Source organism: Paroedura picta, chromosome 3, assembly GCF_049243985.1.
Source record: "Paroedura picta isolate Pp20150507F chromosome 3, Ppicta_v3.0, whole genome shotgun sequence".
Classification (NCBI taxonomy): domain Eukaryota; kingdom Metazoa; phylum Chordata; class Lepidosauria; order Squamata; family Gekkonidae; genus Paroedura; species Paroedura picta.
The window spans coordinates 135277845-135349010 of record NC_135371.1 but is presented as its reverse complement, the minus strand read 5'-3'; the positions used below and the strand labels follow the sequence as shown (position 1 = coordinate 135349010).

Here is a 71166-nt window from a genome sequence, read left to right as displayed (position 1 = left end):
AACTGAGAAACCGCTCTAACTGTCAGGAACTTCTTCCAGATGTTTAGATGGAATTTCTTTTGAATTAATTTCATTCCATTCGTTCTGGTCTGTCCCTCTGGGGCAAGAGAGAACAACTCTGCTCCATCCTCTATATGGCAGCCTTTTAAATACTTGAAGATGGTTGCCAAATCCCATCTCAGTTGTCTCCTCTCCAGGCTGAACAGACTAAGCTCCCCCAACCTTTCTTCATACATCTTGGTCTCCAAACCCCTCACCATCCTTGTTGCCCTCCTCTGGACATGCTCCAGTTTGTCTATATCCCTCTTCAACTGGGGTGCCCAAAATTGAACACTGTACTCCAAGTGAGGCCGAACCAGAGTAAAGTGGTACCATCACCTCCCATGATCTGGACACGATACTCCGTTCGATACAGCCAGAATCAGTCTCTCCATCAGATGGCTATCCAGCCTGTTTAAAAATTTCCAAAGATGGAGAACCCACCACCTCCCGAGGAAGCCTGGACATGGTAATAATGATTCTCTATAAGAGGCTTGGATCTCCAACACCAACCCTCTAGAAATGGACTGTGAGGAGGCCCCTTGGCCCTTGCATGGGCCCCAATAGCATCTTGGTCCTCTCCAAATACTAAAGAAAGGCTCATCTAACATCTAAAGTGTGTAGTGCTTTCTCTCCCTGCGACTTAGGGTCAGGGAAAAGTATTGGGAGCACAATCTCCTGTACCAGGTGGAATCCCAAAACTACCTTGGGAAGGAAATCCTAACTAGGATGCAACACCACTTTAGAAGGGAAATAATGAAGGAAAGGTGGATCCACTCTAAAGGAAGACAATTCATCCACTCTTATAACAGAAGTCATACATTCCAAAAAGCCCAGTTTCATAGTAAGGAATCCCAAGGGTATAGAAAACATGGGTTCAAAGGGGGGTATCTTGCTATAGACACATTATATAGATGAAGGGAATAGCTAGCTGTCAGAGTTTGTCAAGAGGCCAGAGTTTGTTGAGGGGCCAGTCTGTCTTATATCAGCTGAAATGTTTCCTGAGAGGGGTGGACCCAGGGAATTGTGGTCCACCCCTCTCAGGGAACAGAACTCGGGTGCCTTCACAACCATGCTCTGGGAAAGAGATCAACCTGAGGAGCCCCTCACAGGGAGAAAAGTCTGTTCAAGAGTTCAGGTTGAAAGCTCTGCTGAGTCTATTTGCCTCCCAGTTGAAGAAACATGCAATATGAATCACTCTCAGGCCCTTTCAGATCTGAAGCACCTCCTGGCAGACCCAAAGGGATTCCTGACAGAGTTGAAGCGCCTCCTTGTTTGTTTAAATAGTACATCACAGATGGGTTGTTGGTATGCAAGACCCTCTTGTTCTGCAGGGTATCTGCAAAGGAAGTTAAGACCAAACGAACCACTCTGAGCTCCAACAAGTTAATATGTAAGGTATTCTCAGAAGATGACCACAAACCTTGTGTTGTGCTGCCCTCACAATGTGCCCCCCAATCCTCCAGGGAGGCACCCATGGTCAAAATTACATCAGAAACACATATCCCAAAGAGACCCCTACCTTAAAAGATTACACTGCTCCGATCACCAACTGAGGGAACAGAGGACAAACCTAGGAACTGAGAAATGGTGGTGGGGTCCACACTTGAAAGGATTAAACCACCATACAAACCAAAGCTGAAGGTATTTCATGTGCTGTTGAGAATGAGGTATAACAGCTGTAGTTGATGCCATGAGGCCCAATAAGCGCTGAATGGAGTAAACTGATAGCCAGTGGTTTTGATTCATGAATCACACTAAACCTTGTAAGGGATATATCATTGAGACAGGTAGGAAGGAACGGCCCATGAATGAATGGAGTGAGTTGGTCTCCAATACATTCAGCCTCTAAGGAGGGGGATAGATAGCACTTTTCAAAATTGACAAGGCCAAGCAGGTCACAAACTGAGAGTGCAAGGTGAGCCTGATCTGCCAGAGTAACTTATCCACAATGAGCCAGTCATCCAAGTATTGATAAACTCTTACATCCTCCATCCTAAGGAATACAACCACCACGGTCATATGCTCCCTAGGGGTTGTACGTAGTCCAAATGGGAGAACCGTGTACTAGAAAATATATGGACTTTGCCAAAACAGTAGATACTTTCTGTGAGACCTATGGATTGCTATGTGGAAATAAGTATCCTTAAGGTTCAGAACTATGAACCACACATTAAAAAGATAGGGATTAAATGACTGAAGCTAAGGAGACCACATGGAACTTTGGAACATGTAAACTTTTAATTAAACTTCTAAGATCCAATATATGATGAGACCCACCATCCTTTTTGTCAGTGAGAAAGAAACATGAGTGAATACCAAAAGAAGTAAGGCTGTTGGGAACCTTTTCAACTGTCCCTTTTGCAAAAAGATCTCAGAGTTGCTGTGTAAATTCAGGGAAAGGATTATCGGACATCAACACACACCCTGCTCACATATTGGTTCGGACTCCAGCTCCAGTCTATATCCAACTGAGACAATCGAATGGACCCAAGTGTCTTGGGTAATTGCATGCCAAGCTGTTCTAAAGAAGGACATTTGTACTGAAACAACTGTCTCAGAGAACTGCTTGGGTAAACCAGTCAAAGTTTTTGGGACTGGAATGGCTGGTCTCTGCTGAAGGATTCCTGGCCTGACCTCTGGCATTGGGCCTGTCTTCTATTTGGGAATGGTAGCTGGCCTAACAGGAAGGATACTGAATGCTTGTGGTAGAAGGATGCTATTGTCTAAAAATCAATATGGTAAATCCATGGTGCCTTTGGTTGAGCCAACTCTGTTGGTATTTCTAGAATGGTGGAGGCAGGAAGTCACTGAGATACTTGGCTGATTGCCTGTTTTTTTCAATGTGGAGAGGAAGTCATCAGTCAACTGGGTGAACAGGGATGGCCTTTCAAAAGATAAGTCCTCCACTTTCACCTTCATTTCCAGTGGAAGGGTGGTATTTTGTAACCACAAATGTCTCCTGAGAACCACTGCCATTGCCAAAGCCATGGCAGCAACATCTGCAGGATGTCTACCTCCATTGATGCCCTTCTTTGAAGATGAATGGCTTCGTTCGGCACCATGCATACCAAGTTCCTTGGTTACTCTGACAGCAAGTCAATATGAATAAACTCTTCCATAGGCAGAGCTGGTCGGCACCAATAATAGCCTGATAATTAGCTATATGGAAGCTGAGAGTTCTCCCCTGCACACCTGTGCGTGTGCAGTCCCTAATGTGGGGCTGCATGACAGAATGAAGAATGAACACTACATACATACACAGCATATATTGTCTGACAAAAATTCACAAATCAGCTCTGGTAGTGTCTTAAGAAGGAAGAGCAATGAGAAAGACTATGAAAATCTGCAGTGCTTTTCTTGACAATTGCCAATCCACACAGTCCTAATGCAGGCATCTCCCTCTTTGTAGAGAAGTAGCTTTTAACAACATCACCAACCTCTTGGCAATGCATATTGGCAGAAAAGTATAAAATTACAGGATGTAAATGGACTTTTTTTTTTTGCTATCAAGATACAGCTGACTTATGGCAGTTTTCATGGCAAGAGATATTTAGTGGCTGTTTGCCCACCTTTGCATTGCAAACCTGGACTTTCTCTGTGGTCTCCTATCTGAACACTAACCAGGACTGGCCCTGCTTAGCTTCTGAGATCTTATGGGACTGGGCTATTCAGATTAGGGAAATGGATATGCAATTACAATGTTTTCTTGTGCATCGTGGACTCAATCATTGCCCAAAAAGTTTACAATTAAAACATTCTAATTAAATCTCATAAAGCACTAGAAAAGTATCTGTAAGAGTACAGTAGAATCTCTTTGTCATTGAAATTCATTACGGACTTGTTCATCTCCATCTTTGTAGGTTAATTTCCTGTTACTTCAAGATCAGGATCTCATATTGCAGAAGCAACATCTGAAATCAAAGCCCATGTTGATAAGACCTATGAATTACTTTCCAGGCCAACACCAATGAATGTCCCATTTCATTACTTTCAATAGATGTTGGCTGAGAGAGTTTCTTTCTGGACTATGCCCATTGCCTCAGTCCACCTCACAGGCATTTCTGCACATTAGCTAAAATAGTGTAATGCCCACGAAATGGCAAATATGAAGAAGAAGAAGAAGAAGAAGAAGAAGAGTTGGTTCTTATATACCGCTTTTCCCTACCTGAAGGAGGCTCAAAGCGGCTTACAGTCGCCTTCCTATTCCTCTCCCCACAACAGACACCCTGTGGGGTGGGTGAGGCTGAGAGAGCGCTGATATCACTGCCCGGTCAGAACAGTTTTATCAGTGCCATGGCGAGCCCAAGGACAGCCAGCTGGTTGCATGTGGGGGAGTGCAGAATCGAACCTGGCATGCCAGATTAGAAGTCCGCACTCCTAACCACTACACCAAACTGGCTCTCACACCAAACTGGCTATGTGTTGCACTTCTGCCTGTCAATCAACCCAGGGATCCAATCCCCTTCCTCCATATTTTGAAGCAGTTTAAAGGTCCTGCGATGTCCACTCACACACAGAGATGGGAAAGAGAACCGTGGAGGGGGGTCACCCATTCTTTCCCCTGCCATTTATTTATTTATTCATTAATTAATTAATTCATACATTCATTCAATTTATTCCCTGCCACTCCCAAGGACATCTCATGGCAGGTTACAACGTCCAATAAAACCCCAGTTAAACCCCATTAAAAACAGACAACAATCACAATAAAAAGACCAAGCAACATGGCGATAGTAACTCTATAAAACTTCCCCATCCCCCACCCAGCCTCTGTCTCTGGAAGGATGGAAAGAGGGATCAAGATCTCAGACTGATTGCTGGTTGACCGGGGGGGGGGGGGTCGATCTTTGCAGCCATGGCCTCAATCTTGCTTCCCCTAGGAGTTGTCCCCCCTTCTGTTTTCTTAAAAGCCAGAATCCCCAGGGGGTTGAAAAGAAACCCTCTCCCCTCATTCCAGCCCCGATTCCTGACTGTGTGTGTGTGGGGGGGCTGTTTTCAAAAAAGAAGAGCGTGTCTTCTATTCATGACAGCCCTTGAAGAAAGAATAACCCAGGCTCTGAAGGGCAGCAAACTTTTTCTCAGCATATGGAAAGAGATAATTTTTTTCCTCCATGTTTTTTTAGGGAGGGGTGCTTGCGAGAACAAAAAAGGTGTTCTTACATTTTAAAAATCTCCTGCGGGCAGCCATGGAAACATTTGATCCAGCCAGCCACAGGAGAGGCAGCATCTTACTCCCGCCCCTCCCCACTCATTGCCTGTCCGGTCTTTACTCACCACTCAGGGGCCCCTGCCACCTTCTATCCCCCTGCCATGTCTGTCTCCATTCAAGGTCGTTGCAGCCTTCTGCATTACACATGTTGCATCCCAAAGTTAAAGCCGAAACCAGGGCCAGAGTGGGTGGCTGGTCGCCCACAGTAGGAGAGAGGGGGGAAAGGCAAAGTCTCTGGGTGAGCCCAAGCGCCCGGCAATTGCCGCAGCACTCCTTGACAGGGCAGTTGTTTTATTTCTGGCATTGCCTACACGTTTGCCCACCTATTTGTTGCTCCAGGTATGTCGCCATTTTAAAAAAGAAATTCCCGTCCCCAGGAGAGGGAGGCAGGTGCGAGTGCTGTTAGCCTGCTGGTTGCTCTCCAGTTGCAAGCGCTTTTTAGGGGGATGAATCCACTTTTTGCGATTCCCAAAGAAATGTTTTAAAATGGAGGATGTAGCGAACAGTCAGCAGCCAGCTAATGTGTGATGTCATGTGAAGGGGCCGGAATATTCAGCTTTCATTCGACTGACATGACACTACATTTAACAGGTGTGGAAACCCCCACATAATTTCACCTGTGGCACCTTCAACAAAAACTTCATAACAGTCGATCTTTCCATACTATACATCAGGGATTTTCAGTGGTTCAGGAGGCACCTGAGGCTTTTCTGAGCTTGATTGCCTAAGGTGGCATCTGCTACACATCTCAGGAAAACAAACACACCCTTTGACGGAAGAGGCTTATGGTTGGTAAGTGGTCCCCACCTCAAACAAGCTCCCACCAGAGAAATGGGTAAACTGTGAGCCTGCTTGAGGTAGGGGCCTGACACCAGGGATGAGGGTGAGTGTGGCTCTTGTGCTTGATGGCAACTGTAAATGCAGCTGCCTGTGAGCTACAGCATGCGTGCCACTTCATTCCATCACTGGACAAAATTAATCTCTGGCATCTCAGCAACTTTTACTAGATGTTCAGAGTATATTGCAAGGTACAGAATGGAGTCTCTTACTTTCACTATTTTTTTTCTGTAACGCATCTAGGAATTGAATGTATCTGAAGAAGGCATATACCAGCACCATCTCCTCCAGCATGTTTTAACGTTCACGTACTTTCAGCCCTCAACTACGCATAATATTTAGCTTGTATCAACATTGCCATCTTCAGGCCAGAATCACAAAGATTCCACATATTTTCCCATTGCTGTGTAGAACAGGTAGCATCATTTGTAACACAGAGCATTATGAACCAATTCAGTTAAACGAGAAAGTATATCCTTTTTGGAACTAAAATATCCACCTGATTAAGTCAAGAAACAGATTGACAGAAATAGAATAGTACCCAGAGAAAATCTGTTGCAACACTCCTAGAACAAAGGAGGAGCAGCATAGCTGTACGAAAAACACATAAGCAAAGAACAAATGCTTACTACCTCCATTTCTTCCCATCTATTTGCCAGGAATTGAGCTGGGTGTCATGATCTTAGTTTTCTTGATGTTGAGTTTCAAGCCAACTTTTACACTCTCCTCCTTCACCCGCATCAAGAAGCTCTTCAGTTCCTCTTGACTTTCTGCCATTAGAGTGGTATCATCTGCATATCTGAGGTTGTTGATATTTCTCGTAATCTTGATCCCAATTTGTGACTCCTCTAACCCCGCCTTTCTCATGATGTGCTCCGCATACAAGTTAAATAGGCAAGGCGATAGTATACAGCCTTGCAGAACTCCTTTCTCAATTTTGAACCAATCAGTGGTTCCATGCCCAGTTCTCACTGTTGCTTCTTGACCTACATATAGGTTTCTCAAGAGACAGATAAGATGCTCTGGTATTCCCATCTGTTTAAGAACTTGCCACAATCTGTTGTGCTCCGCACAATCAAAGGCTTTAGCATAATCAATGAAGCAGAAGTAGATATTTTTTCTGGAACTCCCTAGATTTCTCCATGATCCAGCGTATGTTGGCAATCTGATCTCTAGTTCCTCTGCCTCTTCAAAATCCTGCCTGGACTTCTAGAATTTCTCAGTCCACATATTGCTGTAGCCTAGCTTGTAGGATTTTGAGCATAACTTTGCTAGCATGAGAAATGAATGCAATTGTGCAGTAGTTAGACCAAGGGATAGGTTTTCTAAAAGGTGGCGTGCTAGCTTAGGATGCTTCACTTATCCAAGTTGGGGTGTTCAGCTGGAACCTGGGGAGATTCATCAGGAGAGCTGTAAACTGAAGCCACAAGGGGAAGGAGATGTCCAACATAGGGATTCTAAAGTAGGAGAGCAAATACCGATGGCCTGACTAGTTAAGATGGGTCAAATAGAACCAAAGGTTTCCAGTGCCTAAATACCAATGCCAAAAAACATTGGCAATAAAGAGGAACAGCTCAAGCTCATGCAGACAGAGAAATATTATTTTTTAGGCATTACAGAAACTTGGTGGAATTATTCCCATGATTGGAATGCAATAGTGGATGGATGCGAGTTGTTCCAAAGAAACAGAAAAGGTCAAAGAGGAGGTGAAGTGGTGATGTATGTAAGGGGAGGGCTTCCCTATCAAGAGATACTAAAGGAGAAGAGTGACACTTTGTTGGAAAGTATCTGAGTGAAGATAAGGGAGGGGAAAACAAAGAGTTTAGTGGTTGGCATCTGCTACAGACCACCTAACCAGGAAATAGATGTGGATGCTGCCCTCCTTAAGCAGATTGATAGACTATCCGGGGCAACAGGATCATGTAATTATGGGTGACTTCAATTTCCCTGATGTGTGCTGGGAAACAAACTCTGTTAAGCGTCCTGAGTTGGGCAACTTTTTGACCTGTGTGGCTGACAGTTTCATTTATCAAGGAAGAACCTATGAAAGGCTTAGTCATAATTGACTTAATACTGACTAACAGGGAAAAACTGGTAGATGGGGTAAAGGAGGTAGAAAACCGGGGTAGGGGGAGTGACCATGTCCTCCTAGAATTTCTTATAAGATGGGGTGCCAATGAAGTTTGTAGTCAGACATGTCTGTTGGCCTTCATAGGGCAGATTTTAATACATTCAGAGACATGATGAAGTCATCCCATGGACCAGAATGCTGAAAGAGAAAGGAGCAAGTAACAGTTGTGCTCTCTTTAAACAAGAGCTATTGCATGCTCAAGCCATAACTATTCCATCAAGATGGAAACACAGTAGAGGACCCAAGAAGCCTATTTGGATTAACAGAGAACTTAAGGAGGAGCTAAGGAAGAAAAAGGAAATGTTCAAGAAATGGAGGGAAGAACAGATCTCTAAAGAAGAGTATCTACAGGCTACTAGGCATTTCAGGTCAGCCATCAGATAAGTCAAAGCTGGAAGCCAAAGACCAGCCAGTGAAGCCCACTATTACAAGAAAAGCTTTTTCAGATACGCAAGGAGCAAACATAAGGTAAACGAGATAATGGGCCTGCTGCTGGGTGAAGAAGGACAAGCTCTGACAGAGGGCAGAAAGTACCTATTTTGCCTCTTTTCCCAGAAGAATATGGACACATCTAGGGATGGCAGTAGGCAAGGTATAGTGTCTGGGTGGAAGGTTGACATTGACAGGGAAGTTGTCGAGATGCACCTGGCTGTACTAGATGAGTTCAAATCCCCTGGGTTGAATGGTATGTACCCAAGAGTGCTCAAAGAATTTTCTGGAGAGCTTGTGGAATCCTTCTCCACCATCTTTAGGACCTCTTGGAGGACTGGAAAGGTACCAGAAGACTAGAGGAGACCAAAAAAAGGGAAGAGAGATGATCCGGAAAATGACAGGACAGTGAGGGAGGTCCCCAAAGCAAGACTATTTCTCCTGCTCTACATGGGGCCTAATGTCACATCAACTGGCAATGGATTACGGGTAACATAGTGCTAATTTAGTGCTCTAAAATCAGGGAATGTGTGTCAGCTGGAAATGCCACTAATGTTTACAGAGGCTCAGACAGTTTACAGTTTACATGGAAGAACACTTGCTTCACGACAATTTGACAATACCACATATAAAAATCTAGGTAAAAAAATACAGGGGCGGGGGAGGGAGAATCTTAAACTTCAGCTTTGGAAATGGAATTGCATTTCAGAAGATTCCTGATGGTCAGAGGTAACAGAGTTCAATCTTGGAGAAGCCCATCCTTCATTAAGTATACTTCAGATGGCATTAAATCCTCTGGCCCAGAGGATGAAATTTGATCTTGGATATATTAATAGATGTGTTACTGAGATCTAAGGCCTTTCATACAGCAACAGAAGTATTTCATGGTCGCTAAGGAGGTTCTGCAACCACATTAGACAAGTTGCTAAAGACAGTGAAGCCAACCACTTGCTCTCTAGATCCATCATGGCTACTAAAAACATCTGACATAAGAGTAGTAGCCCCCCTTCGGGAGATAATCAACCTCTCCCTTTCAACAGGAGAATTCCCGGAGGGATTTAAAGTGGCAGTGGTTCACCCGCTACTAAAAAAATCTTCTCTGGATCCATGACAGCCATCCAACTATTGCCCCGTCTCGCACTTAGCATTTCTGGGGAAATTGCTTGAAAAAGCGGTCATGGACCAATTGTCAACATACTTGGAAGAAGCTTCGGTCCTAGACCCATCCCAGTCTGGTTTCCGGCCTGGCCATGATAGAGACAGTGCTAGTTGCCCTGATGGACAACCTCCATTGCCAGCTGGACCAGGGTGGGTCAGCGCTGCTTATATTATTAGATCTCTCAGCAGAATTCAACACAGTAGATCATGAGCTTTTAGCTCACCGCCTCGCCGATGCCGGGATCAAAGGGACTGCCCTTCAATGGCTGATCTCCTTTTTTCCAGAATCGCAGACAGAGGGTAGCATTAGGAGAGAGTTCATCAACCCAATGACACCAATGATGTAGCTAGTCATTTATTTGCATTATTTTTCTTTCCCTTCCTAAGTCATGGCATTAACAGGAAGAACTGATGAAAACATAATCTGAGTTCCCAAGGAAGATCACAATCCATGGGCAGAAAGCCTGGCAAGCATAGAAATGTTTGATACAGACTCAACCTTTGGGTAGAGAAGGGAAAGTTTCCAGTCCTTGTTCCAATGAAAAATATGAACACATGCAGGCAAAAATCTAGGAGTCTTCAGATCTAAGCATTCCAAAATCGATGGTAAAAACTCAAGCCAAACTTCTCCCTGGACCACTGCTTTTAAAAGACCTAAGTCTAACACATGACTGACAGAGCAACACTGCCAGTTCTGTAGACCAGACCCTCCTCCTTTGATTTCACATCCAACATTACATCATAAATCAGCTGTAATGTTGGATTTTTATATAATAAAGCATTCCATTATGGCTCTCTCTCTTGGCCATGCCAAAAAAAAGTGGAACTAAAAAATTCTAGGCAATTAAAAGAAAGTGTGAACTGTGCAAGCAAAATAGACAGAATTGTCTACTTTTCCCCCTACAGTATTAATTCTGGAATTCTTTTTAGCAGCCATCCAAATGAGTGGCTGCAAATATACTTCAGGATGCAAAGTGTATATGGAGCATTTGCTAGTTTGGCTCAGTGTTTTAAGAAGTGACAGAAAAGGATTCACACAGTTATTATACAAGTAGATGTACAGGTCAGCTCCATGGCAAGCCCCTTTCTGCTGCCTTCTTTACTGCAGCCGTCTTCAATCAAGGAGTGATGTGGCAAGTTCTGATATTTTATTCCCTCGGTTAGTGAGCCAAGAATGCCTTTTCCAATGGACTGCAGGTGGCTCTACTGCTCAATTTGGCCTCAGAGAGGCAGAAAACACACTGCCCATCAGAAAGCTGCAAGGATGGGGAGGGGAATTGCTTCTGAGGCTGTTCTGTCAACTCCTACAGACTGAGTCAACACATTTTAAGAAATCCACATGAAATATCTATACACACGAACACTGAAGTAAAAGGTTAAAAACAGGAAGGGCAGAAAATATTTAGTTCAACAAACATGTAGTTGCTACCTAAAACAGCCGCATAGTATCTAGATGTTCCTCATTCTCTGTAACAGGCAGGAATTGAAACTGACATGATGTCATCACACTGTTGCATTTTCCTGTCCTGCATCACAGGCTGCCACAGCACTTGGGGTTGGGGGGGGGGAAGTGAAATGCACATTATACTATATCACTCACTTCATTACTACGTATCACAGGGAAGAGGTGGCAGCAAAAGACTTCTGCTCACAGCTCCAGCTCTGTGTTTTTGTAAGAAGCTCAGCTGCCCTCTGAATAGCATTGTGCTGTAGCATAATCGGAATGCTGCAATTATTTAATGCAGGGGTAGTCAAACTGCGGCCCTCCAGATGTCCATGGACTACAATTCCCAGAAGCCCCTGCCAGCATTCGCTGGCAGGGGCTTCTGGGAATTGTGATCCATGGTCATCTGGAGGGCTGCAGTTTGACTACCCCTGATTTAATGGATTCAGTTCCAAGCCCAAAGCAGGTTTCCCTATCCTAATAAGAATTCCCACACCTTTATTGATTCCTAAAGACTATTTTGTTTCGCTTAGACTGACAAATAAACCTCATTTAACTGAACTGCTACCCCTTTTCACGTTTCATCCAGAGAAATACCAGTACAGCACACCAAAGGGAGGTTGGCACAAAGGGAAGAACGGTTTTTATCATATCACACACAATCTTTATTTGTTTATGTTCTGAATCTGGTGCTCTATGTCTATGTGACAGACTACTTCTTGTTACTTTTGTATGTATGTTTATACTACCTGTTGATTCATACTGTTCTTATCCATTAAGTTTTTGTCCCACCCTTCCTCCAAGGAGCTCAGCTGTTGATGGTTCTCCCCTCCCCATATCATCTTCACAACTTTCTAATGAGGCAGGTTGGGCTGACTCACCCACAGCTGTTCAGTCAGTTTCATGGCAGAGTGGAGATTTCAGTCTGGGTCTCCCCTAGCCTAGTCCAGTACTCTAAGCATTATTCCACCTGGCCCATAGCCAACATTATGGTTCATTTCATTTGAGCAGCTGATGGGCCCAGAATGCTTGTTCTTAATGCAAATATTGCCCCATGGGAAGCAGAGATGAAAAGGAGACTCGTAAACTGAACAACAGTTCCAGCTGAGTACAAGAACAGATTTCTGAAGGCAGATTACACTGAAATATTCACAGCACAGTAAATGATCAAGAGTTCACTCACATGGAAGTTAACTCATTCCAATTTTTGTGATGGGGAAATTCTGTTAATCTCATTGAAGACAAAGCAACATCTGCAGTGAGATCACCCTGTAAGAACTATTTCAGTTTCCTACTGACCTTAAAAGACACCCATATCCCAAGATGACTGGATTTCAAGGAGCAGGAAAATCATAACAGAAGTTTGCTCTATCCAAGTCACTTTCTTTATCACTTCATCATGCTATTCAGGAAACTGAACATGATCACATAGGAACAAGATCATATGAGAAACAGTACCTAAATGTTCCAGCGGCAGGAAATGTTAGGAGCTGCTTGATCCCAGCTATGCAGAAAAGTCCTTTTCAGAACACATATTCTGAGCAGACTTCTCAAGGAAAAACCAAACTGTCTGACAGGTCTTGTTTTACACCAACTATTTTATGACGTATATTTTCTCACCTCAGGATGTAAAGGGTCTAAGGTCTACAGAGCAATGTGTACTGAAAAAGACTGATATCATATTGTACCTATGTGAAAAACAATGCAAACTCTTGGGGGGAGCCAGATGGCAAAAACGCAGCACTCTTCAAGTGCAACTGGATATTTTATAACTTCTTTTGGTTATGATCCCATAGAAGAGGCCTTAATTCACTTCCGGAGACATGGGACAGTCACAACCACAGCAGATCAGGTTGCTAACTGCCTGAGGGAAAATGACTAACGTTTAATTTAAAGCTGCAACCAGTCCAGCACCATTGAAGAATAAGTGTCATGAAGGAAACACAGGGATTTTCCTACCACTGTCATTAGGGCAATGAGTGGAACAAAGAAATCACTTTCCATCCCCTTCCTTTGAAGAAAGTTCACTCAATGGCTGGGTGCAGGTTGAGACACAGGGTACAACGTGGAACTCAAGGGTGTTGGGGGTAACTAAGCCCCATTCATAGGAAGGCAAGACAGATTCTCAGAAAAGAATATCAAAATGACTAACCAGCTTTTATTTACAACACTCCTTAACAACAGACACAGACCAAGAGAGGACATAACAAAGGGAAAGGAACAGCCACCATGCCCCTTGACTACCCACCCTAGGCAGGGTTCCCAATAGTGCCTGGGCTGGACACAAGCACAGGCAATTCTGCCACCTGCCCGTGCCCAGGACACACTAAGGCTATCCCCCAGCACGGCTGGGGCACGGGGCTGGGCTCTGGGGCTAGCTCAGAAATACTGCCTGCCCCTGGCTGGGGCTGCAAGTCAGCAGGGTACAGAGACAGTGCTACATGGAATACCTCCTCAGAACAGGGTGCCATTTTATCCCACACTGAAGTAACCTTAAAAGAGTTTGCCCACTGGGGAACATGATACCTGGGTCTTTCCACCTCTATTTTCTGTTCTCTCCCACCATTGCTCCAAGGAGCGGAACATATACGTACAGAGGTTACAGTTAAACACCCTTTCATTGAGCTGAGAAAAGTTCAGGTATTTGTGTTGAATTATCATTCTAAATTCCCACACGGAAAATGGCAGGATGGATCACAGAAACCCTTACTGCTTCCATCCCATTGTCTTCCTTGGCCTCTTCCTAAGAAGGGCTGGACCGTGAGAGGAGTTCAGGGAGAAAATAGGTCAGGTTGTTCCAGATTCCATTCTGCCTTATTCCACACTCTTAAAAATGACAGAGTGCGCACCAGTCTCTTGGCCACCATCAGAGCAAAATGTCATTTACTAGGGAAAAAGAATTCCTGGGGCCAATTGTAGAATGAAGGCAGGCAGCCCAGGCCAGGGGATGCTGTGAAGGAAAGGCACAAAGCCTCTTTCCTAGAGAATTCAGAGCCAGCCCCAGACACAATCCAGACCAAAGGAGGAAACCAACACAAAGTCATCAAATTCATGTATCAGTGGCCATGTGCCAGAGTTTGGGGGCTGGGCCACGCCAGGCCACCTTAGGATTTCTTAGCATCCTGTGTGTTCCGCCGCTTAAGGTCACTCAAATCAACAGGCTTGAATGCTGTCAAAAAAGAAGGAAAGACAGTTTAGAGTAAGACTCTTGACCATCCACATTAGTTTCCATCAATTTGTTTGTTGGCCATCCAGAGGAACTGATTGGCCACTATATGATACACGATGCTGGACTACCAGGCTGATACAGCAGGGCTCTTCTTATATTATTCCTGTGAACAAGAATATCTGACTCCCCAACATAACTTGACCGCTACTATTCTAAATTTTTACTCCAGCCACAGAAAAACAGAGACATGTGATTAACTGGAGTGAATTTGTTCCTCTACCCAGCCCTGTCAAATACAACAGGCTGTGATCCATCTTCACACTGAATCTCACAACCTACATTCAGGTTATGTTAAATTCAATACAGGATTTTAATATATATTCTGCAGCTAGAAATTTACTGATGCATTAATTTAAATAAACTAAGTGCAAGTGAGAGAACAGGACTACTGAAAGCTATTTGCCATGTTAATTAAATATGCACCATGGTCAGAGACAGCATACCTCTGAGCAACAGATGCTCGGGAAAACCTTCATGACCTGCTTTCTGGAGGTATCTATTGGGTCACTGTAAGAAACAGAATGCTGAGTATATTAAACTTTTGTCCAATCAAAAAGCACTCTGCCTACACTATTGTGGCATGAATTTAAGCCTATTAAAAGTTTTGTGGAGGATTCTGCAAAGGCTGTAGGCCATATGGAGAATGAAGACAATAGATGAGAAGAGACAGAGGGAGACAAAAGTGGGGTCTTGAGAGGGGTAAGGTCCATGTTCCAAACACCTCCTAGAGAACTCCCATTCACTTTGATTTTAAGCCTTCTGTAGAAGTACCGTATTTGTGGCTGAAATAATATAATGTAACGTTTATATTAATTCATTTTTTAAAGAACAAATCAAACATTTTAAGATCCTAACAAAGCATCCAGATTTGGCATTGTATAGCACAATCATGTCTATACATAGTTCTAGATCTCCATAGTCAAGTGGAAAATGAGAACTCACTCTTCAGGCTGGGATTTGGTATCTTTTCCACGTACTCCTCCACAAGACCCCGTTCACCACCTGCCATCTGGCTGCGGAGATCCCGCTCCACACATTGCCATGCTGTATGAAAGGAAAATAGATCAGACAACCTGCATACAGGGACTAAGTAAGTAAAACTCTCTCCCTTGATCCAGACACACTTTGACATCCTGGACATTTAGTGCACCTTTACTAATGTGAACATCTTTAAGATGAGAGTAAGACAGAAGAGAGGCAATGCTCTTTGCATTATTGGATATCAAATCAGATCAACCATACAGAACACCAGCAATGGTGATCTGTCAGTCCCAAGTATCAGACCTATTTTTAAATTTTCTGGTATTATAAAAACTCAGCTCCAGCCATTTTTCTGCAACTGCCCATGCACACTGTAAAGATACTAACAGGAGAAAAATACTGAAGCTGAAGAAAGGCAAGATATTGGGGGCGGGGGAGTCCAAGAAGATGCAGCAACTGTTGGCTCAGGCATAACTAACCTTCATAGATGAAGCGCACATTCTCCTCATGTGCAGGAGTGAAGATATCACTACTGTTGCTTGGGGAGCGAGGGCTGCTGTTTCTCTTGCCATTGTAAACAACCCTGGAAACAGGGGAGCTAGACTCAAAGAGAGAGACTTTGTTGAAAGATAAAACAAGATACTGATCCTTGCCCCAAAGAAACAAAAGAGCAACTCTTATAATGTGAGCCTGGCAAAGGGATCAATAATCCTCAAACTCTGTTATTTCAACTTTAAATAAAGTACAACTCACTTGGATTGAAAATATTCTCTGTTTAATTGTCATTTATGTGATACCTTGACATATGCAAGATGCTTTAAAGTTTTTCATTTTTTGCAACTCTGCAAAGTAGATTACTGTGCAGATAAAGAGTAGAAACAGGAAGGAAGTGAAAGCCTACTACGCAAATCCATGCATAAACTAGAATAAGACTGCCATTCAACTAGTTACTCAGATTAGAGATTATTTTCCTAATGTCTTGTTACCTTTACTGTCCATATTCAAGAACAGTGAGCAGACAGCAAAACAGGACAATTCTAGCCATACAACTAGTTTGGCCATTCGCAGGAGAAAAAATCCAATCAAACCTAGAGAGTCAAGAGTCCAAAAACCACAAAGACATACGAAGCCAGATATCTGACCAGTTTACTTGACACACAGATTCAACTTTAATAATCCCATCATTTTTCTCACCTTGTCATGGCTGCCTCTTGCCCAGCCCTGGCCCAAACACTGAATGTGTGGGTTGGCGATGCTAGAACAAAGACAGACCCTCGTTAACCCCAGAAGCAGGGGGCAACTACGCCAAGAGTTTCAGCGGCAATCTAGACCCCTAAGAAACGTTGCCCTTGCTAGACAGCGGTTGGTAAACTGGTCCTGGACTCCCCAGCGTTTCCTCCCACTTCCCCTGGCTACCATTTACCAAACTCCAAAAAGCTCAAGATTCCTAAAGGCTCCCAACTATTTCAGAAGCCCACAGCCGCCCCCGCCCTGCGTCGGGCCCCGGGCCCAGAGGCACCTCGTGAATCCGAGCTCTCCTTAGCCTCCTGCTTCCCTCGGTACCTCCCGCCAGCCCCGGCCCGTCACGTCAAGAGAATAGCAAGCTGCGGTGACAGGCGAGCGAGTCGCATCCGATTGTCTCTCTCCCCGAGAGGACTGACGTGGGCTCGGCATCCTACTAGGCCCATACCAAGCAGGAGAAACCCGCTCTGCGGGAGCAGGTGAACAGCTACGGTGCCCGTCTCCGGAGGCGGGGTATGAAGGGCCCCGCTCACCCCGCGCTTAGCCTCACCCCACCTCTCCTTACCTGGGCCCGGGGCGGTCCCCGTTCCTCTAGCTGCTGCCAGGCCCGGGGCGGAAGAGAGCGCCTAGGCCAGGATACGCATGCGCACTGCGGGCGACTGGGTCCGGACGGCCCCTCTACGGTGTACCTTAGGGAGAGGGTTTCCATGGAAATGGAACGGCGGGGTAGGAGGAAAAAGGGATATCCATGGAAACGGGCGTCGGGGCGAGCTGGGGGGGGGGATTCCTAGAAATGAGATGATGGGGCAGCCGTCAGAGTGTGAGGTAGGCTCCGTCAGAGAGGAAAGATTCGTTTTCTTCATGAGCCATGTTGGCAGTCAGCAGCACCACCAGTGCCTAGAGCTGGACGGGCATGGGGGCAGGTAGGATAACCATAGGGGAAATAATCGCTTCCAAAGCTCAGAATAGGTTTGCGGTGAACATTTTGTATTCCGTTTTGGTGTATTGGTTCTGAGGCATAACATTTTAGAGGCATACTACATTTTATAGGCACAGCAGGAGACTCAAGTGGATAGCCGTGTTGTTCTAAAGTAACCAAACAAAATTTGAGTCCAATGGCACCTTTAAGACAACAGAGTTTTATTCGAGGTGTGAGTGAGCTTTCCTGCACCCACACACTTCCTCAGGCAATGAAATAGGGGACAGGGTAAAAGCTGGAATGGCCTGGAAGAGGCCAGAGCAGGCATTAAACAAACAAGAGTACCAGAAAAAACAGTGGAATAAATTACGGACACTTGAGAACAATATTTTTGAAATGAAAGATGGAAATCCCGCACCTTTATTAACCCTACCAGGCCAAAAAGCCTCCATAATAGGTTGAATTGGACATTAAACATACAGCAGTACTGCAAAAAAGTGGGTGTTTTACAGACACTCAAGAAAAATATTTTTTAAATGAAAAAGTGGAACTCCCACACCTTTATTAATTCTTACCAGGCCAAGATGCTGTTGGAACACTCTGGGACAAGCTAGAATGGGCATTAAACAAACAATAGTACCTCAAAAAAAAGTGGGATGTGTTAAAGGCACTCCAGAACAACAGTTTGGAAATCCAAACACAGAAATATTCTTGCACTTATATTAACATATTTGGGACTAAAATACCTCAGGAACACCATGGAACAGGCTGGAATAACCATTAAACAAACCACAGTACCTAAAAAAACAGTGGGATGCATTTAAGGCACTCCAGAACAATATTTTGGAAATCAAAACACACAAATATTGTCCACAGATTAACCCTTTCCAGGACAAAATGCCTCCAAAATGAGGGGGAGGGGAGGAAGTGTTCCACAGTTAAGTGGCTGCATTCCAACTTGAGCAGAGAGGTGCTGGGTAGTTCCAGATGCCAAAATAAAGTAAGAGGGGTAGGACCCAGTGAAGGACCAGATACAGGGGAAGTACAGAGGCACTGGGATACCAATATGGCAAATCAAATGTACAAAAATGACTTTTATGGAGTCTTCAAACTTCCATTCTTCTTTATTCTTTTATATAAATCCCAACGTGTTTTGCTCTTTGGCTTTATCAAGGGACTTAAATTTTCATATTTTGAAAAACAACTTTGGTATATAGAAGTAATCTAATAGAGAGTAAGATAGTTTCAAGTATTGCTATTCATAGCTAAGGGTGTTCCAGACGCATTGCATATTTTGAAAAATAACTTTGGTATAGAGAAGTAATCTAACAGAGGGTAAGATAGTTTCAACAATTGCTATTCCCTGGAAATTGCATTTTGGCCAGGAAAGTAAATAAGGTGTGAGAGTTCCACTTTTTAATTTCTAAAATATTGTTCTCAAGTGTCTATCAAGCAACCCTCTGTTTTTTGTGGTACTCTTGTTCGTTTAATGCCCATTCCAGCCCATTCTAGGCCTTTAGAATCATAGAACTATACCGTTGGAAAGGATTTCCATGGTCATCTAATCCAACTCCCTACAGAATATAGGAAATTCAGAACTATCTGCCCAACACAGTGACCCCACAGTTCCATGCCCAGATGATGCCCCCCCAAAAGAAAAAACCCAGACTCTCTAGCCAGTCTGGTCTGGAAGAAATTCACCTCCTGACCCCAAAGGGTGGTTGGCATTTCCCTGGGCATGCAAGAAAGGGCCTCAAGAGCCATGCATGGATACAGTCTCTACTGTCCAGCCACTTACAGTCTGCCTAAATTCACAGAATCAGCATTTTTGTGAGATGTGGTAACCGCTAACCACTGCTTAAAACCTTCCAAGGAAAGTTATAGAACCACCTAACAGAAATAGGATCCATACCACATTTTACCAACTTGTCAACAAGAATCTCATCCAAGTCCTCTGCCTAGCCTGGTAGTCTATAGCAGACCCTCACAATAATACCAGAATTATTTCATACTCCTTTTATTTTACCCGAAGACTCTTTACTGAACTTCCGTGCTCAGATACATGTACTTCCTCACAAGTGTACACATTCTTAACATATACCGCCACTCCTCCTCCCTTTTTTATTTGTCCCTTTTAAAGAAGTTGTAACCCTCAATCCTAATATTCTAATCATGAGTGTTATTCCACCAAGTTTCTGTAATGCCTATTAGGTCATTATTTATTTATTTATTTTTCACATTTATATACTGCCCTCCCCGAAGGCTCAGGGCGGTTCCCTTCCTTCCATAGTTCCCTTCCTTTATTAGGACCTCTAGTTCTTCCTGCTTGTTTCCCATACTCTTTGCATTAGTGTAGAGACATTGTAAAAATCTTTCATTCTTATGTCCCAGGGTTTTAGTTTTGAATTTACATGTAAGTTAATGGTTCCCTGCATATGTGCTATTTCCTGTAATCTACAGTTATTGTCATCAAACTAGGTTTTGAATATATGTCTCACTCCCGCCATTAGATTTAGTTTACCCTGTCCCTGAAAATAGGAATCATTGGAGTACATATACAAGGAGAGAGTGAGTAAACAGCATCATGAATATCCAACAAATATGCAGCAAAAGATGTTTAGCCGATCCAAGAGCCTTGCTAGAATAACAAACTGAGTTCATCAGTCCTTTGTGAATGGAAATTGAACCCAAAGGACTGGTGAACTCAGTTTGTTATTCTAGCAAGGCTCTTGGATCGGCTAAACAACTTTTGCTGCATATTTGTTGCATTTCTTCATGATGCTGTTTACTAATTTACTGCTAATTTCCTCTCTTCTTTTATCTGTACTCTGATTTCTGTTTTATTGTCTGAGGAAGTGTGTATGCGCACAAAAGCTCACACCTTGAATAAAATTTTGTGGGTCTTAAAGGTGCCATTGGACTCATACAAAAACATCCTGCCCCTCCATGCCAATTTACCTGTCTTATAAATACTGGATTTAAGCTGTGTCCTCTGGAACCTTTAAAATGTACATTGAACCAGGAAATAGATTGCTTCTGCTTTTTGTGATATAGTTGTCTGGGTTGGTCTGTGGTGTTTAGGGTTAAGTCAGAAAGGGTAATAAAACTGATTGATTTTATTATTTGTCAATTTCCCCACCCCAAGCACACATGAATACAGAGTGGCCTGTGAAAATGAATTCAAAAGTTAAACTTGATCTTTATTGACCAGCATCTAAATGACCTTGAACTATTCTTGGGAGAGAGGGGAAAGTGGGGAGGGGGAGAAGAACCTTGCCAGTTTACTATAACTCCAACTATAGCTCTTCTGCTAGGGTTCCAAGAATTTCCTGGTAAACTTATCTAAATTTAACAAATGCTTACCCACTCTGCAGATGTCCTGGGCAACCATCCTATGAGTGGGTCACCAACTGCCTGGTGAAAAACTGTCTTGTCCCTTTAATACAGACTCAATAGGATGTTATTTACCAGATGATACTATTTACCCTCTATGCCTTGAAAAGTGTCAAGTGCCCATTGCCACACATTAAGCTTCTGTTAAAGGGGCAGGATGAGAAAGGCATGAGAAAGGCAGGATTAGAGGAGTCACAAATTGGGATCAAGATTGCAGGGAGAAATATCAACAACCTCAGATATGCAGATGATACCACTCTAATGGCAGAAAGTGAAGAGGAACTAAAGAGCCTGTTGATGCGGGTGAAGGAGGAGAGTGCAAAAGTTGGCTTGAAACTCAACATCAAGAAAACAAAGATCATGGCATCCGGCTCTCTCAATTCGTGGCAAATTGATGGGCCAAGATCACTGCAGATGGGGACTACAGCAAAGAAATTAAAAGACGCTTGCTCCTGGGGAGGAAAGCTATGGCAAATCTAGACAGCATCCTAAAGAGCAGAGACATCACCCTGCCAACAAAAGTGCGTTTAGTCAAGGCTATGGTATTCCCAGTTGCAATGTATGGCTGCGAAAGTTGGACCATAAGGAAGGCCGAGCGTCAAAGAATTGAGGCTTTTGAACTCTGGTGTTGGAGAAGACTCTTGCGAGTCCCTTGGACTGCAAGGCGAACAAACCGGTCAGTCCTAGAGGAGATCAGCCCTGACTGCTCCTTAGAAGGCCAGATCCTGAAGATGAAACTCAAATACTTTGGCCACCTCATGAGAAGGAAAGACGCCCTGGAGAAGAGCCTAATGCTGGGAAAGATCGAGGGCAAAAGAAATAGGGGACGACAGAGAATGAGGTGGCTGGATGGAGTCACTGAAGCAGTACGTTCAAACTTAAATGGACTCCGGGGAATAGTAGAGGACAGAAAGGCCTGGAGGATCATTGTCCATGGGGTCGCAATGGGTCGGACATGACTTAGCACCTAACAACAATGCCAAAGGGGCAGGACATTTTTCTCCAGGCTTGTTGGCAGCCTTTCCTATAAGTAACATGTCAGGCTGCAATTGGCATTTATTTTCAGTCCTAGTAGTTGTGCATTTAAAAAGTCAAAATTTTGTGATAGTAATGCAAGTTTATTTCATATTTGCTTATTATGCATAATCTTTCCTGCTTTTAAGTGGGTAGCTGTGTTGGTCAGAAGCAGCACAATAAAACAAAATCAGAGTCCAGTGGCACCTTTAAGACCAACAAAGATTTATTCAAGGCGTGAGCTTGTGAGTGCAAGCACTCTTCCTGCTTTGCATAAAGTAACACAACTGGAGAGCACCCACGTATCCAATTAGGAAGATGCAGTTCATAGCTCTTAAAAGCCATCTTTACATCTGAACAATCAAGAGCATTTGACCTTTCACCAAGAAATATGCTTTCTAATTCTCTCTGACCCTGGTTGTTTGCCAAGTTATTACTAAAGCCAGTTCAAATCATTTTGAAGGAGCAGGGCTTTCTATAATAGAGCTTTAACAATACAGTTTCAAGCATGGAGTTACAGCCTTTTTAGTGCAATTATTTCAATGGATTTAGAAGAGTCTCACTGTTTAAGATTACATTGCTAGACCAGTAGGATTAACATGGAGTTTTCTGGGGAAGAAAGACACAGAAAGTCCCACACATGAGAATCCTAGTTAATTCCTCTTTTTGCTGTCCTCTGCCTTTCTAAGAAAACTTTTCACTTAGCACCTTACATGTGGTAGTTTCTACAAAAAAAAAATTCAGGTGGCAATCTTTTACTGGAAATAAGGGAAGGTACGACTGGATTTGGGTCCAGTAAGAGCACTGTGGGTAAGGTGGTGCATACATTCCATCCTACAGCATTAGGAAGACAGAAGTTTATGAATGAGAACTTGATTGGAGATTGGACTCTGTTGTATGTTTTTATTTTGTCTTTTGGTACTGATAAAGGATTGCCTCCCTATATGGATATTGATACTGCTAAGGAAGAGACCAAGGGGTCCCATACAGAACTCAATTCAGGGAATTAGATGTACAAGAAGTACTACAGCTTACTCAACCACCAAACTTTGCCATTTTGTTTTCACTTATAACCACTTCTGATTTGGTGACAAACAATGGCACACAGGCATGGCCTCTCAGTGTGCCAACATCTTCATGGCAGACTTAGAGCAATGCTTTCACACCTCTCTTATACCTGTGATTAATTGATTATACATTTATCATCTGGACACATGGTGAAGAAGCCCTGGATACTTTCCACCAGGCATATAATGACTTTCACCCCACCATCAACCTGACAATGAACCAATCTATGTAAGAAATACATTTTCTACTACTGTAAAAATAAACAATGGATGCCTAGAGACCACCTTATACTAGAAACCTACTGGCCAACAAACATATCTTCGTGCCTTTAGCTACCATCCTAAACATACCGAACGATCCATTGTATACAACCAGCCTCTATGCTACAACCACAGCTGCTCCAATCCTTCAGACAGAAATTCTCACCTGAAGGATCTACAACAAACCTTCTTGGAACTAACGTACCCAATCAATGAGCTCAAGAAACAGATTAACAAAGCCAGAAGGATACCCAGAAAAAACTTGTTAGAAGACGGGTCCAAAAGAGGCAATAATAGATCGCTACCAGTTACCTATATGGTTACATATAGCTGTCAACTCAAAACAGTCCAGTGCATCATCAGTGACTTACAACCTCTACTGTAAAATGACAGTTCTTTATCACAAGTACTGGGGGCAAACCTTTTCTTACACACAGACAACTCCCCAATCTCAACTCACCCACAACAATGCAACATCTAGTTTGAACATGGGCACTGGTACCAGGGCTTGCAGTAAACCCAGATGCCAACTTTGCTGCCTCATACACTCCAATAACACAGTCACTGAACTTAACGTCATCTACACCATCAAAGATTTATTCACATGTCCATCTTCTAACATTGTATATGCCATGAAATGCCAACAATGCCCTTCTGTTCTCAACACAGGACAAACAGGTCATATCCACCAAAGAATAAATGGACACGTCTGACATAAACAAAAAATATTACAGGACAGAGAAATCTGTAGGGGAATACTTCAACCATCCAAGATATTCAATAAGGGATCTTAGAGTAGCTGTTTTATTTGAAATAAACTTCAAGAACTGACTGGGAAGGGAGATTGCAGAGATGCAAGTTATTGTAACACTCAAAACAAAGGAATTCCCAGGACTCAACAGGAACATTGGTTTCTTATCTCCCTACATATGCTAACCTCATTCAAGTATCTTACAATCCTTCATTTTATTTGGAACAATGAGACTAACGTGATGTGAGTAATGTAATATAATTTAGAATCTAACACTCTAGTTTCAGGACAGGAGAGCAAACTCAGCGCTGCTTGTCACTTGTGGGGATGCTTCTACGCTTGGGTGGAGACTGGTGGGGCTAGCAACAAGTCTCTCTTAATTACTTCTTTTCACAACTGGTAAAGTGTGTGCCATTAATCATTAACCTTAACATTTCTATTCCACCTATATTTTTGTGAATGGCAATTGACCCGAAGGATTGATGTGTTATTGTAGCAAGGAATTATTATTTTGCATAATTATGGATGTCTACATGAAACTGTTTACAAATTTGCTACTAATTTATTCTCTCCTTATATATCTGTACTCTTATGATCCCTGTTCCATTGTCTGAAGAAGTGTGCATGCACACAAAAGCACACACTTTGAATAAACCTTTGTTGGGCTTAAAGGTGCCATTGGACTCAAATCTTGTTCTGCTACTTTAGACCAACATGGCTACCCACCTGAAGCTATCCATTTGAGCAAATAGAAGGAAGAAAAATACAAGAGTTTAGGAATTACTTTATTGTAAAAATAAAAGACTGTTTCAGAATCACATAAAAATACAGTAGAAAAGCAAGTCTAGGATATGCAAACATGGAAAATAAGACTTTATACACAACAGTGCTTGGTTTGTCCATATTTACAACAATAAAATACCAGCTTGAAGTTGGATCTGTTTTCTCTGTAGGATATTGTATAAGGATTCTTCTAGAGTGGCAGCAGCTCTCAGTGTGGCGAAGATTCAACATCAGAGTAAACGCAAATGAGTATTATAAAATATATGCTTGTACAAATTGCTATCCAGTCCGGTTCGACACATAACCAACGTTGCTAACCTCTTGCACAATAATGACAGGAGGACTTGCATGCCCTCTTCATTATAACCATCTTAGTCAAAGCCTGACCCCAGCAGGTACCAAGATGTGGGCCATAAGAAAGATATACTTCACTTTGAATGGGATATCCCAAGCATACCTTTAAGTAGCCAGTCTTTCACACACATATTACAACCAAACAGTGCCTTCTTTTATAGGTCATAGTTCCCCTAGCCAGCCTAGCAGGGAATCATGTCAACTTTACCAGCCACCTTTTGGCACTCAGCAGATCTTCCCTGCCTGCCACAGAGACTGGATTCCATGTAGTAAAGGACTGAAGATATAAATTCAGTCCATTCGAGCTGCTTTGAAAAGCTCCACAAGGTCCTTATATTCAGGGTCAATGAGGTCAGATGGTTTCTCCCCTTCGTCATTGGTGACATCTAGATGGGCTCCCAGAGAGATGAGGTATCTGATATCAAAGAAAAAAGAGATGAGGAGAGGCAAGGGTGATAGAAAATGCAACAGCAGAGCGTGACCTGACCTTTTCCAATTAAAGAAAGCAGCACTACCACTGCAGTCATCATATTTTGCAGAAAACTAGGGGAGGCCCTGGTGATTGAAATAGTAATGGCAGTGCCACAAGAAATTATTATATTCCTATCAGAGCTCAAGTTAACAGCTGCCAAATCCCTCCTTTATAGTCGTATCAACTGATAGTACAAGTATGAAGAGAATTGTTAGTGTGCTCTGGGTTGAACACAGAAACAGCATCTATTTCTGCAGTTACACTGGCAGAAAAACTGCCGCCAGAATCATGGAAATACTGAATAGGAAGATTCATACTAACTTTTCCCTGTGTATTGGTTTGCAAAATTGTATGGAGGTTGTGAACTGGCACAGCCTTCAGGGTTGCTAACCTCCAGGTAGGGTCTAGATATTTCCCCTGGAAAGAAATGGCTTTTTGGAGAAAGGACCCCATAGCATTATGTTCCTAGGCTTGCCAGCTCTGGGCTGTGGAAAATCTGGAGACTTTGGGAATGGAGCCTGAAGGGGATGGGGCTGGGGGGAGGGTATAATGCCATTTTCTCCAGGGGAACAGTTGTTTGGAGATGTGCTGTAGTTTACGAGGGATACCCTGGAGGCTGGCATCCATACATCCCATTGAGGTCCCTCTCTAAACACTACCCCAAATCTCCAAGAATTTCCCAGCTCAGAAATGGTAATGCTAGGCCAGATTAATCACCAGCCAGGGCTGGCCTGAATCAGGGGTGGGAGCAGGGAAAGGGTTCCTGTGCCCCCCCCCCTCCCTCTCATGCTCACTGCTGGGCTCTGCTTGCATTTCCCTTCCCTTATTTGCTGGCAAACCCTCCAACTGCCTGCACACTCTTTCGTGATGATTGGCTGCCTCAAGGTATGCTGACTCTAGCTCTGTCATCACATACCCACACCCGTTCTGATCTAGCAGACGCTGGTTTTTCAGGATCTCAAGTCTCAGTTGAGCAAAATAACTTCCCATTTTATTGACCATGAGACCAGCAGACTGGTGGCCAGGAGATGGCACGGTTGGATGAGAGGCTCTAGTTTAGAAAAGAGGTTTGACAAACTGGCATCTCTGACCTTGCAATGTCAGCATGGCCATCACTACAGGCCATGTGCAGTGGTGTCCAGCCGTCCTCATCTTTCTGATGGATGTCAGCACCATATTTCACCAAGAGCTTAACACAATCAAGATTTCCAGTAAGTACAGCTTCATGGAGGGCAGCCATACCTAACAGGAAAGGGAATAGATCAGCGAAACTAATGGAACCCAGCAATGAGGTCCCAGGAAGAAATAATGCACAACATTTCACAGCAGGAATCTATAGTGTTAAAATGGTGGCAAGGAAGTCCAAGAGACAGTAAATCCACAGACGAAGAGAGGAGAGGCCTGGGAATTAAGGAAAGAAATAACCCTGCTACTCAGGAATATTTTTTTCACTAAACAGGGCTGGGACCTTGATCTTATCTGAAAAACAAATGTGGCTCCTGTTATTCTAGAAGTCTTGTGGAGGAGAATTAACTTGGCCAGGGAGGATATAGGAGGGGTTGGATTAAAGTCCTCTGTGTGGACAAACAAAAGTCAGGATTCTTTGAATTAGAGCTGAATCTAGGAGCTTTTTGGATAATTACATTTTTAAACCATTAATTGAGGCCAGCATCCAGTACTGGGATTCTTTGCGACAGGATTCTGTGATCTTTTATAAGGGGGTGATAAACCGCACCAATACATAAGCACAACATTCATACCGCCTATATATTTGGACACAACAGCTGCAACTTGTACAGTTATGAAACAAAATTTCACGATATAGTTTTTCACAGCATGGCAAGAGGACAGGGCTCCCTGGGACAATAATCCAATTTTGGAACCATTTCACCCCTCCCAAGTTTCTTGTCCAGGAACTACTTTTATTTGCTTGCTCATCCTGTCATAGAATCATGGTTGTATCATATTCTTAAGTAGTTCCCAGCTCCGAGGTAATAACTAAGATGATTCCTCTAAAGGAACCCAGGTTGTCTACTTGCCTATATTAGCGCTATTATATAAAGGAGAGCAAAATTAGATACCTCCCTTCCTCAAACAAAAAAAAAAAAGCTGTGATATAGTTTATGACCTACAGCCTGTCTCTGGGATGAGGGAGCTACGAACACTTCATTACTTTCAACCACCGCCTACTTACCAGAGGGATAGATAGTGTCCAAGGTGACTTTCCTGGCACGGATGAAACGCCCCACCTGCTCCAAGTCGCCTTGCCGGATATTGTCCTGGAAGACAACATCATTGGAGAATCGCACAGTCTTCAGGCCCCTTGTGTACCTCCTGTACCTGGGGGGTGCAGCTGGATAGTAATATTTCATGGCAGCAGTGCTATGGACCCAAGAGGAAGAACAAGGAATCTGCAGGGCAAGAATCTGGAGGAACAGTATCCAGGAACAAAAGGAGGCACGCACCCCACAGAAAGAAGCTTCTTTGAAGTGTCAAAATACAATAAGCTCTTGGGTCTGGAATGGTCCTCTCCACCCGAACAACTAAGAAACTGCGGGGGTTGACTGCTAGGGTGTTCCGTCCTTCTCAGAACTTCCCTTGAACAAGACTGCACAGATCCAATGATCTCCTGTTGAGGACTGACTGTCTCCAGTGGTGTCTCCTGTTATATAGTTTCCTCCCAGCTATTTTGAGGATGCTCAGCTCATGCTATTTGCCATGAGATTTTGTAATTGAGCCACCCTGCCCTCCAGCCTCCCCCTTTCGGGCACAAGTTAGAGTCTCAGCTTACAGCCCACCTGTCGATGTGCAACAGCCAACGAGTCAAGACTGTTCCACAGTCTGCATGTGCATAATATGGTACACAGCAGCCTCGAACTTCGCAAAACAGTATTTGCAAAATCCACTATTTGCACCAATTTCTAGAATGCACTGGCAATCATTTAAAAGGTCTTACAGAACTTGACGTACACAGTGAAAGAAACAATTAGGAATCAATAATGTTTAGGAACTAGAAAGTTGCGGTGAAGCAAGCTCTGATCCTGTGAGCTGCACAGCTTTACCATCTATATAAATTCTCTTAATGTGCATAAACAACCTGTGCCTTTAACTATTACATGAAAACCTGGAGGCAAGCATGATGAAAACTCCAGGCCACTGACCATAAATGAAGTTCCTGATGTTCTATAGCTGTTGGCACTCTACAGAAGTTTAAATGCATCATAATGAGGGCTGTCTTTGTGCCAATCAAAGAGAATTTAATCCATGATATTTTTTTTAAAAATCCACCAACTGTATGTGTTTACAGGGGCTGGAAGGAATAAAGAGTTTGGAAAATTAACTTTCACATAATATCAACCCCCCCTACTCCCAAGAGGCTAGAAATTCAGGGACTGGAGCTAGTTTTTTCTATGATCTTGTCCCCTCTCTATTAACACACATCAACTCTCAGTATTCAGTTATTCATAGGAAAATGTTTGGTATTTAACCATTACTATATTTCCCTTGGCTAATTTACAAGTACAATTAGTGTAGAAAACTACCTGTGTAGAAAATTACCTGAAGCTAATCCCTTTTCAGTACTTTTGTGATTAGAACAAGCTACTCACTTCATTATTAAATACAGTAATGAAAAATAGATTTTCTAAAAAACAAAGTTGCATAGATTATTATTTGCTAGTTAGCCATAGGAAAGGAGAAAGCTGTTGAGAACAGGCTCAACACTTGATTTTCCATTTTTCCACACACATATTTGCACACCCATCCTTTAAGTGTGGCAACACTTCTCTATTTAAAAAATATGTTGGAAGTACAGGATGTTGAAGTTTGCACCTGTGAGGTTTCAGCCAATTGCTTTCATTAAGACAATTCCATTTGGAAGAAAGTTTCTTTATTGGAAAGTACAACAATGCTTGCTACCTGAGAGCTTCGCTAAAACCAGTGTTTGTTGGCTGCTGCGCTGCTTTAACCCCCAAATTCCCCCTGCTTCCCTTGTCAGTCCATTTAGGCGTGAAGATTCCAGCAGGTTGCCATCCAGCAGTTAGCAGGAAAGACACAATCACTCCTCAAGGCCCCCGCCAGAGACAGCAGTGCCATAGTAATGGGACAGATTGGGATATTCCCCCACCAACTAGCTAACTCACTACTGTGTGTGATAATTCACACTTAAGACATCTAAGGTAATCAATTACATAGACAGAGAACAGAATCTTTAATCCGCTCCGCAGGAGCGGATTAAATAAAAGAGTAAGGGCTGTTGGGGAGGAGTCCGGGATAAAAACTTGGAGGGCCCAATCAGGAGCCGCAAAGCGGCTCCTGATTGAGCCCTCCAAGTGTCCATCCACGGCCAAGCCACCAATGGGGAGCCGTGCAAAGCACGGCTCCCCATTGGCGGCTTGGCCGGCCAAGTCCTCCGGCACCGCCACTCCTCCATCTTTGGAAAGGAGCAGGGACGCCGCGTCAAAGACGCTGCTCCTTTCCCACCCCGGGGACCCAACATCGCTGGCCGCATTCTCTCGCTGCCTGACAACGCGGGAGCCGCGGAACGCCTCCCAATCTGCCCCCCTCCCACTTCGGGCCCATGCCTCCAGCCACCGCCGTCTTTACCTCACCGCCGCTGATTTTTGCCTGCCCCTGTGCCCAGGAGGGCCTCACAAATGCGCCCGTCCCAGCGCCACCGCTTGCAGCCGCCCCCAGCAATCGCCCGCCTCGCCGCTGGCCCTTGCGGCCGCCAGCCACGCTCCCTTTATTGATCCGGCTGCACCCGCCACGCCTTGCACGCTGCGACACGCTGCTGCCAGTGGCTTCCGGCGCGCCCTCACGGAGCCGTGGACCCACCCCCGCAACAGGTCGCCACGACCAGCCGCCCCACCTGGACGCACCCAGAACCTCGCCGTGCCGCTGCGCAGCTCCAGACACCGAAGCCGCCCGCCCCACGGGGCCAGGTATGCCGCAACTGCCCGGACCACTACACCAGGCCTCGGGTCCAGTCCCGCGATGTATTCGCACTACAGCGGGCTTAGTTTCTAGTAAGGCAATAAAAGAACAAATGGCAAAATAAGGCATGGTTTTGACATCTGACTCCTTCAAACCAAACTCCCCCCCCCCCTCACCCTGAAAAAGCCGTCTCTAGGTAGGCTTTGTGAAAGCCCAGTCTGGAAGCCCACACATGAGCCGTATCGACTCACTCCCCCTCCCGCTCTGGGAATTCTTTCCAGTCCACCAGATACTGCAGCTTGCTGTGATGGACTCCAGAGTCAAGGATCTTGGCCAGTCGGGGTGTTGAGTGCCATCTGTTGGGAAGCAAGGCATTCTTGAGTAGGCTGCTGTGAAAGACACGGTGTACGTTTTAAAATGTCTTTGGAAGGTGAACCTCTATAGTGGCATTGTTAATGATATGCATGATAGGGAGGGGATCAACAAACGTCTTCCCCAGTTTACGTGAGGGTTGCTGGCAGCAGAGGTCCTAAGTAGAAATATACACCAGGTCCCCCATCATGCTAGATCAGGCAGTTGTTTTTTGACAGCCCATTTTTAAAACAACTCCTTGGCCTCACTGAGACTAGTCACTAAGTGCATCCAGGCCCATTGAATCTGTGCTGACCACTCATGTAGGTCTGGGGGCCCGTCCTGGGTGACTTCCCATGTCAGAGTGCACCATCCTGAACACCAGCAAGTCCACGCTGGCATGGACAGCATTGTTGTATGCATACTTGGCAAATGGGAGCAACTCAGTCCGATCAACCTGCTGGTAATTAATGAAGCAGCACAGGTACTGTTCTAGGACCTGATTCATCCATTCAGTTCGACCATTAGTCTTGGGGTGGTAACCAGAACTCAGTACTTGCTCCACCCCAGTGAGCTTCAGGAGCTCCCACCAGAACTTGGCAATGAACTAACCCCCCCCCTCCCCCTCATAAATGGCTTTGACTGGGGCCCTGTACAATCTGAAGGTATGCTGTATAAACAAAGCAGCCAGTTGTTGGGCCATAGATAGAGACGTGCAGGGTAGAAATTGGGCTTATTTTGAAAATAGATCTACCACAACCCCCTGAAAAACATGCCGCCAAGTGGGGGGGGGGTCATCCTATACGCCAGGTGCACTTCAGTTGGGATAGACATAGCTGCCCATAGTACTGTAATGTAATGTAACAAGCTCTATATTTTGAGTGGAAATGTTGGGGGGGTCGTCTTATACGCCCAGTCGTCTTATACGCCGGCAAATACGGTAACCATTTTTCCATGACTGGGAGGTAAGTCCATAATAAAGTCCACGGAGATAACCTACCAGGGTGCTGCAGGGGTCTCCAGGGGCTGAAGAAGTCCCCATCTTTTTGGCAGTGATACAGGTACAGCAGCCTTGCATATAATTGTCAATATTTTCCTACATGGTTACCCCCAAAATTGACATCTGGTCAGGTGCAAACTGCCCAGCAGTGCAATTGTCATGAGACAGTTGTAACACCTTCTTATGAGACCCCTCGGGCACATAGATACGGTCCCCTCGGTAGTATGTGCCCACTCTGCCATCTCTGAGATTTTCACAAACGAAGCATCCCCTTCTAGATCTTGTTGCGCCCAGTTGGGGATGGCCATTGATTTGCCTGCCAATGAAGGCATGGCTCTCACCTTTTGGTTCTGGCTGCAAGTGACTCCCACTAAACCCAGCTGCTCAGGCAAGAAGAGGGTATTGACTATGGCCTCTAGTTATCTGTCATGCTGGGGTAAGTGGAAGTTCTGTTTTCCTAGCAAGTACTTCAAAGTGAATGAGAAGCTGGAGAAGAACTCTGCCCACTGCATTTGTCTGTTAACTTGCAAGGCTGTTTTGATTGGCTGGTTTGGCAGAGAGTTATCATGTGGCTGTGTTTGGATGCTGGGACACAGTTTACTAATGTAACAAGATTAACTTTTGCACAGTATATTCCTACTGTTATGATGGTCAGTTCATGGTCTAAGGAAGAGTGCTTGCACTCGAAAGCTCACGCCTTGAATAAATCTTTGTTGGTCTTAAAGGTGCTACTGGACTCTGATTTTCAGTGCTTGAAAGTTCTTATTGATCTGTCCAGACTTCAAATGGGACAGCAGTCTCCTCTAGCCAATGCCACCAAGTGGTTAGGATCATCTTAATGGCAGCCACTTCCTTCTCCCAAATTGCCCTATTCAGTTCAGTGTCATTAAACCTTTTAGATAGGTAAGCACAAGGGTACAGGTGCCCCCCCCCCGGAGCAAAACAAGATGTACACGTTCCTCAATTTCTGAGTATATTAAAACATCATGAAGATAATAAGATCCCTTTGTACAACAGGTCATGTCACACTTCATTGATCAGGTGCATGAACATCCTGGGAGTGCCACTCAACCCAAACATCATGACCAGGTATTCAAACTGCCCCAAGGAGATGTTAAAAGCAGCCAACTTCCTGGATACGAACCCAGTCATACTCTTCTTGCAGGTTCATCTTGGCAAAAATGCACCCTGTCCCCAAGTGTCCCAACAAGTCTGATTAGCTGATTAGAAAATTGGACAAATTCAAATGACCATATCAATCTATTAGTTGGAATTATCTGTTTGTATGTAAGAAGCATTTCACAATCAGTATTTGCAGCACATTTACATGCTGTGTCAATGGCCCAGTCAGGGTATCCTCTATCCAATAGTTCACAATTTTCTAATCAGCTAAAAATTGTTATTTTTCAGCATTGCCATTTAGTATCCAATATTCTTGGATGCGAACAAAAACCTTTATTAGCATGGAGACGTGGCAATAATATAGATGAACTAATCTCACCCCAATGGGCTTTTACATATTTTTCATGAATACCAAAGCACCAATGGGCTAAGTACAACCTAGGATTTGTCCTATTTTTTTATAAGAATAAGGTATCCCCTGTGCAAGCACCGAGTCATGTCTGACCCTTGGGGTGACGCCCTCTAGCGTTTTCATGACAGACTCAATACGGGGTGGTTTGCCAGTGCCTTCCCCAGTCTTTACCGTTTACCCCCCAGCAAGCTGGGTACTCATTTTACCGACCTTGGAAGGATCGAAGGCTGAGTCAACCTTGAGCCGGCTGCTGGGATCAAACTCCCAGCCTCATGGGCAGAGATTCAGACAGTATGTCGCTGCCTTACCACTCTGCACCACAAGAGGCTCTTTTATAAGAATACCTAACTGGTATTTTTCCATGTACACCAGGCAAGGCTACTAGCACCCTATCTACCTCTGGAACACCTTGTCACAGTGATCCATGTATTGGTCATCTCCAGGCTGGATTTCTGTAATTTGCTCCATGTCAGCCTTCTCTTGGCCTTGACCCAAAGACTACAGCTGGTACAAAATGAGGCTGCTAGGGTTCTCACTAGAACACTTTGGAGGTTCCATATCCAGCCAGTGCTAAGGCAGCTGCATTGGTTGCCAGTTGAATACCAGATCAGGTTCAAGGTTTTGATTTTAACCGTCAACACAATTTGTGGTCTGAGCCCAGTGTACTTGAGGGACTGTCTATCTCATGCCCCCTACAGCGCTCTTAGCTCTGCAGGTTTAAATAGGCTGTGATCCCTGGCCCACGTGAAGTTCATCTGGCCTCAGCCTTTTTGGCCCTGGTTCCCACTTGGTGGAACGAGTTCCCAAAAGAGCTAAGGGCCCTGTCAGAACTGACTCAGTTCCACCAGACCTGCAAGATGGAGCTCTTCTGCCAGGTATTTGCTTGAGGCTGGGCAGACAGAAGATCTTGCCCCTGTTCTGGTGTCTCCCACTGGTAAAACATCCCTGGAGACTTAGCAGATCGGGGGGAGGCAGGGTGCTGGTGCAGATCTCCCCTGACAAAGCCTACACAGCAGAACATGTAGAGACTTTGTATAATAGAATAATCACCTGGCCCTTTTCCCTTTCTCTATCAAAGTAAAATATACCATGGACCAGCATTCAGAAGATGGTTTGGGGATGTAAATAATTTAAAACATCACTCTTAAAAATAGATCAAAGCACCCACACTCTCATTGCACCTTTGTTATCACCAGCATGCTCCTGCCTTACCATGATTTCATTTCCTCTCCTGTTCCCAAAAAAGTTAGACAACCGCATTCCAGTTCATCATGTTTTGTTGATTCCAGATGTCAGAGGAGAGCTCAGGACAGTCCTGCTAGTGACATACACATGCCTTTCCCAAAGATGGGCACCATCCCAAAAGCATCCCCAGCAGAGTGACTGGATGAAGAGTGTTTTGGTGTCTTCCTCCTCTTGAAACATGTAAAACAGCTGCCTCTGTAAAAGGAGATCCATCAGTCATCTGCTTCCCTTGGGCACCTCAACAACTCCAACAGTAAACAGGGCAGCACAGAACTGGAATAACACTCACTACCTGTTTTGGGGTTATCGTGGATTTTGCAAGACAAAGGTACCCTCTGCTGCTGTGCTCTGCATCAAGGAAGCAAAGTGTCCTTTCAGTCTTTGATGTCACCAAGTGCACTCATAGTACAAGTTTTCATCAGAAGGAGCACATTATAAGGCCACAGACTGGCATTCAGTCTCAGAGTGGATAGGACAGCTGCTGGCATCACCGCATACCAACTGTCTGCTTGTGGGCCTCATTTCATAACCAAGGCAATTGGGGGGGGGGGAGGATCCTACTATTTGGACCTCAGCAAGGGTTTCTGCTCATAGATCAAGAGGTGGTAAGAGGAGCCCCAAGCCAGGAAAAAGGGTGCTGTTGCCAGCAGCTGAGACATTGCTTTTAATCAGTCCAGATGGTCTCAGTAGCATCCATTTACGCAAATGAGCCTCTGATTCAGAGAAAGAGCAGCAAACAAACCATCCTAGGATGGAAGGATAAACCCCCTTATTTTCTGTAGTAGTTGGGTTAAGAGCTCTTGGAGGAGAGCTACTGAGCTTGAACATTTACCTCCCATTCCTCCTGCAGCACAAAATGTTCTTCCTGGGGAATAGGGGACCTCCGGGAAACATATGAGAAAGTGATCCTTTCATCAGCAGAAATCCCTTGAAGAATCCAACCCTTACATGTATCACAGATGATTTGAGACACTCCTTAGCCATCCTCAGGTAAGGTATTTGAGGCAATGTGTCCCAGGTCCAGTCCCCCATGCCCTGTTGGGCAGGAACAGAATATAGGACCTTTATTACAGGGAAGGGGAACCCCTTTTATAGATCTAAACTTTTGCATTCAGTAATGGCCTGGCTAAATCCAGCAAGAAAACTGGGGCCCATCCACTCACCTAAATCAGATGGTTTAATCTGGAAGGGATTAACCCAAGGATCATTTCACTAAATGGACCAGGTTCTGTGTACATTTCCCAAAACTGGAGGGAAGCATGGCTGCAGAGGATGGACCAGTATAGTCAGGCTTCAGAATGATGCTTTAATCCTCCTAAGACAAAAAAATCTTTACAAAAAGCCAAGTCTTCAGAATGCCACCATTAAATCAACTGGCACAGTTTTAGTAATAGAAAGATATTGGCTGTAATCTGTTAAATTTTGTCAACAGAGGATTTTTTTGGGACATGAAGCTGTATTCAAACATCCAGTGTAAGTCCCTAATTCCTCTACGAGTCCCCCCTCCCCCAACATTTTACACATCACAGCTTGTTTTCCTTTGCTGCTAGGGCTGCCACTCAGTCAGGGAAAAGAGGTAACACCACTCTCCCCCATCATGTGACACTGAATAGCAGAATTGCTTACGAACATATTTTTCAACTTGAATAGCCAACAAGCTTGACATTTGGCAGATCACATGGAACTCACAGGTAATAGCTGCCCAGTGCATATTCCTCTGATTACCATTTCTTTGAATTAAAGGCATTTAAAGCATCATTGACCTTTAGGATCTGCTTGCTTCCGATTCCCCCAAATCTAGGTAGTGGCTCTGTTACACTGCCAGGACCAGTTATGACAGTTAACAGACACAAAGCTAATAATAATAATGATAATCATAATCATAATGATAATCTGGCATAAATACCAACTCTTAAAGTAAGCAACATCTGGCAATTCTGTTTTTATTTTAATTGATTTTGTCACTCTAATCCATTTAGTTTACTGGTTCTTTACCCTATGTAGTGAAGGAAATCATGTTTTTTTTAGATTGTAGAATTTTGAGTCCAGAGAGGGCCAAAGAAAGAAGATTAAAGTAGAAAGTGCCAAAACAGTGAAGGCAAAAGTAATGACTGCTGGGGAACTATACAACAGTTAGGCTGATGATGAAGAAACAAATTGTTCAAGATTTTTTATACCTTGGCTCAATTATCAACCAAAAGATCAGAGGGAGACTAAAACTGGGAAGGGCAGCCATGAAAGGAGCTAGAAAAAACCCCACTAAATGCAAGGTCATCTCCCTAGAAGCTAAGATAATCAAACTATCATATTGTGGTAACTTTATGAGAAGACAAGAATCACTGGAAAAGACAATAATGCTAGGAAAAGTAGAAGACAGCAGGAAAACAGGAAGACCAAACAGGTGGATGGACTCGATCAAGGAAGTCGCAGCCCTTAGTTTGCAAGAAAGCTGCTAATGATAGGATGTTTCATCAGTTATAACTTCATGGGCTCTTTAGCAGTCAAAAGTGACTTGATGGCACATAACAAAGAAAGAAATCCAAATTTATAACTAACACAGGAAACCAAAAGTCAACAAATCCTATCCAGACACTAAGCATTTATATTCCTAAATGTCTCTATGCCAACGCTGGGATTTCTTGATAGCCCTGGGAGGGTTTCCTGAATGGGTGGGATTTAATTTTTAATATATTTTATTTTTTTTGTTAAATATTCATCAGGTGATATGACCATATATGGTCATGTCAAGCTGACCATCCCCAAATGCCAACGATGGGCCTGAAGGGGGTGAGAAGGGGAGGGGCCATGGGTTGGAATGTGCATAGCTATGCTTCCCAACCATATTCTGCATGACCATGCCATTTCTGGGGTTTCTCAAAGATAAAAAGGCTTGTCTATGAGAAAGGCTGGCCTATTGCATAAGGAGGGACACCATACTATAAAGAGGCCACTTCTACATAAAACTAGAATTCCTCGCCAAGAGTCCAATTTAGGTGGACAAACATTTCAAGTCCCTTCCCGTTTGCTTACTAGTGTAAACTAAGGAACCCTGTCTGGACCAGTAACTAGAATGGTGCCTAGAACAGTCTCAATTCTCCCATGTCATGCTTGAGCTACCCATGTAAAAAAGGAAGTAAACTCTGCCAGTACTTAGCAGTTAATTCAACTGTGGCAGTTGGTGAACCTTACCAAGATTGCAAGGGCACCTGTCAGGGACAGGGCTATGAAATCTACTGGTGCTCTAGAAGTAGCAGTCTGTAGAAGTAACTACCTCCTGATGGATGGGTAGAAGGGGGCAGGATCAGGAAGCTTGTCTCCTCTGCCTGGATCGGGTGCAATTAACAGCAGCACCAACCGCTAGGAACTCTGGGGTGATCTTTGGTGCCTCCCTTTCAATGGAGGCTCAGATCACGTAGGTAGCCCAAATGGCTTTTTTCCATCTTCGCCAAGCACAGCTACTAGCGCCCTGCCTAGCTTTGGAACACTTGGCCACAGTGATCCATGCAATGGTCACTTCCAGACTAGTCTTCTGTAACTCACTCTATGCGGGCCTACCCTTGTCTTTGACCCAGAAATTACAAAATGCAGCTGCAAGGGTCCTCACTTAGACATCTTGGAGGGCCCACATTCAAATGGTGCTGCAGCAGCTGCACTGGTTACTGGTTTGCTTCCGGATCAAGTTCAAGGTTCTGGTTTTGACCTGTAAGGCTATACACGGCCTGGGTCCCATCTACATGTGGAACCGCTTATCTGTTTATGCCACTCACAGAGCTCTTTACTCTGCAGATACAAATTTGCTGGTTGTCCCGGGCCTGGGCCTGGCCACAACCTGGTGGAATGAGCTCCCAGAAGATCTAAGGGCCCTGACGGAGATCGCAGGGTTCCGCAGGGGCTGCAACATGGAGCTCTTACACCAGGGGTTTGGTTGAGGAGTTGTCATTCTGTGGATTTGTCATTCTGTGGATTTGTCATTCTGGAGTTGTCATTCTGTGGATCCCACCCTACTTTATTGATCTTGCCCCCTGGCTTAATAGAGTCATCTCTTCAGGCCCCTGGCTGGAACAATTGTTGGCTCAAGAGGTTTTTAGGAATTATTATTCCGCCACGTACTTTTTGTATTTCCCATTTTGATTTTACTGTTTGAGGCTTTTCTATTATATTTTTATTGGTTTTTATTGTGAACCGCCACAAGATGGCCTAAATCTAAAAAAATAAATAAAAACCAAAGACTCTGCACAAATCATCTTTCCTGCTGATGAACTGCAATCAAGTTCAAGCCTCCCAGTTTTGCAATTGTGGGGGTGTGCCTTAAGTCTGAACTGAAAGCAGGCTAGAATTCCACTTGAGCTCTGTTATCTGGCATTGACTCCAGCTTCCGGAGAAGTTTAGCCAATTTATTTTAAAGCACGAGTTCCTAGTGCATGTCAGTAAGGATATATTTGAAGGTGCTCAGGGAATGCACGGTGAAACCTCAGAAGGCAAAGGGATTGCAGAGTAAGATCTCAAGCAGACAGGAGCAGGGGTCAGTGGCTCTCCATGACTTCTTGACCCTTCCCATTAAAGACTACTAGCAGAACTTTGCAAACTAAAAAAACATGCAAGTTTAACTCACGTGATTTTAAAAACATTGCAGTGTTTAGCTGATACAAAATACAGCTCGGCTGACAAGAAGAGTAGCCATCAGGAGAGGCATATTATACCCGTGCTCCAGTGATGCCCTACCCCAAGCACAAATCAAAGCATTGGCCGTGACCTATAAAGCCCTAAATAGCTTATGCATTACATACCTTACAGATCATCTTCTCCCTTGAAAATCAATCAAGTGCTTCCTTTTACGCCGCCCTCTCAGCTACAGAAAACAACTCTTGGCAGCTGATCAACCATTTATGAGACCCCTAATTCCTGAAGCTTATTCAGATAAATCTTTTGGCAGAAGATGTGGGTACACTCATTACATGTGCTGAACCTCGAAGGGGAGATTGACTTTGGTCAAATATAAATGCAGACCGGTAATCCTAGTGATTTATTGTTTTGAGAAATTGTGGAGGTCTCAGTAACATTTACTTACAAAGCAAAGGGGAGGCTAAAGCAATACCTAGCTATAGATGGAGCTGAATTATATGCAAATCTGGTAGTATAGTGCCATATAGTGAGTCTTGAAAAGCACAGGAAAAGGCTTGCATGGAATCTATCATAAGGAACAGTCTAGATTAGTGGTCCCCAACCTTTTTATCACCAGGGACCGGTCAATGCGTGACAATTTTACTGAGGCCCGGGGGGGGGGGTAGTCTTTTGCCAAGGGATGTCGCTGCCGCCTGAGCCCCTGCTCCACTTGCTTTCCTGCCAGTGCCCCTGACTTCCCGCCGCCCGCTGGGGTTGCTGCCAGCAGCAGCTCTGCAGTGCCATGCTGAGGGGGAGCCCTAGCCATGGCGGCTGCTGGGGAGCACCAAAGGTGAGCTGGTGGCAGAGTGGCAGGGCAGCCCCCGAGGCAGCAGCTGGGGAGGAGGTCAAGGAGGAGCCACGGCCCGGCACCGAGTGATCTACGGTCCGGAACCGGTCCTTGGACTGGGGGTTGGGGACCACTAGATCACATCCTAAGGAACTAGAATGGATGTTCAGTGGAGAGATTAAAGCATACATCAAACCTCCAAATGCGTACAGGCTTTCTCAACCAAAGTTTCATCAAACAGTGAGGTTTTGCTATGGCCCTGGAACTTTCTCCATGGCCTTTAAAGGCTTTTACCAATTGGGTGGAAGTTAATTTTTAATACTGTATTTGCTGGCGTATAAGACTACTTTCCCCCCCTGAAAAACATGCTTCCAAGTGGGGGTCATCCTATACACCGGGGGCACTTCAGTTGGGATAGACATAGCTTCCCATAGTGGCCTCCTGATGCCCGCCCACCTCATTCTACATACCATCCAGTGTCACGCGGTATCCGGAGTAGCTGCGGCGAGCATCAGCAGGGAGACAGGGGTGCCAGCCTTTTTGGTGTGACCGGCGCTCCACCCCGCCCCGTGTCTACACAGAGCTCGTACTTCACTAGTGCCGGTCACAGGGAGATGCAGGGGCGGGCCAGCTATATAACAAACTATATTTTGAGTGGAAATGTTGGGGGGTCGTCTTATACGCCCAGTCATCTTATACGCCGGCAAATACGGTATGTTTGTTCCAGTGGTAGTGACTGGAATCCAGAGTGTAAGTATTCTAAACTTAACTGCAAGGTGGGGCAGGGCATGGGCAATGAACAACTCAATGTGTGGTGGCATAGGCCTCCTTCAGCTGGAGCACTGTAAGCCTGCCCCACTCCAGTTTCTGGTGTGAGGCCAACAGAGCAGCATGCCTGCCCCGCCCATTTCTGACATGCAGGGGATGGTAGGTAATGGAGCAGCATAGGCTTCCCCCAGCCCTGTTTTGAAGGTTCCCACTGCAGGCTCCATTTAGCCAGCCCAAAATACAGGTATGGTTCTGTTCAGAAATCTGAAAGTATCTCTGTGCGGTCACTTCCTGGGTTGTGGGAGTGGCCTAATGATGGCCCACCCAGTGGGAAAGTGATGGCAATCCTGGTGACATGACTTCCAGAGGTGTGGCAGGCAGGTGTGGCCTGCTGACATCACTTCCAGGGTTTCTCGAAACCTGAAGAATGTTTCAGGAGTTTGGTCTAGAAGGAAAGCCTTCAGCATCCCATTCCTGTAGCCCTTAGCTCTGCTAATTCTTTTCTTTCATATATACCATTTCAATAAGGATAAATACAGAGCTCTACACCTGGGTCACAAAACTGAGGAGCATGCATACTGGATGGGAGATACACTTCTGGATAGTGGTATGTGCAAATGTGATCTTGGGGTACTTGAAGACTAAGTTAAATATGAGCAGGCAAATGCAATCTTGGCCTGAATCAACAGAGGCATCACGTCAAAATCACAAGATGTCGTAGTCCCACTGTATATTGCATTGGTCAGACACCACCTGATGTACTGTGTGCAATTCTGGAGGCTTCATTTGAAAGAGGCCATGGACAAAATTGAGAAGGTTCAGAGGAGAGCAATGAGAATGATCCGGGGCCTGGGGACCAAGACCTATGAGGAAAGGCTGAGGGACTTGGAGAACAGGTAGCCGAGAGGGGACATGACTGCTGTCTAAGTATTTGAAAGGTTGTCACTTAGAGAATAGGGAAAGGTTCCTGTTGGCAGCAGAGGAGAGGACCCCCAGTAGTGGGTTTAAACTATGTGTGGAAAAATATTGGCTAGTTATCAAGAAAAATAATCACGTAGTTCAGCCATGGAATCAACTGCCTAAGGAGGTGGTGAACTCCCCCTCACAGTCTTCAAACATCTTATTACAAACTATGCTGTTCATTGAAGTATGTATATTTCCACAAACTGAAGTTCAGTCTGTACTCACAACATGTCAACCTGATAGTATTTTAGTATTCCAAACAAAATAACACTCTGAAGTCCGTTGCCAATTTTTCAGCATTCCATGTCTGGCCCTGGAAGTCATCTTTAAACTAGTAAGTATTCATACAAATACAGGCAAATGCAAAACTAGTATTAAAATCAAATTTATTTGGCCAATGAGTTCCATTCATTTTAGCATCATAGATGCTCAACTAAATTCCAATTCTGCCAACACACATCTCTCACCTCGTAGCATTCCTTGGCTATGAAGACCCCTTCCCAAAATCCCAGTAATTGAGTGTCCTGTTTGTCGCATTCTGGCAGGTTCCTTTTCAAGTAAACACTTGGGAAACCCATTCACAAAGCATTCCTTAGACAGCAAGTCTTGTGTATTGTTCAGGGACAACTTGAGTTAGATTTTGCTTCATGACAGTGAATAGTCAGGTCCTCTTTCCTCAGCTGTTAGGTCTCCTGATCTTTGGAAGAGACATACATCTTATATTCAGCATAAAGGAGAAGAGAGACCATACAGTGAGTTAAGAGGACCAAGTGCCCCACTTACCCCACCTTCCACTGGCCTGACTATTGCCAGCCTAGTGGTTTCTTCAGAACTGAGACAGCCCAAATGATAACTGAAACCATAACAAAGATCCTGCTGGGCAGACAGCAGCTTATGACATTTAGACGAAGTGTGACTGAGGAGGCATTACTGGTGAGGCTCCAAAATGAGTTAGGCAATGGGACATTTCAATCTGCTTCTACCCAGATCATAGAACACTTTTAAGAGAAAGAAAATGTACATCACAGTGTGTGTGTGTTTAAAATAATATCATAGACCCCAGCAGGGCTGGCTGTCAAGTCAGATCCCTCTTCAAAAGCAAAAAGTAAACTAGATCAGTTGACAGGTTAGGATGAAGGGTTACTTTAGACCACCTCCTGAACTCTCCAGCCAGCATTTGCCTTCTGGTTCAAGTTGGTTCCGGGACTTGCATGACTGCATAAGGCGGCAGGCACAGTGCAGTGTCTGGGAATATGCAGATTGGATTCCTTTTTACAGTTCATCTCTTTGAGCTGTAGCATCTTCTTCCTCCCCTTCCACCTCTGGCTCCTCAATATCTTCTAGATCTTCCAGATCCTGAAGAACAAAAAGCAAAATGGTTGTCACCAGTAGCTTTTGCCAGAGCAAAGCAGGCTGTTTCCTGCCATTTAGACCTAAGATCCTCCGAGAGCAGCAGCTGTCACCACCGTGCTTTATCAGAAGATTAATCCACACACCTGCCACTTGGAGAACTGCTAGCCCAACACACACAAACAGGCCAGGAGAAAGGTTCCATGCTTTCCCAGGAGCCGCTCAAAACAAAGGCAAATGGAAACCAAACTTGCACACATCACACAAGCATAACAGAAGACCTTAAGGCAAAGGGGATAGGGCAGCCAGCTTTCCATTTGCCCTTCAGGACTCCATGCACTTGAATTAAGTTGGCAGGTACAATTCTAGTAGATACACATAAATGTACACAGCACATATTCTAGGTGTGTTAAAAATGTGCTAAATGCATTGTGGTGAAACTTCAGATTGTTTCTGTAAATAAGTGGATTTGTGAGACATCTCAAAAGGTATTAGCAGTTGTTAGACCTTAACACAGGGGTAAGTCAAACTGCAGCCCTCCAGATGTCCATGGACTACAATTCCCAGAAGCTGGCAGGGGCTTCTGAGAATTGTGGTCCATGGACATCTGGAGGGCCGCAGTTTGACTACCCCTGCTTTAACACAATCAGGGATGGTAGCCTTAAAAGGTATCAAGAGGAGGAACTTCACCCATCAATTACACAAGGCACAGCATATTCTGTTCTTCTTTCTGGGTCCCATATCTTTCACAGCTCCATATATTTTTCTGGGCGTGCAATTTTTTTAACCGGTACTTTCCAAGTTCAGATCTATTGGACATGATAAAATTTTGGTATTCCCCCCAAAATTGTGGATCCCGATACCAGTATGGTATTTGGATCCAGTATTATTTGGAAACCCCAAATATTTTTGGGTCCAATAGAAGGAAAATAAGTGTTAAAAAAGTACCAGCCTGAGCCTGATTTGTCTTTTCCCGCAGCGCAGCTTGAACTGGTCTGCAGAAGAAGCCAGCCCAGATCTGCAGGCCACAGCAAGGTTTCTCCCTACATGCAGATACTCACTGCAGTCCCATTTAAACAAGGCAGTCAGCACAAGAAGCTCGACCCAAGCCAAGCTGGCAGGAACAGTCTGCCCCCCCCAGCACAGCTGGTCCTCAGGTGGTCTTCTGCAGTCCTTTTAAACATTGAAGGGACTGCAGTAGAAGCCAGACAAACAGCTTGAGAGGTGAGAGAGATCTTCTCTTGCCTCTCTACTGTTTTTGGACTTACTGGTAATGCCCAAATATATCTGGGATTTTCTCAGACCCCCCCCCCCCAATTTCCCCAGGGAAACCCAGATACATTTGGGAAGCCAAAATAACCCCCCAAAAAACTAGTAAGGTATTTGGGAAGTATTATTTTGACTTGAGTAGACCTGCATGCACACCCCTATATATATCTTACACCCTATACTTTTCATTGATTAATAGAGTAAGTCTTAGTGACCAGAATTGGCATAGTATATTCATGAGACAGACTACACTACTGATTCTGCCACACTTGTTGTAATTCTAAGTGAAATCCTGCCTATCAAGAACTGCACTAATCCAGTAATGACATGATTAATACGAACACAAGTGGGTGTAGATTTTTTGTGTCAGTTGAGATTAAAGGCTGTACTGTATACTTCAGATCTAACTGGCTGTCCCACAGCACATTTGTATGTAACACTAAGCCAGACTTGTCATCTTTAGCAGCATCAGTCTTTAGGCAAGGCAGCCTAAGCTGCCAGCATGATTCTTACAGCACTAACCAGCAGGGCCTCAGCTAATGATCTCCTGCCTATTGTTGAAGCCTTCTCAATTAGCTCTGGAAGGACCAAGTGAATTACCTAACTACCAGCATACTAAGAGAAGCACACAGCCTCCCATTGATTTTAGTAAAGCAATTATGGAACAGGCCCTGAGCTTACAGAACAGTGTTATCTCATTTGCAGCACTAGCATATTTTGATATGCAGGCACAATTATATGAAACTAGAGAGGCCTAGGGGTACATTCCACCCTGTCCAGCTAGATTTCTAAGAAAACCAGGACACTTTCATCTGTTTAGAAGGCAATGATACCAATTGTCTCCCAAACTGACAGCAGGCACTGAGGACGTGGGTTGCCTCATTACCTCAAGTCACATCTTCATCCTATATCTGCTTCCATAAAATACTGAGCCAACAGTTTCCTAAATGTCACTATTCAACCCCCGTATCTCCCCCTAGTTACACAGCCTTTTATCAAGATTTTAAAGTCATAGATTCACCTAGCTCAGGAATGTCATCTCTACCTAGCAGCAACTGCAACCCCTCAGGCTGAAACCAAGATCCTTTAACTGGGGAAGATATGAACTAAGCAGAGGACATTCTGTCTGCAAATCAGGTGCTCCATCACTTAATTGTGGATACTCCTAAAAGAATGTCATGAGCAAGAACACTACAACTGGCAACCAACAGAGCCCAGGACATCCAAAATAGTTCACGTCTAACTACGAGGGTCAGGTAATCAGAGAGCTGAGTTTCTGCATATCCAGAGAGACTAGATCAGATCACTTGGGGCAGAGGGTCACGCTGTCAACCAGTTGGCTGTAACTGCTAGGTGATCAGTCCACAGATTTGCAACCGCAATGAGATGCATTATCTAGCACAGCAGTTCTCAACCCAGGGGTCGTGACCCCACGAGGGATCGTTCGGCCCTTTCCTGGGGGTCGTGGCCATGGCCACAGTGGTGGCGTGGCACTGGCCTCCTCTGCGCCGCCTCGGAGCTCACCAAAACTGCGCAGAGGCCAGCATCACATGAGCGGTGGCCATGGCAGCATGGCACTGGCCTCCTCCGAGCTCACCAAGGTGGCACAGAAGCCAGCACTCCAGCAAACAGGGCGGTGGCACATGCATGCCTGCATGCACACCACCACCCCTGCTGTAGGGATCGCAGCACGAGGGCGGTTGAGAACCACTGATCTAGCAGCTTCAAGCTGCTGTACACAACTCCGCATCAACACTACAAGAAAACACCAAAGTGCAAGGGATAGGTCACCAGCTACCCATGAAGCCCATCATAAATGGAAATTCACAGGCCTAACCATCCCATGTTCAGCTGTCACTCCTGTCAGGAAATATCCTCAAGCATAACCTAAAATGTGACTGGAGGGGCCAATAGCACAACAATTCTACTAAGAACAGAACCTAATAGCAGCAATACAGTGATATACATAGGCCAGAAGCAGCAGCTGCTACTTGAGTGAGGGGAAAAGGACATGTGACCTTGGTGATGAAACCCGGAGGGTGAGCAAGCCCAGTGAAGGATCCCTAGAGAACTACAGATAGTTGGTCAAGGCTGAGGGGAATGAAAACAATCATGTTTCTTAAGTGCCGGTCACTCTCTGAAGATGGCGGGGCTCAGTGGTACACTCAGTAGGCCTGGTTAGTTCACATGGAATTGCAGGCATTCAGGAACCCCCCAGCTGTACTTTATTTACAAGTTGCTATGGAGCCAGGGCCACAGAACATTCTCTGTGGTCACATAAGCAGCTCTGCAGGAAGGAATTCTCCTCCTCACATCTGAATGCTGTCCCAGAACCCATGTACATCCTTGAGTCCCAAGCAGTTGCAGTTCAATCTTGGATACTTACCTCTTCATCCACACCACCATCTTTTCCACCACTTTCCAGGAATTTCTTGAAACCTTCCAGCGTTCTCTCACCGTTGTAATCTATGACCTATAGACATGCAAAAGAAGAGACATTTACTACTCAAAGGGGAAACTGGGAACTGGAGGAAGAATTCACTTTCTGTACAACCAAACAAAAGGGATTGGAAAATTCACCTTCACCCACAGGAGCCGAAGAAGAGTAGCCAGCCACTAGACTCCCGTGATCGCTGCGAGGAGAGAATAGCCCGCACATGAGCGCTGTCCTCTACTGAGCAACCTTCCCTATATCAGCTGCACTGGCAAAATACGTAAGGCCTCCTCCCATTGCAACACACCCCAACTCACACCCTTGCAGAGGCCTTTTGGAGGCACGACTCAAGTTTTTTATCTTCCCTTCCAACACAGAAGCACAGGTCAATGACAAGCCTACCACCTGCTTACCGTTCTTTCAGGAGTTGCAGGGAAAAATTTGAGGGTTGGGAAGCTGTGGACCTTGACTGTCTCAACTTCATTTGCTGTAGAGTCCATTTTGGCTATGACAATATTCTCATGGTCCTTGTATGTCTCTCCCAATTTATCCCATATCGGAGCCAGCTGTTTGCAGTGGCCACACCAGGGAGCATCTACAAAACAGTTTAAAAACTTGGTTTAATGTGAATTCGGCAGAAAGATCATAGCTCAAATTCCATTTCACATCAAAATGAAACATATATGAGACAAGGTCTGTTCTCTGAACATAGAGCTCGTGCATATGTATTAGGAAATGTGTACCTGAGGGGAAATCCAATATTTTTCTGGATGAGACTGAAATTTTTTTGTGTACAAAAAAACCTTACATGGTTTCGCTTTGTTTTGGTTACCCTTTTTTCTTAACATACAACATTTCATGCAAATTGGACCAATTCTTTGGGCCCCTGAATAAGGCGCCCTCTGCTATCCTATTTACAGCAGTGTGGACTGGGAGGAAAAAACAGCCCCAGAAAGGGGCCCTCTCCCCACAAAGGAAAATGGGAACAGGAGCTATCTTCCCCAGCACAGGGAAGATGCCTGCCGCCTCCCCCCCCCCCATCTCATTGGCCTGAATCATGTTAGAAAAGGGGGAAAAACAGGCCTGGGATCCTAACTATTTGCAGAAATATACAGGATTCAGATTCAGATACTGGTGTTCCGAAGAATTCTAAGTACTAATACCCCACATACCTGAAAAATACCAATAAGGCATTTTTCCAGTATATATTCAAAAAATACTGACATGTACATTCCTATGTATTACGTATACACATGTATACCAACCTCTTGTGTATCACTAAAATACTTACAGAATTCAATGAAGACATTCTTGGTCTCATCAAAAGCCACTTCCTCAAAATTCTTTCCAACCAGAACTTTGACAGGTTGCTTATCCCAGTCCTCAGAAATCTCTTGGCTCATCAGGTGAGGCTGAAAACACAGAACCACGAGCACCAACATGAAAGCAATCGCACGGAATGTGCCAACAGAAAACCCTGTCTTCCACCACTGTCCCAAGACAGCCCAGACCAATTGACAGGCTACTGACTATAAAAAGGAAGACCAATATAGATTTCCTCCTTCAAGGTCAACCCCCACCCCACTTAGTGACTTGGACGTGTCTGAGCTGCTGTACAGGTTTGATAGCTATAAATCTGTGAATCTCAACACTTTTAAGTGAAGAAATGCATGAGGTATACCGCAGTGGTTCTCAACCTTCCTAATGCCACAACCCTTTAATACAGTTCCTCACGTTGTGTTGACCCCCAACCATAAAATTATGCAAGTGCTCTTTCACAGAAATTAAACCAAAATTGACCAATGGCGTGAAGATCCATTGTCCATGGGTGTATCTAAATTGTTTTTTCCAGGGTTTCTCAGTTCAGTTCTGCCTCTTGTCCCACCCATGCCAATCTTACTCTTTTCCGCTGCTTCAGACTGACAAACACTCTCTCGATCTACCTCACAAAGCTGTTGTATGGATGGCACCCCCCCCATCAAGCTACTTGCCCTGCAGTGACCCCTGTGAAAGGATCATTTGACCCCCAAAGGGGTCCCCGACCCCCAGGTTGAGAACCACTGGTATACCGAAAGCCAAGGAGATGGCTGCAAGTGCCAAATAATTTTCTATTTTAATTGTGAGGGTGAGAAAGCTTTCAACTTTTTAAATGTTATATCCTCAGAATGGTGCCCCAAGGAACCAGCTTGCTTGATATTCATTTGTTCTGAACCTTACTAGGAAAGCATCCTTCCAGGTAACAGCATTCCCCAAGCCAGTCACACTTCGGTATTCCCTAGTTATAGCTATTTGACCCAACTTCGAATGGATACATGTTTTCGAACCACCTTTAAATGTACCTTGTTTATATTCATGAGCCATCAATAAAAAGAGGGAGCCCTCTTAAGAGCATGTGCAAGTTGAGCAGCATATCAAAGTTGTGAGAGCCACCTATACATTACTTTCACACAGACGGTGTGGTATGAAATGGCTTGGGTGAAGACCAGACTGGAAATCCCCACTTTCCCAAACCAATGAAGAATTATCAGAAAAGAAAATCATTCTCCTGCTGTTCTAATTTTCTACATGCAGGGAAACAAAACATTCCTCATGTTAAATATGTAAAACCACCCCCTGCAAAGTGCAGTGGTCTGGCTTCACAAGGCCTACAGGCCATATGTGTCTTCCAATGTCTGGAAGAACTCAGAGTGATGCTGACCAGGAGTACTATCATTTGAATAAGTCTCTATTAAAACAAATCAAATGTTGTCTCGGTTTACCCACACTGGAACTATGCTAATGTTTACATCTTTTATTAATAGTTGATTCCTAGACCCTATTGTAGATATACACTATATCCAAGCAATTCAAGTGAAGGCTGCATCAGGTCTATCGAGCGGGACAGGAATGACAGAACCATAAAACAGAGTTCAGAAACAGCCCACTAAGATTTGGGAGCAAGGCTGAAAAGACACAGAAACGGACTCCGCATGGCAGCTTCCATCTTTAGTTTAAGATAGAAGGTCCCTATGCGCTTGTGCAAGGAGGGGGTCTCCCTCCACTGTGCCAGGTAAAGACAAAAGTAGTTCTTGGGCAAACACTGACAGCTCTATAAGCAACTCCCAGATTTGTTGAGCTTACTTTATTAGCATATTAGGGCTATTTACAGAATGGCTTTGTGTCCCGCCAGCTTTGCCCTTTGCATGAAGCTCTAAATTCTCAGCTGCAGAACGTGCTGCAAAGCCAACTTGAAAAGCTCCAAAGCCATGTGACAGCTCAGGTTCCTGCCAGACTTGCTGCTAGGATCACCTTGCACGGGTGACAGACCCAAAGCCCTAGCAACACCATTACCTTCACTTTGCCCTCCAGGAACTTGTTGCAGAAGTCCCTGATATTCTCTGGTGTCAGCTCATCCGATTCTGGCTTGTATTTGGTCATTTCTTCCTCCAGGGTAATGAGCCGTATGGCAGGGCATTCTTCCTTCTTGAGGCCGAAAAACTCCAGAATCCTCTGGTTGTCACTGTGGTCACTGTCTATGAAGATGAACAGGATCTTTGGAAAGAAGAGTGCAATTAAATCAATGCACTGTGGACAGCAAAAAGCACTACTGAATCGCCCTCACAAACTGTACCTTCTCCCCTCGCTTTCTGTGGGTTTCACACTGGTCAAAAAGACACTATTTTATGCTTGTTAACTATACAACTTATAGCACTTTATGTGTATGTACACAGGCATGTTAAGCATCATCAAGTCACTTCTGGCAACCCTATGAATTAATGCCCTCTAAAATGTTAACAAGCCTTGCTCAGGAGTTGCAAACTGAGGGCTGTGGCTTCTTTTATTGAGTCCATCCATCTTATGTTTATTTATTTATTTTAGAATTTTGTGCTGCCCTTGCGTACAGCTCTGGGAGGATTACATATAACATCATGGGGTAATTAGATAGAACATTGCAACAAATATAACAATCATAACATGTCAACCAGAACAGGAACACTGACACATCTTTGGGTTGGTCAGATTCTTCAGTCATGGATTGGGTGTCTGGGGGGGGGGAGCAGTGGGTATTTTGGGGCTGGTCAGCCTCAGGCAAATGTCTGGTGGAGAAGTTCCCTTTTGCAGCCCTGCAAAAATGTGAGTTTGGACAGGGCCCTGATTTCTTCAGGGAGCTCGTTCCACCGGGTGGGGGGCCAGGACCGAGAAGGCTCTGGCCCTTATTGAGGCCCAATGTGCTTCTCTGGAGCCAGGAATCCACAGCCAGTTGGAGGTGGCAGAGCTTAAGGCTCTTTGGGGGGTATAGGCAGGGAGGTGGTCTCTCAGATACACTGGGCCCAGACCGTGTATGGCCTTCAAGGTGGTTACCAAAGCCTTAAGCTTAATCCAGAATTTATGCTGTCCCTGACAATGTGCAGACAGATGGCAGGACATGATTTCATAATACCAAGGCAGTGTTCACCATTTAGGAGCAAGGAAAACTGTAAATCACTTCTCACCTTCCCTTTGAAACTTTCAGCTGCCGTCTTGAAGTTGTCCAATTTCCCTTGGTAGTCTGTAACACTCTTGGGCAGGAACAAAAGGATGTGGGTCTTGATCTCTCCTCCAAAAATTTTTGGTGCCGTCTGGAAGACATTCATAACTGCTAGGCACAAGAGCACTTATTTTCTGTACAACCCTTCCCCTTTGTCATTTCACTATAGATAGTTGGTGCCTACTGTTCTCCATTCCCAGGGGATTCCCAGGAGAACCCAGCACTACATCACCAACCCAGTTCCACCTAGCCATACATGATCGGCTTGTGGCGCTACTTCCATACCTGCTCAGTGAATTCAATAACCAAAGGCAGTTGGTTTGATTTGATGAAGTTCAGCAGGTTCTCTTTTGTTATCTCTCCATCAAAGTTGTTACGGCCTTCATCAAACTGGGCAGGAGGGAGACACAGAAAGGCCACTTAAAGTTAGGTTCCATAGGTGTACAGTTCAATCTCTGACTACTTAATACATCACTCATAAGAAATTAATTTTTTCTTGATATAGAAATTTAAGAGGTTTATAGGAAAAAATATACAAGGTTGCAGAGAGCTCTTATACTCACTAGAAGTGCCCAATTTCAAGCTGACATTACAAGCAAAGCTCAAAACTCTAAAGTTAAAATCCAGGGCAAATTCTAGAGCAAAGCTCTCATCTTACAAGCAAGTGAGATCCAAGGTTCCATGCAAGTAAACAGAGCAGTGACTAGAAAGCTGCTTGGCACAAACTCCTATGGCTACAGACACTTTCTCTCCCACTGCATTCTGGAATAGCCCTAAAACTAATGGGAAGCTGTTGCAAGTCCCAGAGTCATAACTACAAGGTGACTAGCTGTTACACAAGTTGTGCTGGAAGCATATATTTATCTCATCAACAAAGCCATTAAAAAGAAGGTTCTGTCCAAGGCAGCAATACCTATCATAAAACCATTAAATTGCTGTTTACTCAGAGGGCAACACATCCCTGCAGGGCTATTGTTAGAGACACAAGAACAGATGCTGGAGGGCACGCTGTAACACCAGAGCCAGGAATAAGTTTCTAAAACAGTACCGCTATTTCTGCCAAAGCTTTTAGAGCCTTTCCTGGTACCCGGGGCATGGGGGATACGGGAGAGCATCAAGGTTAACCACCATGAGACACAGGCAAGGGACCTCTCTGATCCTGCTCCCTAGCAACACACAGTCCAGGTGGCAACTTCCCAGTCAAGTAAAATACTGACCTACCTCTAGGCAATCTCAATTCACTTATTACAGTGAAACAGGAGACAAAAAAGTATGCTTTTGTTGCAATACAATGACGAAGACTATGCAGTGTTAGCTGAAGGTCAATGGGTCAGATCTCCTGCCTGAACTCACCAGATGGCCTTATGCAAGCCATACCTTTTAGAGGCAATCCCACATCTGTAATACAATCCATGGAACTACCAAGTGTACATGAAAATATATGAACAATTCAGACTGCCTGCCTTTGTGTCAGAATTATACTTATTAAATATTTTGGATCCTGAAATAGTAAAAGCAAGGAGAATACTATTACTTTACATGATTTCAGCAGCAAGAATAATTTATGCTCAATACTGGAAAAATTAAAAAATACCAAGTGTAAATGAATGGTTGGATAAGGTTAAGGAGTATGCAGAATTAGATAAGTTAACAATATTAATGAGAGACCAAATGCTAGATAGTTTTATAACAAATTGGGAGCCATTTGTAAATTATCTTAAAAGTAATAAGGTAAATGAGAGTAGTATTATTGGTTATGTTGAATAAATTAGTTAAGACAAGGATGAAGTGTATTCTAAAGTAAATATTTATTAGTTGTAAATATGTATTTCATCATATTATTATTTTTAACTAAGGATATATATTATAATTATGAATGGTCAATGAATGATTTAATTGCGAAATTTGGATTTTCAATAATATTTTTTGTGCATGTGGTATTCGAAAACTAAGGAACCTGATTTGTAGATGGTCGGGGGTCTTTTCTAAATGTTTTTTGTTGTTGTTGTTATTGTATGTTTATGGTTTGTGGGGGAGGTGTCTTTATTATTAGTTGTTATCGGGGGTTAAGTGGTGTAGGTAGTAATGTTTTATAGATTTTGTGTCTTTTGTGTGGTTGTGTAAAACTTTCAATAAAAATGTTAAGCTAAAACCTATGAACAATTCAGACTGCCTTTGTCATTTACTGGAATGTTTAAGATTGTAATATGAAGACAAAAAACAGTACATAATTTCAAGTATCTCTTTATGTCTCAAATAATCTTATCTAGGACTGAATGCTTTCACCTTAAATATTCAAAGATTCTGCCTTTCTTTATAATGCACCACTTATCGACACATTTTCTTAGGTGCTGGCCTGCAAAGCATATTTAAGTTGTCTGCAGCTCAGCTTTAAGAGGTAACAGACACTTGCGTATTAGGTGTCACAGCCATGCACACAGTCTGTTGCCCATCATCTACGTCCCACTATCACCTAACCATACCCCCCTCCACAACAATTAGGGACTGAGCAGAGTCCTACTATTTAAATGCCCTTAGATTAGCACCTTATAGCAGCACTAAATTCTATACCAATATGTCCTACTTGGGTGGAGTAAAAAGCACACATAGCACTTACTGAATCTTAATATTTTGTTCCCAACTGAAACAAAAGCAAAGTGGAACTACCCAAAAGAGAGAGCATCAAGGATACAGAAAATTTTTAAAATTCCATATGGTTTTTGCAATAGAATTCCTAATTATCGGGAAAATTCTATTTTCGGCAAGCGCCTGCAGCATCCAGGAAGTTGTGGAAGTTCTCGTGTTTCTATAACGCGGCCTTCCGTGGCCCTGCGCCAGGCCATGCCTGCTCTGGCTTGCATAATCAGGGGTTTTCCCCGATGCCCTACCGCAGCCAGTGCGGGCATTCTGGCCCGTGCATAATGGGTCTATGTTACCCTTACCTTAAGAAGTTCTTTTGCCCTTGTCATACCCCAAGGCCAGAGCAAGTGGGTAAGAGAGGCTACAATAACTCAGCTTCTTAGTGAGTGCAGTTTTGCCATGGTGTGGTATAAGTATCTAATAATATAAACTTGGCAGACCCTTCTGATAGAAAAGAAGTTTTAACCAGACATTTGACCAGCCTGTTAACAATTCAAAAACTCCAATGAGCAGGAACAAGAGATTATAAGATTATTGGATAAGAATTTTATTTAGTCATTGAAGAAAGCTGAATTGCTTTATAAACCCAAGGTAATAACTGTCCTGAACACAATTATGAAAAATGCACATGCAAGATTTTGAAAAGAGCAGTCTTTAATTATCATGCCTTATTTGTTCACTTTGAGACAGGTCAAGTGATATTTATAGGACTATTGTGGCACAGATGTGGAATTGAAGCAACAGAATGTAAGGCAGGTGAAGGACATTCAACAAGCTTCTTTATGACCAGAGTTCAGCCTATTTTGAAGACCCTTAGTAATAGCCCAGGTATGTAAATAACTCAGAACTCTGCAGCTCTGTCACACAAACAGCCCCCCCCCAAACAAAACCTAGGAAAATGCAAGCACCTCAAAGATATGCTGTGCTTATTTCTAAGTCTAGCTATTTGTTAACCCAGCCATACTTGATCCAAGATGGGACTACAACTCTTTTAAAAGAAATAACAGCCAGATTTGAAACAGCCAGATTATCTGTAGGAGTCAGCAAATCCCTGAAGACAGTCCTCACAAGAATAGTTCACTGGAAAAGTTTTCCCTTCTGGTTTTTGGGTACAAATCCTAAACTGTAGTTTACAACAACAGGTGGCTAGCAACAATTAAGATCTTTTCAAGCCTCATTCATTGTGCCCCTACCTGGAGAGGTGAAGTAGTTGGCAAGCAGAAGAGCTTTTTCACCTCAAACTTTGGAATACTATCTCCCTTGTTACTCATCTGGCACCTAGTTTGCTTTCCTTTGCCAGACAAAAACATTTTAAATCCAGATATTTAATTCAGGTATTTGTTTTATGCTTCACTTTTATTTATATATTGTATCACTTTACTTGGTTAACTTCCCTGAGCAGGTGTCTGGCAAAGGTAGCATACGCATTTCCTGAACAGTTTATTGATTTACTGAGCCAACAGCCCGACCCACTTTTAAGACAAATCCACAAACTTCACAATAAGCATCAACTCTAAAAGGATCTCTACCACAGACCAAGCATCCCTCTACAACAAAGGCTTCCAACTATCTCCAAGCACTTCAGTAGCTCCTTTTCCATTCCTGAAAATCCCATACCCACACTTGTATCTTAAAACCAGCATATAAGGCAGAAGTCGTGAGAAGCCAACTGAGGAGTTTTCCAATTCTAATTCTGTAGCATTTTAGAAATCAAGAAATCCTGTCCTTTTTAAGACAAACCTGCAATTTGGCCATTCAATAATGTAAAAATCAATTATGGGCCAAATTCTTGTATTTCACAAGAAGCCACTGAAATTATTCAGACCTCAAAAGTTTTTTTTTTTTTTTTTTTTTTTTTTGCCTTATTTAGCATACAAGTCTTGCTGGCATAAAAGGCTCATCTAGACTAATTCCTCCATTCTGGTTCTGCCTCTTGAACAGGCCAATCCACTATAACAACTTGCTGACTAAGTTACTAGGCAGCTTCGTCCAGTTCTGCTTTCACAAGCCCTCTAAGTGCTCTGATTTTCTTCACTAAGCTTGGAAAGGAGAAACCTTATTTTAGACTGCTGGTCAGAAAATTCATCTTTGTCTGCTGAACACAGAATTTAGTCCAAAGATGTTACAGTATCACTCTTTATAGCAATAAAAAGGTATAAAGCTTTGACACAACACCCCCCTAAAAAAAGTAAAGATAAAAAAAATTAGGGACAAATCAACAACTAGTTTTAATAGACTGTTGCCAAAGACTTAAGAGGCAGTGTGGATTTTTTAGTCACTCACCTTCTTAAAAAGGGCAACTCCATCTTTACTGAACTGGTATTTAGCAAAGACATCACTGCTGGAAGTGATCCCAAAAGGAATGTCATCAATGGACTCTGCTGCCAATAAGAACTGTTTGGCAGCATCAGACTCTGCATTCTAGTGGAGAAAAAGGGAGTTTTTCAATGCCATATAATAACTCTGTGCCTTAATTTGATGCATCTTCCATACCCATCAGAAAACAAAAGGTCAAGACAAAAAAAAAGGGACGAGCACAGCCGATTCCAGTAGAAGCAGGCCACCTCAAGCTCCCCCAAAATAAACAGGGCTTAAAGGGAAACAAACTCTACCTTGAAGAATCCAATCACAGCAACTTCACTGCCATCCACAAGCCCCTCAGCAGCAGCTACATCAGTCAGTGTGGTGGCAGCAGGGCCTGTGCGTTTCTTCAACCAGTTCACAATGTCATCAGCTTCCCTGCCAGCTACATGAGGGGAAGGGGAAAACACAACATTATGACCTCTCTCCACTTTCCTGAAAAAGCTGTCACCACTGACAAGGGAACAAGTGTACTGCTCACAATTTATAATCACCATTTTATCCCCTGGACTCCCAACAGCCACCAGAAGGCACTGTTGAGCACAAAGGCATCCGAATCACATCCCTTCAAGACAATGGTGTTCCTCAGTCTGAAATGTGTTTAAACTTTGGTTATATTGTTAGCAATGCAGCACTTCTGCCAGACAGAGGCATTCTGACACAAATCAATTCCACTGCCTGGGTGATGGAAAAAAAGAAGGAAACTTCACAAAGGCTCTCTTGCCCGAGCACTTTAACTTAAAAACAATGAAAGCGCTCTAACATTATACCAGTGCGTTTAATTCACTCAAGGTTCTCCTGTCTTATCCAGTAGATCCGGAGAAACCCATTTATATAGTACTAGCCTTCAAAGCCCGCTCATAAGAGCGGGCTTTGAAAGGGGGGCTGGGAAGCCATTCCCCCCCCCAACGCCGGCGCTGCTGGTCCTTGGGCTGCGGAGACGGCATGGGTGCTCCATGGGGCCAGCACCCCCCCCCCAGCCAGCAGCTTTCCATCGGGCCTGCGAGCAGGGTCACAGCGTCTCCAACGCGGCTTGCTTGCTCGGAGGCATGCGTGGGAGGCGCCACCAGCCACCCCCCTCGCAGGCTGGGCCCGAGGGCCGCAGGGAAGGCAGACCAGGGACATTGGCCAGCAGGCAGGGCGGGCTTCCCAGGGTGGTAAAGCGACGTATTCACCTGCAGCCCCCTCGCGTCGCGGAGATGCAACCGCTGCTTACCGTGGCCTCCACCTTGGCCCCTCACCCAAATGGCTGGAATTCGTGTCAGTCCGGCTGAGGGGCCAATCGTTGCCCCCTCATCCCAGACTGGCCCCACCCCTTTCTCCTCCCACTTAGGCCTTAACAAATTATTTATAATGCTCCCTGAGCGGTTTACAGATAATCAGTACAAGAAATACTTAATCAGTAACAAGGCCGATGTCTGTTTACAAGGACCTAAACTGTATATTCCACTAAGCATAGAAGGAACACAATCACTCACCATGTACAAATAGTATCTCCCCCCCACATACACAAGAACACACACAAAAACAAGTTACAGCTAGAAATAGCTTTAACTTTTAGTACTTACCATACTAAGGATCACAAGAGTGCAAGAACAGTGCATGTAACAAGTTACTCATAATCCTGTATTGTCAGCTCTTTACAGTTTAACAGCTCTCTGGCATCATCCATTGTTTTCTATTGGACATGTTTTTTTAATCAACATCCTAGAACTTTTAACTTAGTGAGACACTGCACTCCCCCACCCCCCAAAAAAATTGGGGTTCTAGCACTGTCCCCATATAAAGGTCATTCTGTCAATTTTCAGCAACTGAACACATCACCACTCAAAATGTTCACTTGGCCAAACACAAAATCCTTTCAAATTCCCATGGCACTTGAATGCACCTTAACCCAGAGATCATTTCCAGCATAAGCACAGACAGCAGACTGGACAAAGAGGGGCAGCACTCCCTACATTTGATCTCTAAGAATCTAAAATTAGCTTCACTTTAGAGAAATGGTGATGGCAATTTGGCCTTTTTTTTCAAGTACCAAAACATAAGGGCAACAGTGATTGGATTGTTCACAATTACAAACTTGTGCTTCCTCCTCCAGGCAATTCTGATGCACTAGGCATGCTGAATTTATTTCCAAGATCAGCAATGCAATCCTAAAGCAGAGTTACACCCTTTTAAGTCCATTCAAGTCAGTGAACTTAGAAGGGTGTAACTATTTAGAATTGCACTATACCCCACCAGCTAAGGTAAAATTTATGAACACTTAAACTGGAAGCCTATCCTTGCCTCCAGGCTAATCTCTACAATCTCTTCATTTAGTCCCACCATTAATAAGGTCATTCAACATCTGCTCATACAAAGCTGTTAAAGGTAAAGGTAAAGGTATCCCCTGTGCAAGCACCGAGTCATGTCTGACCCTTGGGGTGACGCCCTCTAGCGTTTTCATGGCAGACTCAATACGGGGTGGTTTGCCAGTGCCTTCCCCAGTCATTACCGTTTACCCCCCAGCAAGCTGGGTACTCATTTTACCGACCTCGGAAGGATGGAAGGCTGAGTCAACCTTGAGCCGGCTGCTGGGATCGAACTCCCAACCTCATGGGCAGACAGCTCCAGACAGCATATCGCTGCCTTACCACTCTGCGCCACAAGAGGCTCCAAAGCTGTTACATGCTATTAAAAGCTTTTCACAAGTTTAACATTATCCAAGTCTTCCACTGAATGCCATTATTGCTAATAAGCTTTATGGAGCTACTGCCCTCTGCTTGCTCAATGTACACGCAGTTCCCGCACCTCTGTTTAGATTCGGAAGACTGCACATTACAGATGTAAAAATACACACCATGAACTCATTATTGATCTTTAAGTGATGAACGGCTTTGGGTGTTTTTTAAGTGCATCAGAATGTAAATGTACACGTTTACATATCACAAGCCTTTTCATTCAGCCTTTATGCCTACACACAAAAAGGCATGGATTCAACATATGAATAAATTCAAGCTAAGTTCAATGCAATAAAGATCCAACTGATGACTATTTCAATTCCAGAAACCAGAAAGTAAATTTTCATTGTCTTAATGCTGCATTTACTTGGTAGCAAGCCTGGCAGATCTGAACTGATATAGTACAACAATGACATAACTGAGGGGGAAGGAGGCAGTTTAGGCATAAACCACACCAAATATGTAATACAGGTTTTACAAGAACCTCAGGCTCTGCACATATTCCAAGACGTGACAGTTTGCCCAGCAGCTTATGGGGAAGCAGTTGAAAACAAGAAAATTCTTTGTCATGCTCCCACTCAAACGGTTTTCCTTTGCCTCTTCAGTGGGGACAGTGCTTAACTTTATGCTAAAACTCTATACTAATAGCAGGTATCAGTACAATTAGCAAGCCAACCTGCATAGCTCATGGAAGCAGCTGCAGTATTCTCTGCACCCCAGAATACAACCACCACAAAAGACCCTAAGGTGGATTTCTTAATTCACCACATGTTGATGCAGTCACTTCCCTCAGCTTCTTCCAGAGAAATACAGTTGGCTGCTTCCTATGCCATGTTACAATTTGAGAAGAGTGGCAGTTTCAAGCAAATGTGAGCAATTTTTCACCATAAAGCGAAGAAACAATTTTGAGAACAAATGGCCAGGGGTATACAACCTATACTAAGAATAAGCACAATGATAGAGAAACCTGGTAAAAGGCAAAAAAGCACTGAGGAAGGGAAACAAGAAGCGACCTTGCATGTAAGTACATTGGAGTTCACTACAGAAATAAATGACCACTTGAGACTTAAAGGGGCAGCATTTGAGGCTTTCTGATCACTTAGAAAAAGATTAAGGAATTAAAATAAAGGATTTGAACACTCAAGACCAATATTTTTGTGATGTCAACATCAAGTAATGTCATTCTGTACCTGCAGATACAGAATACAATAATCTACAGCATACCTTTGACATTCACATCTGTTCACAAGCTTCAGTCCTCCATCACTACTTCTTCTAGCTATTAACTCACCTGTGTACTCTTTGGGGGAAGATTTATCTCCATTCTTAAAAAATTTGATTGTAGGGTAGCCTCGAACCCCAAATTGCTGGGCCAGATCTGACTCTTCTGTAGCATCCACCTTGGCCAATCTGATTTCAGAGCCGTCAGATTTTAGCTTTGCTGCTGCCTTCACATACTCTGGTGCCAGAGCTTTACAATGACCACACCAAGGTGCATCTGAAAAACAAAAATATCCAAACAGTCAATGCACAGTCTTCCGCATTTTCAATCCACAGAAATGCAGCAACAAATCGAAACACCCCAATGAAGAATATTCAAGCTGAAAGAAAACTAGTTTTTTATAGCCAAGAAAGCACTACTTTCCACCACACTGTGCAATACAACACCCAAACACATACACAACACTAAATGTATTAGCAACTCTTCATTGGCACTCTAAGGAAGATGTACACCTGTACATTAAAGATTACAGACAGTAGTGCCAGAAATTGTATCTTCTAGAACAGGGGTAGTCAACCTGTGGTCCTCCAGATGTTCATGGACTACAATTCCCATGAGCCCCTGCCAGGAAATGCTGGCAGGGGCTCATGGGAATTGCAGTCCATGAACATCTGGAGGACCACAAGTTGACTACCCCTGTTCTAGAATACCTAGGAAAACATGGTGACTTGACCAAATTTGAGACCTTTTAATATCAAAGAATCTGGAGAAGCATGATGAATACAGAACTCAGAAAATACGATCTATGGGAGAACTAAGAACACTACAAGATGCTCTACAGCAAAAGAAGAGAAGAAGAGTAGGTTTTTATATGCCGGTTATCTCTACGTGAAGGAGTTTCAAAGCGGCTTACATTTGCCTTCCCTTTCCTCTCCCCGCAGCAGACATCCTGGTGAGGTAGGTGAGGCTGAGAGACCCCTGATATTACTGCTTGGTCAGAACAGTTTTATCAGTGCTGTGGTGAGCCCAAGGTCACCCAGTGAGTTGCATGTGGGGGAATGCGGAATGAAACCCGGCTCGCCAGTTTAGAAATCCACGCTTCTAACCACTACACTAAGCTGGCATGGTTAAATATAGGGTTAAAAATAATTATCCACTCCACCATACACAAGAGACAGAAGTGTAGAACGTTGCAACTTTTTATTTTTCATAACTAGGAAGCAAGCATACTCCTAGTCAACTTTGTTCAAGACACGCTCTGAAAACAAGTAAAAGATCAGTTTGATTTAATAGGTACTTCAGCTATCTTCCAAAGTGGTCTCTATAGCATCCCAAGGAAATTTTCAATACTGACCAAATCCATACCTATGTCAATTCAGCACAGCTGCTATATTAAGTGTCCTCTAAGCATAGTCTAAGGTTACCATGCTGTTAACATACTCCCTGTAATACAATACAATGTCAGTGGAGTGGATAAAATCTTTCAACTGCTACTGCTTCCGCAGCTTATTTGGCACCTGATATTGATTCATGCAGACCTGTATCCAGGAAGGCTGCTCTCACATCTTAGCGGCACGCCCTTTCCAGTAACAGGGCCTACATTTCTGCAACGCAAGTTCCACAGCACGCTACACCTGAACAACTTTCCTACACCTTACCCATGCTGATTTATCTGACTCATTCCTTCAACAGGCTACTAAGCCCGGCCTACTGTCTGCACACAACAGCCACCAGCAGAAATAAGGGGACAATATGACGGCCAGGACTTTGAACGCACAAAAAGAGCTTCTAGAATAATTACGGCATGCCCACTGCATAGATCCCACATTCCAGGAAACGCATAGACAACCCTGTGCAGGGCCCCTTCGGAATAAACGCAAAAACATTCCCCAAGAGCAACGGCTAACAGGAGTGGCCCACCCGCGTGAACAGCGCAACTTGTGCAGCGGCGGCGGAAGGCAAAGCCTGGCGAGCTTGGAGAAGATCCCCCAGCCCCGCGGCCTCCTTCCTCCGCGGAGGCATCCCCCGGGGCCTCTTGCCTCGGCCGCCGACCCCGAGCGCCCCTTCCCCGCCCTGCGGCGCCGTCACTCACAGAACTCCACCAGGAGATGCGGGAACTGCTCCAGCGCCCGGTCGAAGTTGGCCCCCTTCAGCACCAGCACGCCCTCCTCGTCCTCAATCTCCTCCTCGGCGGAGACGCGACTCAGCAGCAGCAGGCAGAACAGCGGCGACCAGACGAGGGGGGCCTTCATGGCGGCACAAAGGACAACGGCGGGACGGCAAGCAAAGGGACGGGGCCGCGGAAAGCAACGCAAAAGAGGGCCCCGCACGCCCGCCCCCCGCTTATAAACCCGCCCTCTGCCGCTCCGGCTCCCGTTTATTGGTTCCGCCCGCCCGCCTGCTCTCTCTGTTCTTACTGATCTGGCGCGAAGCCTAAAGCTACCCTGAAGATTTGATTGGCCACCCCATTGGTCACGTCATCTTTCTTGCCATTTCCGAACAGGCCTGCGGAGTCTCTCATGTGTCATCGCTGTCGATTGGCTGCTCTAATCGTTTTACCGTCTGTGATTGGGTAACAGCTCTATTCTCAGTCCTCTGCACAAGTGCTGCTGATTGGTAAAGCCTTAATAAAAGACCATCCTCTCCACCGCACCGCCCTCCTCCGTTTCAACGCTCTCCTTTGGAACGTGGCATTTTCGAGTCACGCCCGTCCTACACCGGCTGTCGCGCATGCGTCTTTGAATACGACTGTGCAATCATCTTCGTGTTTGATTCTGAGTGGACAGCGATTAATTAATGACCCGGAAAATAAAAAGGGTAAATTAGCAAACATTTCCGGGTTTTGTGGGGAAAGAAAAAGCGCTTTCAACATCTGGGATTCTTGAGAAACAATATGTGGGAGGATACGCGCAAGTCGTGGGGGATGTGCAGGTTTAAGTGGGAGCTCTATAGGGGGAGGGTTGCTATTTAAACAGTTTTCAATGCATGCTATGTGGGCCTTCCACGTACTGCTGTGAAAATTGTCCCCTCTCCTGTCACTGGCAGGGGTGGTGTGGGAGTGCTAGCTTGGTGTAGGGGTTAGGAGTGCAGACTTCTAATCTGGCGAGCCGGGTTTGATTCTGCGCTCCCCCACATGAAGCCAGCTGGGTGACCTTGGGCTCTGATAGAATAAGTATCTTACATTCCTATAACCCCATTTTTAACAGAATAAACGTACAATGCCTACACTATCTTGGTGATGTAGTTAGGATTGCTGATTTCTAATCTGGTGAGCTCGGTTTGATTCCCTGCTCTTCCACATGCAGCCAGGTGGGTGACCTTGAGCTCAACACAGCACTGATAAAACTTTGAGACTCTTCGGGTAGAGAATAGCGGTGTATAAGCACCAACTCTTCTTCAGCAATAAACAGCTCAAATCCCTTCTCCACTATCAGGTGCCCAGGTCTGCTGACAGGAGTTGGTCTGAAGCGGAGTGAGGGTGCTACAGAAAATGAGTGAAACTAATGTGACTTGACCACTGCCTAAGATGGATGCTGGACTCTACCTCTTCGACACATGTCCCTGATTGGATCGGGTGGCCCTATCCATCACAGTGCTACAGCCTCCCCACAAGGACCTCACTGACAGATGCAGTTGCTATTGTCACAACACTGTTTATGAGCAGAAAACACTACTGCAAGCCCATTGACTTAGTCTGCTGGCCACTGCCTAACTTATTCTCTGAGGACATGACTAGTGCCACCATAGTCTCAGAGCAGCTAGCCAACATGGTACAGGCCTGGCACAGGAGTCCTCTGAGCCCCCATGGGAAGGTCAGCATATAAACAGATAAGGATTGCTCAGTCCATGTGCCAGATATACATGTAACAGACACAGAAAAATGAGAAGTATAAACAGTGAAACCAAAATGAAATGCAATAAACACATTGTGATGTTTCTGTGAAAAGCTCAAATATATATAAGAATCAACCTTAATTGACACACAACAGTCTCTTCTGAGCTGCTTTGTTTGGGTGCTCCAGGCGGCCAGCTAAGTAAGATTTGAATCTCAGTAGCTCGCACAAAATAAATTGTTTTTAAGATTCTGTTGGACTCCTGTTTAATTTTACTGTCTTCCTAGCCATATAATATAAATTTAAAATATACTGGGAGAAAACACTTAGATCACAGATGAAATCTAAATGAATCAAACTTTCAGATAAGATTCATAGTTTTATATTAGTGTTTGTCTTTTGAATTTTTTAAAATAACAGTAACTCTTCAGATCAGCTTTACCAGATCAGCATTTCTGTGGGTGAATAAAATAGGGCGTTCCTCTGAGGACTCCTCCTTAGAATTGCTCCCAGAGTGTCTAAGATGTTCTCAAACTGGTTACTTTCAGAAGTCAACAGTCATTGTACCCTGTCAGTTGGTGCACCAATCAAAACTGGTAAAAGGAGGTGCATGCCACAGTGGGAACCCATGCTTCCAAGTGTAGGCACAGACCTAACAGCACCTCAGCTGTGAATTGGCTTCTTCAGAGGCAGTGCAAAGTGCAACACCATTCACAACAGGTTGACTGGATGTATAATTAAACATAAGTTTATTGACCTTCGCACAGTCTATTGGGCCTTTCAGTGCTTTTTAGATTAGCCATTTTTTTACCTTAGTTTGTTGATGCGAAGTAGATCCAAGTGTTGTCCTACCTCCTGCCAAACAATATAAAAATGTATAGGGTGTCAATGAAATTTTGTTGAAAGAGAAACTTCTTATAATGTTATACCACTCCTCTGTACAAGTCTTTTAAAAAAGCTGCTGGTATACATGACAAAAGTTTTTATTAGCCAATTATTTCACATAAAAATATTTGAAGTAATGGGATTGATTAATCTTCCACAAGTGTTTTAAAATAGTTTATTTTCCATTTAAGCTGGTTGTTGGAAGGTCATGCAATGCTATTTTTGTATCTGATGAGTTCTGTAGGACTGCAGTCTTAAAAGGTTATGTGGAAGAACTGGGTGGACCTGGTTTAACTCTCTGTGTCCTTCACTAATGTAATGGTTTTTTTACTATGGAAGTAGTTCAAACAGTAACAGAGGAGAGAAAAACTGTAGAGTTCAACATCCAGGTCACAAAAATGGGACGCATGCATGCTGGATGGGAGATACACTTCTGGATAGCAGTGTGTGTAAACGTGATCTACCAGTACTTGTGGACTGTAAGCAAAATATGACCAGACAGTGTGATGCGGCAATAAAGAAGGCAAATGCAGTCTTGGACTGTATCAACAGAGACATAACATCAAAATCACAAGATATTTTAGTTCCACTGTATACCGTATTGATCACCCGGAGTACTGTGCAAATCTAGAGGCCTCACTTCAAAAAGGACATCGAGAACATTGAGAGAGTTCAGAGGAGGGTGATGAGAATGATCCAGGGCCTGGGGACTGAGCCCTATGAGGAAAGGCTGAGGGACTTGGGAATGTCCAGCCAGAAGAGGAGGCTGAGAGGGGACATGATTGCTGACTTTAAGTATCTGAAAGGTTGTCACTTAGAGGAAGGCAGGGAAAGGTTCCTGTTGGTAGCAAAGGATAAGACTTGCAGTAATGGGTTTAAACTATAGAACAATATTGCAAGACGTGTGGAACAATATTGGCTAAATATCGGGGGGGGGGATTTCACAGAGTAGTTCAGCAGTGGAATCAACTCCCTAAGGCAGTGAGCTCCCCCTCACTGGCAGTCTTCAAGCAGCAGCTGGACAAATACTTCTCGTGGATGCTTCAGACTAGGTGACCTGCATCACCCCTTCCAACTTTGTGATTCTATGAGTCAAGCAAGTCAAGTGGTGTCAAGTTGCACAGTGTCATGCCTATTATTAAGGTTGCCAGCCTACAAATGTCCCAAGAATTACAATTGAACTTCAGACAACAGAAGTCTGTCCCTGTGGAGAAAATGGCTTTGGAGCTGGGATTATGTGTATTTATACCACACTGCCACCTCTCTCCTCCTTGAACCCTGCACTCCTCTGATTTCAACACAAAATCTCCAGGAATTTTCCAGCCTGGAGCAGGCAACTCTATCCAGGTCTGTCTCCAATGAATTCTCCCTCAAAAGCCAAAATAGGGCTGGAAAGGAGCCTCCCCTTTTATTCATATTAAGCCTGGAATATTGTGGTTGCCTAGCAACAGCCACTGAAGTAATCCATTTTTTAAAGCTGCAGCCACTCCTTTTTAATTTTTGGGTTTTTTATTATTTGGGTTTTTTAAATCGCACCTCGGGTATAGATTTATTTCACATTTTTTTTTCAATTCTGGGGCCCTTTTCAGGTTTATTGAAAGATCTATCTTACCTAATCAAAGCTAGTCAATAGATTTAAGTATTCAAAGATTTGACCAACTTTGCTATTAGTATATAGATATGGAGAATGTGAATAGGGAGACTGTCTATATCCCCTGAAGGTAATAGATCTCTGCCAAATCTCTATGTTAAGATGAGAGCTTATTATATTTTTTTGTATTGTTTTTAGGAATTATTGCATGGTATTATTCTGAAACATTTTGGAAACTGCCCCAAGCCGGCTTTGCTGACATGGGTGGTCAAGAAATCACAAAATATTAAAAAAACATTTTTTTCTCCTGCAATAAAAGTTCAGTCCTATGTAGAGTTGTTCCTTTGTAAGTCCACAGGAGTTATAATTTCATATCATTGCATTGGAAATTAGGCTGGGAGAAGTTTGTTCTGATCTGTTGCTTCACAACAGCTTTTGTTTGCATCTTACAGTCAAAGGCACCTCGACAACCACACTGTATGTACTGTTAAATCTGTGGGTTCAGAAGACTACAGACACTGAAAGTGATTAAGCTCTTTATTAGGTCCCCAGCATGGTACAGAAAGAGAGCAAGAACTGAACTGAAAACCTACTAAAATGCTCAACATATATACACACGTCACACAATAGAACTTTCCTGCCAGCATAGTCCTGGATTTCGGCAGCTTTACAGACACAATATGTGCCATAAATAATTCACATTGTATTGATGTTTTTCAGGCTCTTAAGAAGTAAACAGTCTGCAGGAAGCTGAACTCTTAATTCAGGTTTGTTTGTTTTTTTACACTCTTCAATGGTCCCCAACCTTTTTCGGGCCAGGGACCAGGGGGGGGGGGAGAGGGAGGTCTGGGGACCAGGTGGGGGGAGAGGGAGGTATCAGTGCAGGGCGGGTGCAAATGCGCAGGCACAGCAGCTCCGTACCTGCGCATTTGCGCCTACCGGCACCTGTGGCTCCCCCCCCCCCCCACGGCCTGGTATCGAGGGCTTCACGGCCCAGGGGTTGGGGAGGGCTAAACTAGATGATGTAACTAGCTCTAAATATGTCACAATCATGGATCCTATCAAGTGTGAGAGAAGCAGCCCTCCCAATCATGCCTCCATCGGCATCTACAGTGGGAGGGGGAGTTGTCAAAAATGCTCTCTCCTGCATGTTTCTGCTGGCAAGTATGCTTTCCTCTCTAGAAAACATGGTTAAGATCCAGATCAACTTTTCAGACTGTTTAATTTTGCAAAGAGTGCCTGCTGACAAACAAACATATAAGTGGTGGTGGTGGGGAGGGGGGAGTCTGTGCCTTCATAGTAAGAAGAATACATATATTGATGTCAGTCTATGGGAAAAGGCAATAAAGATGGAATATGTAGCATAACAGCACATTCAATGAACTTTTTCAAGATATCTGGTGCCTTAAACCAGAGGTCTCCAACGCCCGGTCCGCGACCCGGTACAGGGCCGTTAAGGCCATGGTACCGGGCTGCCAGCAGCCGCGCCTGCCTTCCCCTCCCCCCGCAGCGAGAGGGGGGAAGAGGCAGGCGTGGCCGCTGGCACGCCAGCGATGCAAACGCGCACGTGTGGAGCCGCCGCGCATGCGTGTTTGCGCCCCCTGCAGCTGCTGTGGCCGGGCCACCAGCTCTCTCCCACCCTCGGAGGCGGTCCCCAACTACAAGAAGGTTGGGGACCGCTGCCTTAAACTACTTCAGATGAACTACACCACATGTCATTTGAGACACTGTGGAGAAAGAAACAAGGTGACACCAAATGCATGCAGAAGTCCTATTTATTAAACTGTAATCACAAGCCCCGCACCAAAACAAGCCCCAGTACAAAATTGCTTGTTTTCAAGGGAAATTTTCTTTAGTGGCTATGGACCAAAAACATCTGTTCCACTTAATATTTCTGGTAAGGGCTTGGAGGAGGAGCTGGTCTCATGGCTTAAGTGCCACTCAGCGCTTAACATCCACTCAGGGCGGCTGTCCCACCCCTGAGTGCCTCCTCCTGCAACCGGCTTGCCTGTCTGTCCAATGGCCAGCCTATCGCCTTCCATCCCCCATCCCTGACCACCCCCCTCCTCCTTCCACTTCCATCGGAGGCGGCAGATCCCTGCCACAAGATAGCTGCCCCTCCCTGCCAGTGAGTTCCCTGTAGCATTTCCAAGTCCTGGGGGCAGGGAGAGGCCATCTGCAGAATTCTTCCACCAACACCCACAATGTAGCACCCATGGTATTCCTGAATGCAATGGGTTTTGCTGCTAGTATATATATATATTACATAAAACAAATTAGTATCTTACATGCCAGGGGCTCCCTTGCCTAGCGCCCGCTGTATTTTAATTACAGCGGGCTTGATTACTAGTCTTTAAACAGCCCCGCGGCGCAGACTGAATAAAGGAGCTGTGTGGGAGGAGTTAGGGCAGGCCCTGTCCGAGATAAAAACTCAGAGGGGCCAATCAGGAGCCGCGAAGCGGCTCCTGATTGGCTCCTCCGAGTGTCCATCCCGGTCCAAGCAGCCCATGGGCTGCTTCACCCGGCCAGGGAATCTGGCCGGCTGCTCCAGACCGCCACGGGTGAGGGGTGGGCCGCGCCGCCTTCGCCCAGCTGGCGGAGCGGCCAGGAGAAGGCTCAAGAGAGCCGCGGGTGGGGGGTGGGCCACTCCACCGGCCGGGAGAAGGCTCGAGAGAGCAGCAGGTGGGGGGTGGGCCACGCTGCCTTCTCCCGGCCGGCGGAGCAGCCTTGCCGCGTTTTTGAAGCTGCTGCGGCTGGAGGCACCAAGATGAGGACAGCGGCCGGCCCTTCCTTGGTCTCTGTGAATCAGGAGGCGGTGCGAGGATGACGGCGCCCAGGCCTTCCTGGGCGACCGTCCACCTGGAAGGCAAAGGAGGTAATGGCGGCAGCCGGGCACATTCGGGCAAGGTGGAATGGGGAGAAGGCTCCAGAGAACCACTGGTGGGGGGTAGGCCACGCCGCCTTCTCACGGCCCATCTATCGCCAATTTCATTTGCATCTGAAATGGGCTTTAAATCTAGTTCAGGAATAATAGTCATTAGCAGCAACCCCAACAAATGCATTTAAAGGTACAATTTACCTAAAATGATACTGACAAGACCATGTTGAAATCTACAAGATGGTGGTTGCACTCAATCACAAGGTTCAATTACATCATTCTTTACAGAAAACAAGATCAAGGTTATTGTTCAAACCATGAGGCACCAGAGTGAACACGGTAAAAATCAGTTGAGCCTCCCGGCATAGGAATCTCTGCATCATGTTTGTTTAGAAAAAAACAGATTCAGAAAAATGTTCAAGTCCATTGAATCTTAGTTGTTCAACTGTGTGTTGCTTCTCCATAAAATGCTGTGTTAAAGGAGCATCCAGAACTTGATTCCTTAATCTAGACAAGTTCCAGTTTCCTTACCTTCAAAGGATGGGATGAAATCCAATGTACAGTAGGTTGCATAGACATAAAATACAATACACTACATTTGTAGGGTTACAATTGATAAATGATTTCAGTACCATTTTGTAATCCTTTCAAGGATGTGTAAATCCTTTTGTCTTTTAACATGAAGTTACAAGCAAGGCACATGCCACATTTTAAACTCTCCGTTGGTAATTTTTCAAAGCATTTCAGAGTATCAGCTTGTTTTTTTGTCTCTCCTGGGTCCTTTCAGTTGACTGGTCTTTCTTCTGGCGGCATTATTTCTGAGAGACCAGTATGCCATTAACAGTGTGGCATGTGCTACAAAATCATAGGATCTGTTAAATTGTAATGCTGGCAGAACCATACCACAAGCATGAATTTGGGTATAATGTCACAGAAGAAAGTATACAGTAATAAAAGATAGAAGTTCCCAGAAAATCATGGGGAAAAAACAAAAAGAGATTATCCTAGCAGAAAAGGAGACAAGAGTAGGCCACAAGGAATAATGCAAGTGCATAAATAATATTTTTAAAATTTTAGAGAACAGGGTTATGGCTCAGTAATAGAATACTTGCTTTACATAATAATCACCTGTCCAATCACCAACGTTTCCAGTTGAAAAGAACAGGTATGGGGTGATGTGAAAGACCTCTGCCTGGCACCCTGGAAAGGAGTTGCTAGTCTGAGTACACAAAACTAATAGACTTAATAGACTAAGGGTGTGACTCCTATAAGGCAGCTTCATGTATGTAATTTTCCAAATTCAAATCGTGTGTATAACATCAGATGAGGATTCAAAATTAGAAGCATGATGAAAGTCAATGCTTTATACGTTATTATGAAACTAGGTGCAAAGCCCATTGTATCCAAGAATACAACGGGCGCTAGAGCTTGGCATTGGGAAGAGGAAGGGGAGGAGTTGAATGTGTGTGTTGTGTGAGAGGTTGTGGTGGTGTGGTGGCAAATGAGAGCATGGGT

At 44.4% G+C, this 71166-nt stretch overlaps 3 protein-coding genes and 1 long non-coding RNA gene across 7 annotated transcripts; 1 reads left to right on the top strand and 3 right to left on the bottom strand.

The window, feature by feature from the left end:
• Positions 1 to 13388: 13388 nt before the first annotated feature.
• MCRIP1 (MAPK regulated corepressor interacting protein 1) lies at positions 13389 to 17415 on the bottom strand. Of its 4 annotated transcripts, XR_013229457.1 has the most exons (6): positions 17268 to 17415; positions 16655 to 16715; positions 15940 to 16058; positions 15422 to 15523; positions 14923 to 14986; positions 13389 to 14419 (listed from the first exon to the last, which is right to left on the bottom strand). XR_013229457.1 is itself a non-coding variant. In XM_077328077.1 (5 exons), the coding sequence occupies exons 2-5, from the start codon at positions 16660 to 16662 to the stop codon at positions 14355 to 14357; spliced, it is 294 nt and encodes a 97-aa protein (XP_077184192.1). In that variant the 5' UTR covers positions 16663 to 16715; positions 17268 to 17412; the 3' UTR covers positions 13389 to 14354. The 4 variants fall into 4 exon arrangements, 3 of the variants coding, with proteins under 3 accessions (XP_077184192.1, XP_077184194.1, XP_077184193.1); XM_077328077.1 differs by lacking the exon at positions 14923 to 14986 and having other exon boundaries at positions 17268 to 17412; XM_077328079.1 differs by lacking the exons at positions 14923 to 14986; positions 17268 to 17415 and adding an exon at positions 17151 to 17262.
• Positions 17416 to 24879: 7464 nt separating this feature from the next.
• On the bottom strand, positions 24880 to 28368 carry PPP1R27 (protein phosphatase 1 regulatory subunit 27). Its single transcript, XM_077328076.1, has 3 exons — positions 27911 to 28368; positions 26808 to 26958; positions 24880 to 25659 (listed from the first exon to the last, which is right to left on the bottom strand). The coding sequence occupies exons 1-3, from the start codon at positions 28086 to 28088 to the stop codon at positions 25536 to 25538; spliced, it is 453 nt and encodes a 150-aa protein (XP_077184191.1). The 5' UTR covers positions 28089 to 28368; the 3' UTR covers positions 24880 to 25535.
• A 13962-nt stretch (positions 28369 to 42330) lies between these two features.
• On the bottom strand, positions 42331 to 62816 carry P4HB (prolyl 4-hydroxylase subunit beta). The gene is made up of 11 exons (XM_077328075.1): positions 62557 to 62816; positions 60534 to 60740; positions 56774 to 56907; positions 56445 to 56582; positions 51807 to 51911; positions 51487 to 51612; positions 50345 to 50545; positions 48306 to 48426; positions 47428 to 47609; positions 46967 to 47053; positions 42331 to 43317 (listed from the first exon to the last, which is right to left on the bottom strand). Exons 1-11 carry the CDS (start codon positions 62714 to 62716, stop codon positions 43234 to 43236), a joined length of 1545 nt encoding a protein of 514 aa, XP_077184190.1. The 5' UTR covers positions 62717 to 62816; the 3' UTR covers positions 42331 to 43233.
• A 152-nt stretch (positions 62817 to 62968) lies between these two features.
• On the top strand, positions 62969 to 64549 carry LOC143832929 (uncharacterized). Its single transcript, XR_013229456.1, has 2 exons — positions 62969 to 63281; positions 63899 to 64549. It is a non-coding gene; the product is annotated as an uncharacterized LOC143832929 (long non-coding RNA).
• Positions 64550 to 71166: the final 6617 nt, after the last annotated feature.

Excerpts from the sequence above, each read along its gene's own strand:
- MCRIP1 (XM_077328077.1), bottom strand. Across the intron at positions 15,524-15,939 it reads TGTGCGCTTCATCTATGAAG|CATGGCAATGTGTGGAGCGG; the intron begins GTTAGTTATGCC and ends CCTTTCATACAG. Across the intron at positions 14,420-15,421 it reads ACCAAATCCCAGCCTGAAGA|CATTCAAGCCTGTTGATTTG; the intron begins GTGAGTTCTCAT and ends CTTTTTTGACAG.
- PPP1R27 (XM_077328076.1), bottom strand. The coding sequence starts at position 28,088 with ATGAAATATTACTATCCAGCTGCACCCCCCAGGTACAGGAGGTACACA. Across the intron at positions 26,959-27,910 it reads GGACACTATCTATCCCTCTG|GTATGGCTGCCCTCCATGAA; the intron begins GTAAGTAGGCGG and ends CTTTCCTGTTAG. Across the intron at positions 25,660-26,807 it reads GGCCATGCTGACATTGCAAG|ATACCTCATCTCTCTGGGAG; the intron begins GTCAGAGATGCC and ends CTTTGATATCAG.
- P4HB (XM_077328075.1), bottom strand. The coding sequence starts at position 62,716 with ATGAAGGCCCCCCTCGTCTGGTCGCCGCTGTTCTGCCTGCTGCTGCTG. Across the intron at positions 51,613-51,806 it reads TTATTGAATTCACTGAGCAG|ACGGCACCAAAAATTTTTGG; the intron begins GTATGGAAGTAG and ends AATGTCTTCCAG. Across the intron at positions 50,546-51,486 it reads CTGAAAGTTTCAAAGGGAAG|ATCCTGTTCATCTTCATAGA; the intron begins GTGAGAAGTGAT and ends TTCTTTCCAAAG.